The sequence below is a fragment of the Pinus tabuliformis genome, chromosome X (genome assembly GCF_031772625.1).
Source record: "Pinus tabuliformis cultivar Carrire ecotype Pingquan chromosome X, CPIR1, whole genome shotgun sequence".
Lineage (NCBI taxonomy): Eukaryota > Viridiplantae > Streptophyta > Pinopsida > Pinales > Pinaceae > Pinus > Pinus tabuliformis.
In genome coordinates this window covers 576,863,629-576,935,717 of record NC_142308.1, presented here as the reverse complement: position 1 = coordinate 576,935,717, position 72,089 = coordinate 576,863,629, and positions in this window count along the sequence as shown.

The window sequence follows — 72,089 nt, the reverse complement described above, 5'->3', positions numbered from 1 at the left end:
TTGAGGTCGAGACAGATGCCTCTGACTATGCTATTGGGGCAGTCCTTACTCAACATGGACATCCAGTGGCATATCACAGTGAAACACTTTCAGACACAGTCCGGAAGTACCCCACTTATGATAAAGAGATGTATTCCATTGTACAGGCCTGCCGACAATGGAAGCATTACATTTTGGGGAAGGAAACGGTCATCCACACAGACCACCGACCTCTGCAATTCATACAGACCCAAGGGAAATTGCAGAATGATCGCCATCAGAAGTGGTCTACATACCTGCAACAGTTTCACTTGAATATCAAGTATAAAAAGGGCAGCACCAATAATGTTGCAGATTGCCTCAGTCGACCACCGATCATGGCGCTAACCACCGTGCTCAACTCTTGCGGGCACGAGACTTCTGATTGGCCACTTCTCTACAAAAGCGACCCAGAATTCGGCCACACATACCAGACACTCTTGGAGGGTCGGCAGGTTGCAGATTTTCACCTCCAGGATGCCCTATTATGCCACCTCGGTCACCTTTGTGTTCCTTCAAGCGAGCGTGCCAAGATGATTTGGGAAGCACACTACAGTCGGGCTGCTGGGCATTTCGGGGTCGAGAAAACAGTGGCAGTACTGCAAAACTATTTCTATTGGCCGAATCTTCGACAGGATGTTGGGAAGTACATCCGATCATGTACTGCCTGTGCCATTGCCAAACCGACCATTAAGAAGCAAGGCCTCTATACCCCGTTGCCTACCCCTAGTCGACCTTGGGAATCCATCTCCATGGATTACATGTCAGGCCTTCCTTCCACTAAGCATGGAAATGACTGTGTTTTTGTGGTCGTCGACAGGTTCTCAAAGATGGCCATTATGATGGCCTGCAAGAAGAATATCACAGCAGAAGCCACTGCTAAACTCTTCTTTGAACGAGTGTGGGTGCACTTTGGGATCCCACAGTCTATCATCTCAGATCGGGACAGTCGGTTTCTCAGCACATTTTGGTCCAGTCTCTGGTCAATGCTGGACACCAAACTCACGAAGTCCACAGCCTTCCATCCTCAAACTGATGGCCAGACAGAGGTTGTCAACAGGATGATTGTGCACATTCTGCGCATGTATAACTCAAAGCATCCACGCACATGGGACGAGAGCCTCCCCTATGTTCAGCACAGCTACAACCGAGCTCTTCACAGCTCCACTGGCCATAGCCCTTTTCAGGTGGGTTTAGGATTCCAGCCACTATGCCCCATTGATGTGGCCATGCCACTTGCAGCTACTCACATGAATTCAGCTCATGTCCAGTCCGAAACAGATAAGGCCACCAGCTTCATTGAGCGCATCCAACATATTCGCCAGCAGGTCCATGACATTCTTGAGAAATCAAATGCCAAGTACAAGCAGCGACATGATCAACACCGGGTGCCACACAAGTTTCAGGTGGGCGACAAAGTCTGGTTGCATTTGCAAAAGGAACGCCTTACTGGAGCCTATCGGAAATTGAGACCACTTCGATATGGTCCTTACACCATTACTAAGGCTATGGGAGACAATGCATTTGAGCTCAGCATTCCCCCATTCCTTGGCCTGCACCCAGTGTTCAATGTGGACCGCCTTCGGCCATACTTTCCACCATTGCTAGACACATCCGACATTGCAGAACAGCTCAAACCCACAGAATTAAATCCAGATTGCATGGAACAAGCTGCAACTGATCGGATCATGGACACACAGATCAAGAACACTCGCCAACAGCATATCCAACTGTATCGAGTTGTCAAAGCAGGCCAACTCCTTCAGCAGGGCAAGTGGCTCACCAGGGAACAAGTTCAGCAGAGGTTTCCTCATCTCATGGAGGAGCTCAACGCAATGGGGACCATTGCTTCCTAAGGGGGGAGGAATGATCCAGGTGGATATTGGTGGCCACCTGCCAGGTCCACCTGGACCCCCACCATTGTCTTTCTCAGCATTTTCAGTTTCCTTAATTGTAGCACAGTTTACTATTTTTAGCAGTTTTTCGGGTCCTGAACTTCCGGAGCCGTTTTGAGGCCCTAAACGACGTTTTTTTGGAATTCTGGGGCAACCGAGCCCTATGTTGCCTCCCAAAGTGGTAGTACTCGGATAGATTTCTAACGAGCTATCGTACGCGTCAAACGGAGATCGTATGCCAAAGTTACGACCCCGGGAAATTGATGTACCAATTCACCCAAACGGGGCCCACAATTTGGCGTTTCATCTTCTAGGGTTAGGTTTCGGTATGTGAAGGGTTTTCCATTGTTTCTCAACAATAAATAGGCCTTCGAGCCTCATTGTAATACAGTTCAGAGGCATGTAGCCATCACATCTCTTCTCAGAGATAAGCTACCATCGCCCTAGCTAGTTTATTGCCATTTCTGTTTGTAAGCATATGTCAGTATTTTCCATTAATGAAATGAAGTATTATTTCCGCTGCATCTTTGTGTATATGGTTATCTCTGTAATTTGTTGCGTTCCTGCTTAAATCTGGATCAGTTGTGGAGAAGGAGTGCTTTACATCACATTGAGTACACGCGAGGAGTGACGAGTGCCTTGACACAGACAGGACACAAGACTGTATCCGGAGGTATATAATGGTGTACATGGATAGGTTGCAACATACAGTGACATGTCAAGGAGTACAGTGATACTTGGTGGTATGAAGTGACACATGATGCAGTGCAACGGGCTCTTAGATCGTTGCCTCCTAAGATACTGATGGACCAGGGCATTGGGTGTACCATTGGATGCAACTCACCTAGGATCCATAAGGAAATTTTTGAGCATATGGGGACACCAGGTTTAGTAGAGACAGGGTTTCGAGGGGGTTATTACTAGATCCGAGGTGGATAGAGTGTCGTCTGTAGGATTACTCTTGAGCATTTCTACATAATTTTGATCATACCCTTTGGGACATATCCACCCATCATCCTCCAATGTTGCTTACATTCATAGAGTGTTTGGTTGTTTCCCCTTGATACTCTCCATTCAGGCAATAGGGCATGGGAGGCTCACCCTAGACAGTTGGATGAGACACCAAGTGTCATGAGCTAGGAGGAGACTCTCCAGTTGAGACACTTGGTAGGTGCACGAGTTGTCAAATATAGGCTTAGGAATGGCGTGGTTGATTTCCAAGGTAGCATATGTTCCACCCTTGGGCCCACATTTGAAGGACGATGGATGGTAGACTTTCCCTACAAGAGGGTACCCCAACTCTGAGCAGTGTCCAGATGTATCATCAAGAGTTGGGATAATGAATTTCACTGTGTGGTCTGGTAGAAGTAGGGCAAGTTCACATGCATGGTACATACTCCTGATACTTGGGGTCCACCTAGGTGATACATACAGAGGTCAGATATGAGGGCCAAATGGGTTCTACTAGGTAAAAGCATTACGCAGTGACATCCTATGAGGAGTAGGAGTTACGAGCTCCTTGTATGTTTGGGGGATATGGGGATCTGGTTGGAGGGTGGATCACTCCACTTTGTGATGAGAAGGGTCATGGCAAAGGGTGATCCAGTTCACTTTGGGTTTGGCACATGGGGGATCAGTGAGACCTCCACTGCATGGTAAGGCAGACTTATCCTGTTATGGCTTAGGGTTGAGATTAGAAGTGGAGGGGTAGATATTGGCATCATGGATATACCCGGGCAGGATGAGCTTGGATGTCATAGATTTTTCACCACTAGGCCTCAGAAGGGGAGGATGTAGTCCACGCACGATGGGGAGTATGTCATAGTTAGAGTAGCACAACGTTAGCATGGTAGCACCACTATGGGACTAGCAAGGGACCAAAGCATCACAACTATTCACAACTCAATAACCTTTAGGGATGAGTTGGCTACTAGAGGGGGATCATACAGATATTCCATTGGGATTTAGTGATTCACTAATGGAGTGGGGGACTACATTAGCGTGGCAGGTGGGTCAACAGGTTGATATCAGGAGAATCTCACGTGAGTGAGCCGCTATCTCTGTAGAGATTGCATGGTATCTTCGAGAGTGTACTCTTGGAGTGCATGAGATGGCCTATGTGGTAGGACAACTTCACGAGGGGTTGGGCATAATGCCACATTATCATGATCCTTTACTCATTGATGGTATGCATAGGACTCATGGTACTTTCACCAGGAAGGATAATGAGTGGAGCGAGGGGAGTTTCACATTGGACAAGATGGCCTGGGATCCTGGTATTGAAGGATTATTTTACGTTAGGATAGTGCAAAGGTCAGGGACGATTCAGTGGCACATTTGGTACCCTGACACATTTTGCATTGACATTGGGGAGTAACAGCTAGAGAGGATGATTTTTCAGGCATTGCTTGAGGACAAGCAATTTTTGGTGGGAGGACTGTGATATTCCCACTTAGCAACATTAATAAGCGAAATATCAATTTTTGGCCAGATTTGAATTAATTCACATTAGCACTTAGGAACTGTGGGTTTAGAGGCCTCACACATATTTTTTTATCAAATTTGGGCCCAAACATTAGATGATCGAGGAGAAAATCGAGCGACTAGTGGTACATGGGGGCCACTAATAGACAATTGCAGCCCACATGGGAAACACGCTCTCATTGGAGCGAAATTGGTGGGGAAAGTCGAGCTAGGGCCACATGGGCATCTTGGAGGCTCTTTCATAAAAAGAGAAAGATGCCCTCATTTCGGTTATTCATTCATCTTTAAGAAAATTGTATTTGACATAGCACGCTTGAGCGGAAGCCAAGTCTGCAAGTGTTGTTTAGCACACAAGACTTTCCAAGCAGAAATATCAACCCTTGATTCGGTGGACTTTCAATGCCATCCCAAGGAGGGAGTTACATATATTTTAGTTCATACCAACAGCAGGGAGTGCAAGTTTATGGAGAGGCTCAGCAGCAGCAATGCATGGGTTGCGTAGTTCTTGGAGGAGGCACGTTGGGAGGTTGAGGAGTGAAGTAGTTTTTGGGTTTAGACTTGATGTGGAGTGTGGGGAAGTACTTTGTTGGAGATTGCAACTATTTTGGGGAATTTTCCAGCACTTTGGAGGAGCAGCAAACACAAAATTTGTTGTAGGTTACATCTTCTGCCTGTGGAGGATGGCCAAGCATTTGGGTTCAATTTTGGAGCATCAAAACTAGGACAAACCCTTTCTAGGTTTTTGGCAAAGATTAATTTGGTATTTGAGGGATCAAATACTGTTCCCAACTCAGCCAGCAACTAGAGGAGCTAAGGGAATTTGGGCCAAAATTCCAAGGTCAACATTTTGCCAATTCCTACGTGGCTTATTCTGGGTTTTTGGTGGAGATCCCAAGGTTAATTCCCTAGAATTTTCTGAGCACCGGAAGGGGCCCTAGCAACCATATAGCCAAGAACACACTTTCTGGGCATTTTGTTGGTTTATAGTAGCATCAAATGTGCTCTTAGCCTCAAAATTTGCAGGGAGGTTAGGACACATGCATTATCCAATACCCAGAAATCGTTTTGGGGAATTCCACCATGAGACAATTTTATTAAAATAATTAATTATTTTAATGGGCGCCTAAGTCTAAACTTAGGAAATTAAAATAATTAATGGATACTAATCTAACTGTGGGTAAAACTTCTAGAAGAAGACGGAGATCGAGTCCAAATGATCTAAGCCATTGATTATAATATAATCTGAGTCGTTGGTTCTCAACTAGAGGATTATAAGAAGGACATCGATGGGTACTTGGAGAATACATCGAGGAGAGATCAGAGGATCAAATTTCTAAAGCACAACAGTTGCCAAAAGAGAAATTCGAAGTGATGTTTTGCAATGATGGGCAAGGATAATATCTGGTGGGGAGTTTTCCTGGGCCGGAGAGTTTAAGGCAGAGAGGGCAGAACGACGTCTAGAGAGGTTGACATTGGGCCATGCAGAGCTGACATAGTGGCAACGCAAAGCCTGAAGGAAGATCAAATTCCTACTAAGGAAATCGAGTTTCAGAAGCCGGAAGTCAGGGTGTGAGACTAAGAGGCTCAGAGCTAAAGTTTCCAACCAACAGAGGGTCAAAAGGAAGAGCATCGCAGTCCTCAGTAGAGGTGACATAGAGACTATGCGGGGTTGACGTAGATGCTCACTTCCAGCAGATCAGAGCCAGATCTTCCAGCGACAAGGTGAGATCATCTCACTATTTCATTTTGTCCGGTTTCTCTCTATATTAGATAGCCAATTGGGAATCCAGTGAATTGTACTCATAATTACTACAGCGTAATAATAAAACCCATAGTTGTTGCACCATTTTTCTCGCATTGGGTTTTTCCCAGGACGTTTTTCCAAAAATAACTGTGTAATGTGTTGTGTATTTCATTCTTGCTTAGTTTCTTATTTCCGCTTATAATTTAATTGGTGAAGACTACAGTGTATTAATTTCGGTGCATATTGTAGGAAATAGTAAATAATTTGTTCAATAATTAACAAATAGAAGAAACTTAATCAGTTGTTACAATGGTGATTCGGGTAATCGAATTTTCACATGGTATCAGAGATGCAGGTGAAACAAGAGAGCAGAGTTGGAAGAGCCTAGTGCTGAAGAGAAGAAGGGAATTCGAAGTGCTACATAGGCAAAAATCGAATCCCTAGAGGGATTGCGTAGTCCAAGCCATGAGGGAAATATTTTCATGGAAATTCTCTCTCTGAGTGAGTAGACAGAGAGGTAGGATTTCCATATCGAAATTTGTCAATGGCAGAGGGAGCAGCGTAGCAGTAACTTCAATGCAGAGAAGTTTCTGGTGTGACGTAGTTTTCTGTAAAAGTTGCTGGGTCAGAAAATCGTCAGAAGGAAGAAGGGAGACACTGTTGAGGGAATTATTCCTCAGAGGACTTCCAGCCAAGAAGTATTATTTCTCAATTTTTGATCAGCAATAGAGAGGAACATATCTACTAACTCCAGTAAGGAGTGCATAGGCCAACCCAATATTGTGTAGAGGAGAGAGGAGGTAGTTCGACATTTTCGATTGGCAGAGATGGAAACCAATGGGTTGAGAGATCAGGATTGGTTGGATGGTGCATCCAACTATGTGATTTGGAAGGCGAGGATGTCATGCCTTTTGGATGAACATTTTCTCAAGATCTACATCGACAGTGTGGTAGCTGAGCATGTGAATCCAGATCTGCTCAAAAAGTACAAGTGAGAGATGGTGAAGGTTGAGTGGATGATCCTGGGCGAAGTGAAGGATCGTGTAGTATGTCACATCTTAGGTAAAGGGACATCGCTATATTAGAGATGTTCTAAGAAGTGGAAGATTTACTTAGAGAAGAAGATGAGATCCACGCAAATGTAGAAGGGGGAATGCTTTGATCCATTCCTTGCAAAGCTTTAGGAGACCCGTGACGAGTTGGCAGTTGTGGGGTCAACAGCTCAGCCTATCGAGATGGTGAGGCTGGTTCTAAATTTAGTGTCAGAAGAATGGCAGGTGTTTTTCCAAAGCATCCTGGGTAGAGAAATATTGTCGGATTGGGAAGGAATGTGGGCCGCTCTTCAGTAGGAAGAGATGAGGATAAACTTAGTCAAGTGCAAACTTGACAGTAGTAGTAGCAGTAGTGGCGTGAAGCCCAAAGAGGAGTATGAGAATGAAACCCTCACATATAAGGGGCAACAGGAGCAGCGGAAGAAGAAGAAATATATTTCAAAGATCGAGTGCTTTCTGTGTGGAAAACTTGGTCACTAAGATACTCAGTGTCATCTCAAGAAGAAGTAAAAGGATGAGAAGCATGATCTGAAGGTTGCATCTGCATAGATCGATGAGGAGGAGTTTGTCATGATCATCGAAAGGTGGGGTGATATAGAACTATAGTTTGAAAGAACTGTAGATGGGTAGGATCCTTGAGGAGTCCACCTCTTGGATCAATACCTTGCTATAGGAGCCCAAATTAGTAGTAGCAAGATGCACTGGGTCAGTTGATGCAGAGGAGTGTTGGAGTGACAGTTGCAGTGGCTAGGAGTGCCAGAGACAACAGCGTAGATCTAGAGTTGGCAGCAGTGTAGTTGGCACAAAGCAGAGTCAGAAGTAATGCAGAGGCTTCAGAGGTTCAGCGCAGAGACTAGCAGCAGTCAAAACTCCAACAACAAGATGCATCATACTGAACATGTGTTTAGTAATTTTGGATGCATTTTCATTGTTGATGCAGTAGCAGCAACAATTGGAGAAGGTGGCAATGTTGTCAGTGGCATTGCCAGCAATAGCACGGATGCAGAATTTGAGACAGAGTTGCAGTAAAAATGCAATGTTGGCAGTGGCAGGGTGAGTAGCAGTACATAGGTAGCATTTATGCAATAGTTGATGGGCAGTGATGTCATACATCAATAGTGCAGAGGGAGATGTTGTAGATTCAGTGTGATGCTCAACAGGTTGCATTACTCAAGCACATTCCTTGCTAAGAGGGTGTTTATTTTTGGTAGCATCAGATGTGCTCTTAGCCTCTAAATTTTCAAAGAGGCCAGGACACATGCATTCTCCAATACCCATAAATTGTTTTGGGAAATTCCACCCAAAGACAGTTTTATTAAAATAATTAATTATTTTAATGGGTGCCTAAGTCTAAACTTAGGAAATTAAAGTAATTAAAGGGTAGTAATCTAACTGTGGTTGAAACTTCTAAAAGTAGACGGATATCGATTCCAAATTATCTAAGCCATTGATTAGAATCTAATTTGGTATGTTGGTTCTCAACAGGAGGATTATAAGAAGGACATGATGGGAACTTGGAGAATACATTGAGGAGAGATCAAAAGATTGAATTTCTGAAGCACAACAGTTGTCGGGAGAGAAATTCGAAGTGATCCTTTGCAGTGAGGGGTAAGGATAGTATCTGGTGGGGAGTTTTCCTGGGACGGAGAGTACAAGGCAGAGAGGGCAGAACGAAGTCTAGAGAGGTTGACGATGGGCCATTCAGAGCTGACGCAGTGGTAGTGCAGATCCTAAAGGGAGATCAAATTCCTGCTAAGGAAATCAAGTTTCAGAAGCCAGAAGTCGGGGTGTGACACTGGGAGGCTGAGAACTTAAGCTTCTAGCTAGCATAGGGTCAAAAGGAAGAGCAGATGAGTCCTCAGCAAAGGTGACACAGAGACTACATGGGTTGACACAATTTTGCACAGAGGTTGATGCATAAGGGACACAAAGACTCACTTCCAGCATATCAGAGCTGGATCTTATAGTGACAAGGTGAGACAATCTCACTATTTCATTTTTTCCAGTTTCTCTTTCTATCGGATAACTAGTTGGGCATCCAACAAATTGTACTTAGAATTACTACTGCATAATAATAACACCCTCAGTTGTTGCACCAGTTTTCTCACGTTGGGTTTTTCCAGGGACATTTGTCCAAAAATAACTGTGTAATGTGTTGTGTATTTCTTTCTTGCTCAATTTCTTGTTTCCGCTTATAATTTAATTGGTGAAGACTACAGCGTATTAGTTTCAGTGTTTAATGTAGGAAACAATAAATAAGTTGTTCAGTAATTAACAAATAGAAGGAACTTAATCAGTTGTTGTAGTGGCGATTTGGGTAATCAATTTTTCACACATTTCAGCGCAGAGCCAAGCAGAACCAACTATCACTCTTGGAGGATATCTCATATTCATCACTTGGGCTTAGCTATCTTTCCTAGGGAAAGCCCAGGTGCATACTTTCCAGGCACATATTGTACTTCATGATTTATCAATAAAATGGCTCAACAACACAATTTTTTGCTTTAAAATGGTGTTCTGATGTTTGAGCAATTTTCTGTGTTTTTTCTATGCTTGCTTTGTTTATGATTGTAAATTTCCATTAGGAATATTACAAAAATGTTGGGTTTTTCCCCCATATAGGTTTTCCCATGGTAAATCTTGTGTTCTCTTTGTGCATTGTGATCTCTACTGTCCTTTTGTATTTATGGTTGAATTTCTAAAGTGTAATTGCTAAATGATAAATTGAAAGTGAAAAATAACATCTACATAATTAGAAGTAATTATCAGTATTTGAGAAATTAGTGCTTATATCTATTGCACTTGAAAAATCAATAGTTTCCACCCAGAACCTTGGCTCTCCTGAGTGTTGCTCAATCCTTTCCTGCTACCTACACCAAATGACATCACAAAGGAATAAAAGCTTGCATGTTGAAGCATGCATGGAGGTGGCCACACCACCCCTTCATTACTTCATGTCCTTTCTATTGGGCGGAAGGCGCAATCTCCCACGCCTCTATTGACATTGAAAATCACCCTCCTCGACAAATGCTAATCCCCATTAACAATCCTCTCTAATGAGGTGGTTTTATCCTCCTCTAGCATTTGAGATGAATTGTTTTGTCAATCTCCCTGAGTTTGGGGGCAATAATAATAATAATAATAATTTAAAATAAAGTTATAATTAGTTGATTTTTGTGAATTTTGTGATTTTATTTATTTATTTTTAATCTTGGCAATGCGAGATGTGTCATGATGTTGTAAATGTTTTGATGCCTATTTGTGTTTACCAACCATTTAATTTATATGGTTGCCCTCATTAAATCGAAAAGAAAAAATAGCATAACTACCTTTGAGAGAAATCTCAACTCTCTATCATGCCTACTACTAAAATAATATGTATATATTCCATGTTCCATATAGGTTAAACCTCTACCATCCACCTATTAATTATTGATAAATAAATTAAAAATTTGGAAGTCTATTCTATAATAGACACAAGTCTTATTCACTAGATATTTTTAGTACTAGTCATAGATAGAGTATTCAAATTTATCTCAAAGATAGTTATGCTCTTTTTTCTTTTCAATTTAATTTTAGAAAAAATTATAAAATTATATTAAAATAAAATATATTTAAATATTTTGAATATAAAATGGGTTATGGTTTTCTAGAAATGTGGTATTGATAATCCATGGTATTGACCCATGATATTATAATAAAGCCTATCTACATGTTAAAAATCTCCATTGTAAATTGGGGGTGAATTTTCATTGTTAAGCATCATGTTATATGTTTTTTTAAATGTATATATGTTTAACTCACATATAAATTCTTTAATAATAATAATAATAATACAAAATTATAATTTAATTTTTAATTTTTTTGACAATGTAGAATGTATAATGAACTCTCATTTAATTTATATTTATGATAAAAAAACTATTTTTAATAGAAAATAAGAGTCATTCGATATAATCAAAATTAATTTTAAGCTTAAGCAATTATGTTATTTAATTTATTTGATAAAATTTAGTTACTATATATTTTTAAATATCTATGAATATCAATAGTAAAAAAAATCAATTTATTTTATTAAATTTGTGTGATTAAATTTTATTATAATATATTTTTTAATATTTACCAACCTAGATCCATCTTAACCCCGGTTCTATCAAGCATCGAGAGGGATCAAATCTTTCAAGGTTCAAACCTTTCCTCAAGTTTTTCTCTCAAAAAAAAGGTTTGCACCTCAAGAGATTGTATCCCTCTTGTTCCTTGATAGATCCATGGTTAAGATGGATCTAGGATGATTTTTATATACATGCATACCATATCTAGGTTGGATCCATATCTCCCTCTCTCTCTCCTCTCCCGCTCTTTCTCTTCCTTCTCACACTGCTCTCTCCCTCACTCTCTCTCCATCTCTCCCTTGTCACCCTCTCTCTCTCTGCCTTTCTCTCTTTATGTATTTCTTCTTCCCTACCTCTCTCCCCCCTCCAACTCCATCTCCCTCTCCCTCCCCCCCACCTCTCTCTCAAGTCCTCTCTCTAATCCTTCCTTTCTCTCCTTTTCGCTCCCACCTCCCTCTGTCTCTCCCCCCTAAAAGCAAAATTTAGAGAAAATTTGCCTTGTAAAATATTGTAATTTCATAGTCAATTTGGGTCATTCATTAGGCAAAATATCTAACGGTAAAAGTTATGTTAATTTAGGGTTTTTTTCCCTAGAAGGAAACCCTCAATTTATATGAGGGAATTATATTGTGGTTGTGTATTATTATGTGTCAAAAAAAAGAGGAGATTGTGTGAGAGTGAAGAGGAAGTTACAACATATTTGTTGTAGGTTGTCTCCCTTTAGTTTGTTGGATAATATAAAAGTCAGGATTGGTTGTTTCTCCATGGATGCAACCCAAATTGGATGAACCACGTTTATATGTGTCTCTCTTGTTTTATGCTCTTTTGAGTTTCTATTTCCGCAATATTGTATGTGTTCCATTACTCTGTTATTTCATTTCTAACATTATGATCTTCAACTTTAATTGAGCATTGGGCATCTAGAGAGTTCATAAAAATGATACAAAATGGATCATTATATAATTTTTCATTTATTTGAGTACTTTTTGGGTGGAAATTTTGGATCTATTTGCTTGTAGGGTCCATTTTAGGGCAGGTCCTACTTTGATCGTTTGGGCTCCAAATTTTTCTAAAGCCTATATGATGCATCAGATAATATTTTTTAGGGCCATAAATTTAGGAACACATATCTTAGCCTCTCAACATTGTTCTACGCATTAAGAGCTTTTTAACAACACAAACATCACATTATTTAGAGTTTATATGAGGAAGTCATGCCTTCCAACAAGTTAACCTATCCTATTGACCACTATGATACTGAGTGGATGCCATGTTAGCTTCTATTACTCACACATGTAGAGTTAATCATGGGTGGACTTTCAAAAATATTCTAGAAGGTCCAAAACCCTAACCCTAACCATAACCCTAATTGTGAGTTGAGGATGAAAATACCCTAACCCTAACCCTAGATGTCTATTAAGGTATTGTTAAATATTGGGCTCTAGAATAAGATTGGGTGCCCATTATTATTGTATTGATCACTCTTCCATACTAGAGTATGGCATTGTGAGTGAAATATTGAAGTAGAACATACGGAGAGAAATATCATGTAGCAACCATACAAGCCACAATGTCGACAGAAACTCCATGATGAGAGCATTATCGTTTTATTTTTTTATCATAACTAAGAAGAAAATAGCAAGACATGGGCTTCACCTTCTAGACGATTTTTTCCCGTACTGAGTTTTCCCAAGGTAAATCTTGTGTTCATTGTGTGGATGGTGTGTTATGTGTTTAGCTTCTTTTAATCTAGTTTTAGTTTGTTTGAATAAGTTTTTGCACTAAGCTAGTAATGTTAAATTTTAAATCTAAAGTAAAATATTGGACCTTTGAAATTCATATATCTAAGCCCTAAACTTTTCCTCTTTCAATTTCTTTTTCCACATATACCTTTCATAAATCTTTGATTTACTACCACATTGTTTACCAATTGGACATCTACATGATTGAATGTTTGTGTCAAGCTCGGATTGGTTCAAATAGGCAATGATCAACCTCTAGAATTTATATATTGATGGCATCATTGTCCAAAAGAGTGCCACATGGTATATTCTCATTGTATACCCTTTATTCTCCTTGTTATGATGAGTTATCATTTACTTCAATGTTGGATTACAGTGTGTGTTTATGTTGATGATCATTGTGTGGCATGAACTCAACTATTTTTAAGGAAATATTCCCTCTACAAACTAAGCCACTAAACACACTTAACACATTACAACACCAAAACTATTATGTAATGTGGTTTTGATCTAATGTTTCCAGGATTGTAAGGAAGGAAATATATAACTTGTAAAAGGAAAATAAAATCCTCACAATGCCCCATGGATCTAAAAATGTTATTCAGTGGAATTAGCACAAGGATTTGAGGTTTGGAAAACTGAACAAAACATCTGAAGTCCTTTTAAATATGAATATTATGTGCACATTGTTTTTTCTCCCAAATGTACATGTCAAACTACCATATGTGATCCTTTTATAGGTCACCTTCTTATGGGTTCTCCTATCAATTTGTACACTTCTATTAACATGATGATACAATGTGTCCATTTATCAAACTATCGCATGGAGTCATGTGACTAGTCCTCGTCATATTGATTGTATTGTCCTAGTATTATCATTTTTCCAAAAGATCTTAGGATGAATTCCCCATGGCATGATCTCAAACATTCAACTAGTAAGATCAATGTTGGCTCTTTTATAGATTTGGGGTCCACAAAAGGTGTCCAAAAAACGTCCATGGTATTCTATTATGCCAACATATATACATAGCCTTTTTTATAGCTCAAAATGACACTCCCTTGGTTCTACTAAAGAAGCAACAGAGGAAGAAGGGTAGAATGCAACAAAAGTTTCATAGGAACCCTAGAAAAAATAATATTTGACTCCGCCAATTCGCCCATGACATTGAAAAAGAGAGTTACAATGCTCTGATTGGCTTGGGAGGAAGAGTTGAATGCTCCAAACATAAGCACAAATAATTGAGGTGGCTAGGGTTTCTCATGTGCATGAATAAGGTTTGATAGGTTCAAACAATGATAGAATCATAGGATAAGGATGAAAGGACCGAGTCAAACTCAAGCAAAAATGTGTCTAGATTCATTTAATCACTATATTAACTCATATATGAAAGCAAAACTCTCCAAGAGGCTTAGAGAGGAGAGATAAATGAACATAGGTAAATATTGTTGAATTGAAAACTCAGTTCCACCTTGTGATAAGCCAACACCAGTACTGAGCTTGACTATGAGTTTTGGTGAGAGGAGGAGTTGAGGGCAAGGACCTTAAGGGGCTAAACTTTTGTCATTGTTTTGGTATTAATGAAATACATTGTCCTTTACCCCCATCTATACATTTTCTAATTGATTTGAATGCATGTATATTTGGTGTATATTTTGTTTATGCTAACATTATTTGCAGGATGATAGAGTTTGTTGTCTTTTCGATCTTTTTCTTATAGGTTACTAGTATGGAGGATTGAAGATTACATATATGAAACCATCAACCACTAAATAAAATCAAGGATCAATCTTCGTAAATAAGGTACACTTCCTCTCCAAATTATTGTTCAACATTTTGTGTTTACATGCAAGTTATTAGGGATCAAAGTTAGTTTAGGAGCTATTGTTTGTCATATGACTTAGGAAGGCCTATGGGATTAATACTTTGGAAATAGAGGAAAATTCGAGTAAATAGAATTGGTGACCATACTAGGGAAATTCCCAATGATTTTTGTTAGTCCTTTAGCTTCTCATTTATTTTCTTTCTTTCATGTTTATTTCTTCTAAGTGTTCATTAGGAATTATGGGAGGATTGGGTCTTAAAAAAAATGCATGAAAATTGGTAAATTGAGCCCAGCTTCCTTCCAAATCTCCTATTATACATTGACAGAGCATGGAAGAATTTTTCAACATTGGGTTAACTTCTTTATAGATCATTACAACTTTTTTCCAGGTCCTTGATAGAGTGTTAAAGCACTCAAGGAGGGTTTTTTATGGCTATTTCTCTGATTTTTTTTATTTTTCCTATAGAATCGTGAGGCAAAAACTTAGGTCAATCTCAAATCTAGTTCCTTAGAGTCTCTACTTAGTAATTAACCCTTAGATTCATTTAAAATGAGTGTATTTGAATTCATATTTAGGGTCTTGAATCTAGTCTTGGTTTTTTTTCCCTGTAGAGACATTGGAGTTGATTGCAACTTTGCTACCATTGTCTTGTAACCCTTTTTTTTTCTACTTTCTACAATGAGTGTGTTGAGTCATTATTCATATTTAAAATGCATGCTTGATTTTAGGTAGTGTTTCTTGATTTTAGGTGCATTTTTCTCCTTTAGTTTTCTTTTTATTTTCTTGGTTTGTTTGCATGTTTCATTTCATATCTGTTTGTGGATATTCATAGTGATAAAGGGGAGTGTGGCAAGGACTTGATCTCATGTATACATTAAAAACATCTAACCCTAGTCTAATTAAGATTCATTGAAAGTGAAATTTTGTCGAAGCATATCTTGCACATCTTTATTCGAAGAGTCAAATAAACACCATTTTAGTTTCACAACATTACCTTTGAATTTATCAATAGCCACTAAAAATAATGATTGTAAAATTAAATAGACATTTTTCTTCTCTCTGGTAGAAAACTGATATTATCTTAGGATTTTAGTGCCTTGGAATAGGTTCGAGAGGACACTTTCCAAGACCACAAAAAAACACTAAAACCTTGAGTTAAGGAGTAAAAATAATTTGTTATCTAAAATTGCTTAGGGATCTCTCGTAACATGATGGTCAAGCATAAGGTCATGTTGGAATCCATGGAGTGATAACTCCACTTCTTTGGTTTTTGGTGGTGTGGACTACACACATTCAAGGGTATCCTTTTCGAGGTTATGGGCTTGACATCTTGCCTTTATGTGTGGACCTCATACCACGATTGTTCCCCCATGTCGATTGGTTGAAAATGGTAACCTTAGGGAACCTACATAGGTGACTATGAGGGTAGGGAGAGAGTGCCTACGATACCTAGGATAGATTTTGGTCAGAACTCACCCGAATCCCCCAAGGGGTGCCTGTGAATAATTATGGGTACTTATGTAGGGAATTGAGTTATTAAGCAGGATACCAAGGTAATTTCCCCATCCATATATTCATGGTTGAATCAATGTAGCCTCATCAACCAAGCTCCAAATAAGGGAAGATCTCTTAACCAATTGGTTTGCTTTGCTTCTATCATAGATTTTCCAGGTGTGTGCTATTTTTTCAAGGCTTGTTGGCCTTACTTGTTGTTCTTTTCTTATTGTGTAAAACTTTCATTGTCACCATGGTTGATTTTAGCCCACATCAGTCTTGTCGTATTGAGGTCCTTCCCCTTGAAGAGGAGGGTCCACCCCTTTGTATACATAGGATTAACCCCAAAATTGAGTTAGGATTAGACATACCCATCTTGGGGCCCACTGAAATTGGTTCTTAGGGAGCATAAAAAATAGCACAGGAAGTGGGTGATGAAATTTAACCACCTTGTTCTCATATTTTTGCGACTCATATCCCTTCAATACCCATCATTTTAGGTGGGAGTGTAGCTTGACCTAATCTTTTTAGTCAAATAGATTTTACCAAGAGTCTATTGTGGTTGGTGTATATTATATGGCATAACCTAGTGTGTCAATGGAGGTGCCACTAAGACAACTTCCATACCTTCTTCTGCTGCCATAGGTCCTATCTCCACCATACTTGCTTAAACCATATTCTCCAATTGGAAAACTAATCCAAGATCAATATTTCCATCATTTGGTACATCTAGTATACATTCCTTGACAACATCGATTATAATTCACCCGTTTACGTCGAGTGGAGGCTCTAGTACATTTACGAGTAGTATACCCATGCCTAATGTTAAAGGTTCAAACCTTGCATCTAAATCTATGTTTTAAAGTCCATTATTTGGTCTTGGTATCTATATAGATAGTTAGTTTACACCCAGTGATGTGTTCCCTTTTGGTTGGAATAATAACGCAAGGTCTATGTTATTCCCTAGCACAGATGGGGAAAACATGTTTCTGGTGGGTTCACTCATCCATGAGGATGTCAAACTTTATGGGGGTCACCTTTTCAAGGGAATGTTCAATTTCTTTGGAATATCCAATGCGGTTAGGCCCACCATTCATGGTAACATGTTTTATCCTTGGGGCGCTAAATTTTGTAGTTTCCTTTTCAATCTAGGGGGTTTTTTGTTTAACACACCCTTTGGTTTTGGAAGACAACAAAATTTCAAGAGCCCTTTTGCCACTAGGGGTCCAACCCTTATGGTAAATAACCCTTACAATGTCACCATGGTTCTAGAGTTAACCAAGTCTAGTAACCCAACTTCTTCAGGAGAAACTTCAACCGCTAGGAACCAAGCTATTGGATTCTGACCACTAAATTCATCCGGGACATAAGGGGCACCACTCCCTCACCATAATTCATTCAACTCACCATTCTTGTCAACGCTTTTGTTTCCTTATCTATCAAAGCTCATGAATGATCCCACCAAGCACAACATTACATGGCCTATGGTCTTGCCTAAGTTGGATGTGACATTCCCAAATTTTATGGCAATCCTGATGAATATCACGTAGCTCACATAATGACTTATCATATATAGTGTTAATCCAACTCATTCATGGACTATAATATACATTTGTGACTTTTCCAAAGGACTCTTATCAATGGTGTTGTTAAATGGTACATATATTTTGACAACGTTACTTATGATAACTTCTTGTCTTTAGCACAAGAATTTTTCAATCATTACTAATTTATTGTTAGGTATAATTTGGGAATGGATACACTTACCAACTTTTGTTAAAACACCTCCATTAACATCTCCATTCATAACCATAAATGGAGGTGAAGATGATTTTTTTTAGAACTAAGCTCCTTGATGTGTTTGTTCATGAATGATTCACCAAATCTCTCTTGCTATGGATCACTAAATACATCTCAAAGGTAGGATCCCAAATCAAGGAACAATTGATTATGTGTTCCCATCAACTTTATAAAGCGAGCACCCTCTATGTGATCATCCCTACTTCCCCTTCGTCATCTAATGAGATTTTGAAACCCAAAATATGATCCGATGCAGATGGTGGTAGGTTCTATATCCTCAGGAAATGTAGATTAGTCAGCTACTCATATGGGCCAACTGAAAAGTACATGAAAATGGTACGGTAGTTTCAATATCCTCAAGAAGAGTAGATTAGTTAGCTACTCATATGAGCCAACTAAAAATTACTTATAGCGTCGTAGCTGCTAATCCTGTCACCCAAACTCCCAACGCTCTCCTTCATACCTATGAGGTGAATTTAGTGAATTATATGCCCTCAAAGAATTCTTAGCAACTTGGAGGTAAAAAGAAGAAGAAGAAGCAAAAATAAAACTTATAATAATGAACACAGTGAACCTCAGACCCAAGACACCACTGGGGGTGGCACTAAAGAGAAAATGAAAAATAACAGGTTTCCTTGTAAGATTTATGTGGAATATCATATCACTCATGACTGCTCTTGGATGGATGAGATTCATCAACACTTCTCTTAGTAGGACCCTGCTCGTTTTTTATGTTTGATTTATCCGTTTTCGCCCTAGAACCAACACATGTTTGCAAACCCTCCACCACCTCAACAAGGGGGAAGTGGGGGAAATCCTTCACTAAATGCTTCATCAGCCACACATGACAAATTCATGGTTGATAAATTGATCCACGTGGCCACAAGAGTACATAACTATGAGAATATTGAGAGTGGCCCTTCAACTCTAGACTCTCCACATAAAAAATTCATCATTTGGTGCTATGTTGCGTCCTCCCAAAGACACACTTCTAAAGTCGATACATAACCCCAATGCAAGGGCCACTCACAATTATAAGGTTGTTGATAATTTGTCCCAGCACTTGCTGCCATGTTCACTCTTGAATTTTTACAAAGTTTACATGTGCAATGAAAATAAATTATAACTACCATTGGCAGGGTTGATCACTTATACACAAATCTCATCACTTGCAACTCAATGTCATGGAAAACTCATATCCCAAATCACCTTTCCTTTCAAATAATGGTATAAGTATTTGGAGAACAAGTCCATTAGACATTCTTGGAAAAAGAGGCCTCTACATGTATCATGTCATCTAAGTGTTGGAGAGCTCTTGGATCACCTACGTTTTCACCACCAACATTTGTGTTGGAATTGTTTGATGGAAATACGTTGCAACCCCAAGGGACCTTTTCTTCTTTTCCTATTGAGATAGGGGTTAAAATAAATATCAGTTGAATTAAAATTCATTAATTCCCCATTGGATACAATCTATTACCTGGGCGAGGCATGTTCTATGCCATGATGATTATTGGTTCCTCAGTCTTCAAGTTTGATATGTTCCTTCATCAAGGAAGAATTGTCATTATTTACCAACTGACATATTGTAAGATCAACTTGCACTTCCACGATAGCCAATTAGTTCCTTTCATAGGATATTCCACTCATCTTTTTGAATAATTGGAGCACGGATGTTCAAAGACCCCTTGTTAATCAGGACGTTCCTCTTTTTTCCACCTGATATGTCATAGTCGTCCACCACTATCAACATGATCTCATTAATCACTAGCGGATACCAAGAACCTAATGATTCTTGGGTGGTGCCTTCTTTATCTAACATAAACATGTATGATAATCACATGCCATTTAACCCCACTAAATTTTCTTAGCAAGCTATCCAAGTGGCAATTGTTGACCTTGAACTTGAATCGTGTCTCTAATGGGGTGTGGACTTTGATCCCTACTCCTTGCTCGCATGATTTTTTATTACTCAAGTTCCTATGACCTCCTTAATACTACATTGCCATTTGATGAAGCCATGTTGGATGTCATGACAATCTCTAATCAAAGTTGGGATGCATCACATCATCGTTAATCTTTTTTCCCTAGTTTGAAATAATTGAATGGAAATTTTAAACACCTTGTTTAATCTTGAAATGTTGAATGCTTACAATTTACCATATTGACACATGATGTTTTCTCTAAATCAAACTTAGCTAATATATCCAAGACTATCCATATTAATATTTCAGTGAAACTTGGGGTCATGGAAAACATCTTGATAGGTGTAGATTGCGTTCCTAATGATATTGTTATTTTCACTGCCCTATTCAAACAATTTCGTGATTTCTTTTCTTGGGCATATGAAGAAATGCCTAGAATAGATCCCCAAACTGTTGAAAATGAAATAATCACATATGAATGAGCCAAGATAGTTAGGTAATGGGTTTGGCTAGTTAACCCACGTAAAGTTGTTTCCATCGAGGAAGAATTCGAGAAATTTCTCAAGGCTAAGTTTATCTATCTAGTTCCCTTGACAAAATGGATTTCCAACGTCATTTCAGTATGTGTTTACTATAAGACTTGAATAAGGCATGCCCAAATGATAACTACCACACCCCGTCCATTGATAATTTTTTTATGAATGTGCCAAAAGTGAAAACTTTTCTTTCATGAATGGATTTTCTATCTTAAACCATATTCAAATCAAACCAAAAGGATAGCATAGGACAATTTTCATTTGTCCTTGGGGTACTTTTATGTATAGGAAACTTCCATTTGGTTAAAAAAATGTTTGTGCCACTTTCCAATGTGCCAATGTATTATGATTTTCATGACATAAAATGAATTTTGTAGGCCTACTTGAATGGCCTCACTTCCTATTCCCAATGAAGCATTGATCATTTGGTGCATCTGAAAGAAATATTTATGCAGTGTCACTACTATAATATTCATTTGAATCCTCACAAGTGAATTTTATGTGTTATTTTTGGGTGATTACTAGGCTTCATTGTATCCAAGTATCGTATCATGGTTTATCCTTTGAAGGTTGAAGTGATCATCAATTTGCCTCCTCCACACACTATTAGCCAACTTCAAAGTTTGAAAGAGAAGGAAAACTTCTTATTTCAATTTATTGCTAACTATCTTGAGTTCACAAAGGGTTTCATGTGTCTTTTAAAGAAATATACACCATTTTTATAGTATGATCAAGCAGAACGATCTTTTGATGCCTTAAAATAGACCTTGATTTCAACCCTGTTATTAAGCAATCCTAATTACATATGAGATTTCATCCTATATATTGTTTCTTCTCATTTGATGATTAGTATTGTACTTGTCCAAGAAAATGAATTGAAACATGAAGCTTTCATATAATCTCTTAGTAAAGGATTGGTGGGGGTAGAACTTTGATATCCTTACATTTAAAAGTTGGCTTTAGTTGTTGTATTTTCTTCAAAATGGCTATGAAATTACACTCTCCTACGTGAGACCATCGTGGTCATCGAATCCAACCTCATGAAACATTTTCTAATTTGACATATCATTATTGGAAAGTATTCAAAGTGGATTGTTATCCTATAATAAATTGATCTGGAGTTCACAGTCACAAAATTGAAGAAATATTTGTTATTTGTGAAGATGATGTCTAACATTCCCATGTTAGTGATGAAATAGTGCTACCTATTCATTTCCTAATGAGTCATTGTTCCTCATTAGCTTGTATGATATGTGGTATGGAGATATTTCACTTTATCTTCAAACATAACAATTTTGGCTTGAGTTGTCCCATGATGATAGTCAGTGAATACGCCATCAATCCAAACAATACATCATTCTTAATTATAAATTTTATCGCCATAGGGTTGATCTAGTGTTATACCAATGTTTAACGCATGACAAAGTCGAACATGTCTTGAATGATTTCCATGCCAAAGCATGTGACAGTATTCTTTCTAGGTTAGACATTGCCTAGAAAATATTGCATGTCTTGTACTTTTGGCCTTCGATCTTCAAATATTGTATGAATGTGGTCCAAAACTATCATCCTTGTTAGATCATTCACCCACAAAATATGTGCTCATCCTACTCCTCTTCACCCTATGGTTGTTGTTTTACCCTTTTCCAAATGGGGAATCAATTTTTTTGTAGTGTAATCATACCTCAAAAAATGACCATACTTACATCATCATGGCCACTGATTATTTTCCCAAATGAGATGAGGTTATGCCTATCATTTCCAATGACAACACCACCACAATGTTCTTCATTTTTAACCAAATCATCACTAGGTTCAGTGTTCCTAAGGAGATAGTGAGAGGCCATGGGTCTCACTTTTGGAACAAAATAATGACTGAATTGGAAACTGAGTTGGTCTTTCACCATGAAAAATCCACTCCCTACTATGCACATTCTAGTGTCAAGTAAAAGTCATTAATCATGATTTGAAAACCATGGTGTAGCAAATGGTGGGGAACCACGAGCATAATTTTCATCTGATGCTCTTTTTCGCATTATGGGATTGTCAAACCTTGACCAAAACCTCCACAACTTTACTCCTTTCCAACTTTTATATGGCATGGAAATTATTGGTTAAATGTGAAATTACATCATTAAAACTAGTTGTGGGACTCCTCCCTAATACTTATGTTGAGGAAGAATACCTCTTTACTTGGCCTAGCTGGATGAACACCATTATGGCACTACCTTGGATAATGAGGCCCATAAGAGACAAGTGAAATTTCAATATGACAAATCTATTGAACCTTGAGTGTTTTCTAAAGGTGACTTAGTCTTTTCAATGATTAGGTGCAAGAAAGTTGGAACCTGTTTGAAATGATCACTACATTATTAAACATGTGCTAGAAACTGGGGCATATGCGTTAGTCAATTATGATGGAAATCCTATTTCCGAGCCCAATAATGGGCTCTATCTAAAGAAGTATTATTCCTAAACCATTGGGGATCATGCTCTATACATATGTATTTATTTTTTTATATCACTTTATTCTTTGCATGTGTGATACATTTCGGTTCGCTACTTATAATGCTCGTTTCTTGGGTTGTGGATGTTTGTATCATAATTAACCTACATAGGATATGTTGATGGCACAAACTATAGTTCCCAGAATATTACTTTCACTACCTAGGTGATCTTATTTCTCATAGAAAAACCCATACGTTTATGGGGCATATTTATATACCCTTCTACCAAAAACATTGTAGAATATATTGTAGTCATTGAACTCTTACATGAGGCCATGGCTCTAGGAGTCCATAAGTTGGTGCTAAATCTAGACTCACAACTCATGGTATTTTATCTCAATCACATTTACCATATTAGAAATATTGTGTTACTTCATTGTTATCTAAGGGTACATCTCTTGAGCAATATTTTGACTACATTATTTATCAACATGTTTACCCTGATGATGGACTCACCTAGCTAGTCCGAAACGTCGGTTTCAAAATTGCTCACAGGTATTTCCATTAATTAAATAATGTCCCTAGAAGTTCTAATGCATTAGCTGATTCATTAGCTAACTACATGTTCGAATGACATTTTTTAGATTTACAAACATAAGTAACTAAGCATGCATGCACATTAAAACATGGGAACATTTTCATAATCTTTGTAAACAACCATTAGAAACGATCGAAACACGTGTATATATAGAAGGGTGAACCCACGAAGGTGGGATACACTTTTTGGCAAGCATGCAGGGTGTAATGTGGAGAAAAGAAGAAAGAAATATTTTAGCCCTTGATTGAGCTATTTGAGGGCTTTAATATTTCTCTATTGAGCTATAAAAAAAACCCTTAATCGAACTCCTATGTACCCCATGGTTACTTAGGTGCTCGATTGGGCGCCCTTTTCGTTTTAGCGGGATTTTCGAAAACGGAACTCTATCGATAATATAACTCAATCAATCATTTTTGCATGAGAATACATGCAAAAGGGAGCTCGATTGAGTTAGACGCTTGATCAATCTCCTTTAAATTGTTACATACCCTTTCCAAAATTTGTGCATGCATAATTTGCAGAGACCATGGCAAAAAGAGCTCAATCAAGGAGGACAACTGTGTTAAAGAAGCTTGACCAAGGATGTTGGACACTGTTAGCCTTCCACTAACGCACCGACCACAACTATCAGCACTAAATGTCTGATGGTCGAGGTCGGTTTTCTTCTCTTGAATGATTTTTCTTTCTTCTTCTAAACTAAAAAATGCATTGAGATTTTTCTACCCTTGAATGCTTATGCTTTCTTCTCCTAAAATGAAAAATGCATTAAAATTTCTTTTCCTTGAATTCTTTTGCTTTCTCCTAAAATAAAAAATGCATATACAAATATTTTTTATTTCTTAATAAATGAATTGATTTTAAATGAAAACCACCATTAAAAAACACCACAAGAAAACCACCATTGAAATATGTTTGTTAGTGATACTCTACCTTCGCTTCCCCTACTCAAAAATATAACCTTGAACCAATATTGTAGGAGCTACCATCAAATGACCCTAAGATTGTTAACCATAGTGAAGAAGCTAAATATATGGACCTGGATTCCCTTGGCCTCCCAAGCATTACAAAATCCTTGAAAGGAAAAGATTCCATTTACATACCTAAGCACTAGGTCAAAATTTTAAGTAAATTCATTCTCAAATTTAGACCAAAAGCTTAAAAAACATCCATAGGGAAAATGGGTGCAAATACTCTAGGAGTTCATGTCCAAACCCTAAAACAATTGACCAAGCCCCCTAAATATGGGAATAAAAAGGGAGTTTTTATCCAAGATGATTTAACCTAGACCTCCATCCCAAACCATAGGCATATTCACAACATTTGAACTAAGAACAAAACCCCAAGCCCTATGGAAATCAACTATGGCTTATCTTGTATGCTTAAGGTAAACATACATTTTATAAAAAAAATTATAAATGCTTCACACCTGCAATTATAAATTAGAACATTTATTTAAACAAGAAACATTGAAATATGTAACAAAATTATCTTCTTCTCTTATTCAAAATCTATCATAACATTAGGTACCTACCAGGTTACCTTCTACTACAAATCAAATCGCTAATAGTACTAGAGGATTGATATCATAGAAAAATAATATGAGGTCCCTAATCTATCACCATATGATCTTATTTATGTTTAAATGGAAAACCTAATTAAATCCCAGTCACTTCCTTAATTGTTGAAAGATGTCCCTAAAATTTTGCATTTTAGTTTTTAGGATCTCAACTTCATTGTGCAATTCAAAGCCTCCATAGTTAGTTAATTCAAATTGCTTATAGGTCATCAATGCTTATTTTTTGTTGGCAGCTCTTGAAGTGGGAAAATGTTCTTGGCATAAAATGTTCCTAACATTTTTTAACAACTCTATGTTTTCTAACAATTTTTTGAACATGAGTGATATGGGGATGTGCATTTTTTTATTTATATAGAGGAGAAACATGTGTACACTTCTATAGACTAAAATCATGCATGCACTATGGATAACATGAGAAAAGTAGTTCATCCATAATGTGCATGTGTGTTTTGAACAAATAAAAACATGCACAATTTAGTTATAGCTAGAAATGACAATGCTTGATATGTGTTTTTGAGATGAGATTGGCAATGTGGTGTAAATCCATACTAGGTCCAAAATTTTAACTATCCTAATGCATGTAAAACCTAAGATGGTAATGAGGTAATTAGTGCTAATAGTGGTGAGGAAGTTAATGACAATAAATATGGTTTCATGGGACCATTGGAGGCATGCCTTACTAAGAAAATACCTATTGTTTATTTTCCCTTGGATAACAACTCAATATGTAGTGTGTTGTAGAAACATTGTCTTCATGTGCTTGCACCTAGTATGTCATATGTGAGAAATTATTGAACACTAGCATCAATGTTAATTATTGAACACTAGCATTAATAACATTGAATATGTTAGATATGTCTCGTATGACCATTTTAGCAAGTAGGGGATCTCACACTTCCTTTCTCTCTCTTTGGCTTTGAATGGTGTGGTGGAAGAAATATTTAGATGTACCTACCATATTTATTTTAGCCATTTCAACTTTCTATGGATGGGTCCCATTGCCTAAAGCATGATTCAAGGCCAAAATAAAATGAATATTAGTTCTTAGTATTTACTTTTAAGGCTCATGGGCCATGTGAATAGCCTTAAATCATTACAAAGGTCCTACAAAAGGAATATTTCATTTGCAAGTGAGACATGAGAATTATTTTGGTTATTGGTGGACCATGTATGGGTTGTCTCTACATTTATGATTTGGTGATGCAAACTAGGCATGTAGGTAATATTTCGATGTCTAACATAAAATTTATGGGTAACATTAGTTAGAACATGCTTTAAGTATGAAAATTAAGGATTTGGATCTTAAGAGGTAATAGTTATTTCTTCCCAAGACATTATCACTTATATGCATAAGTTAGGGACATGGACCCTAATAGTTTCTCCTACAAAAGGTACCCAATGCCACAAAAGGTACCCAATATATTGCGGGTTGATAGAAAATAACCACAAAAGGTACCAAATATATTCCCCTTGGTGATAGAATTTGATTTCTCTAATGCTAATTTTATATACATAAATATTTACTTTATTTTAAGCTCTATATAAAATATTATATTTGGGCCTACATATGATGATGCCAATGCCATAGATGGGATGTGAAACATAGACATTAGAAACTATTTAATATTGCATCATGAAATGCACCTCAATTTTCTTGATGGAATCACAAGTATCCAAGTAAAGAACCTCACCTGCTCAATTTAATTTGAAGTCTCTATACATACTTATCTAGCTTCCTTAACTCAAGTCAACATTCTACTTTTTCATTCCATCTATAATGTCCATATATTAGACTACATTCTAAATTTTGATGGCCCAACCACCTAACCTCACCTTCCCAATTTAGTTTGAAGTGTCACTACTTATAAATTGCTTCATCAATTCAACATTCTAATTTTTCATTCCATATTTATAATGTTCCTACAATATACTTAGTGGTAGACCATTATGGATAAACAAATTAACCTTGCCTAGTCAATGCCATGTTATGTATTGACATTTTTGGATATGGTTTCGCTCAACTTAACATTCTACTTTCTCATTTCCATTTATAATGATTATATACTATACTCACTGTTAGCATTTTCATTTCCATTTCTACCTTAAACATCACTACCTTTCTCATTTCTATCTTTAATGTCCCTATATTATACTTACTACAAGATTAATATACTGACTAAATTTTAACGAACATGAAAACCCAACTAACCAACCACACCCACTCATTTAATATGAAACACTAACACTTTCTTATATGACTTCCACAACTCAATATTCTACTTTTCCATTTCTACCTACATTATCTCTATATTTTCCATTTCCACCTTTAATGTCCATATACAATATTTTTGTGCAAAATTACAATGCTTAAATCAAAATTTTAATATTTTTAATTATTTTTTTTACTGTCAAATTATTTTCTATTCTTAATTTCGATATACATTTAAGAGTTATTTTTAATATTATGCATCATAAACATTTCGGCCCCTTATTTTTAAAATTGAGATTTCAATTTAGTTGATATTTTATTTTGTTTTAAAACATTTAAATTTTCGAAACAACCAGTGTGGTTCATCGTCAGGACAAGTTGAAGAATCAGATCAAGCTTTGCATGTTAAATAGTCAGAGCAGAACCTCCAACGGCTATAAATTTATAGCCGTTGGAGGTTCTGCTCTGACTATTTAACATGCAAAGCTTAATCTGATTCTTCAACTTGCGTCGACAAATGAAATATCATGTGATTTACGCCGAAAAATCTCTCATAAACTTGATATCGATCACAGAAGCCTCAATTCAACAACATTTAAATTATTAAGTTTAAAATTTTACATAATTTAATATTAAAAATAAAATATCTTAATAAAAATAAAAATAAATTATTAATAATAATACAAATTTAAAAAGTTAATGATAATTGTGTTATGAAGTCTTTATAAAAGATATGAAGTTTTTTTAAAATAAACGGTTTAAGGTTTAAATGATTTCTCAATCCCATCGATTTACTAATATATTACAAATAATTCTAATTAAAAACTATAGCACACTTTTTCATAATGTCATCTCAATTAAAAAAATTAAAAATATTTCAAAATATTACTTTTATTAAATATTCGATAATAATGTATTTATAAAAAGTCTCAAAAAAACTTTTTATGATCATATTTATAAAAATATTATTTTATAATATTCATATATTATTACATGCATAAATTTATAAAAAAAAATATATTAAAATTTTATAAATTTTATTTTATATCAATTATATATTTTAGAAATATTTTTTAAAAACATATATATATATATTTATTAGGAAAAATATATAGTTATCAATTTGAAAAAGAAAATTTACATTAAAATGCCATAAGATAATTATCTATTTTTACAGTTGATAAGATTGTTACATGCCAAAACTATTGGATCCCTTTTATACTCAATAAAATGAGCAAGCATCATTCAATTCGTTAAAACCACATAAACCTTTTATTTTTTTTAATGAAAAATGTAGCTCCCACAACTTTTTATTTGTTTTTTTTGGAAAATGTTAGTATGACTTATTGTTCAACTTGTTATTATATTTATATATTAGACTTCACTTAAAGTGAAGATTTATAAAAATGTCCACATTTATATTCACTAATTTTGTATTTTTTTTACATTTTTATGAATCAAATGTGTTAGCGTTTCGTAATTCTAAGGCTGAAGAAAAAACCACGGAGGAAACATTAAAACTGCTTTTGAGTTTAGGGTCTAGCCATCCTAAACTCAAAGAGGGATCTCTCTGTGATATTTAGCTTTGTTTACTGGGAATTTCAGAGTAGTTATTGGGCTCAAAGTTTGGTTTTTGAATTGGTTTGGTTGGAACAACAATGGAAGGCCATTGGGAAATGGAGTCATAAGAGCTTGGGGTGATCAATTTGCAGAAGTATCAAGTTTAAGTGAAACAGGGCAAGGTAGGCATACTATTGGATCTCTTAGATTTAAATGAAATCAAGTGGAAGAAGATAAATAGATTCAATTGAAGCTAAAGAGCAGTTAAGAATTCTTTAACTTGATATTAGAGGAAAACATTTAGAATTAACAACAGCCAAAATAGGGCGCTCTAGGTAACGAATCCTATTTATCACAACTTCTATTGATTAATTTAGAATAGAGAATACATAAGCATGATAGACAGAGAAAATAAACAAAGAACAATAGATGCACTTCACCAATAGATATGACACATGAATCCTGAAACAACTTGTCTTGTATTACTGCAAAAGGTCACTTGAACTCAGTGAACAGCTTTACAATGAATGGTAATCTTTCTCATTACAAATCCCAACCCTTTCTTACTTCAAATGATGAAGTATTTATACAAATTCTAAACTAAAATATCTTGATAAAAATCTCAAGATCTTTTTACAAATATCCTAAACTGTTTTACACAAATAGAAATGAAATGTAGGACATTCAAAACTAATGTATCTACTTGGCACTATCATTACAGATTTTCGTTGACAAAGAAGACAAATTCGAATTTGACTGCAACTCTTAGTTGATGAGGCGGCTAATTGTCTTTGAACATTTTCCTCCCGAAATCCTGCAAAATAGGGTCCAGTCATCCCTTTGTATATCTCAATACGAGATAGATATGTAAAACGTGAGAGAGGTTATTGTAGATAAATATGTTCTTGAGATAAACCTCTCTCAGTTTCCAAAAATTCAGCTCCATCTATTCCCAATATTCTCTACAAAAAGGTGACTGAAACAGGACTTTGCACAGTCTGAAAAATAGGTTGTAAAGATGTAAATGTATCTCTCATTCTGTAATAGTTGTGTAAAATATGAAGTAGGTTATTGTACTTTGGCATCTTAGGAACATAAACCACCTCCATTTTCTTAAGAGTTATCTCTTATTGGCCACAATATGTTCTGCAAAAGTATGACTAAACAGGAAAATTTGGGAAAATATGTCTGCAAAGCTTCATCTGTATATCCAAAACCATAATAGCTATTAGAAAATGGAGAGAGGTTTTATTACATGAGGATGTTGGAAGAAAAAACCTCTTTCAGTTTCTGAAAATCTGTCCTCATTGGTTTGAAAACAATGTTTGAAGTCAATTTGGTGTATAGGAAAAAGCATAGTTTCAACTGATCATGAAACAAATGAATGACGTGGTTGCGGGAAATTTGCAATTGTTTAATCCCACGTGAAAAAATCCCTTTTTGTCATTTTCAACCTTATAATAAAATCAAACTATAGTACCAAGGCCTTTATTATAGTTTTATTTAATCACATTTAAATGATGTGATTAATTTAATCTAAACACACTTAATTGTCCTCTAATGCTGCATTTCGTCTTACAAGCATATTTTTTATTTTTCTTAAGGTTTTGACCTTTCCTGGAAATAATTTACAATGTGGAACATTATTTACATATCCAAAATATAATAATCATCACCTATACTCAAGAAATCCTATAAAAATTATAGGACCCTAACAGTGGCTCCAGCTAGGGATGGCACTTCCTAGTGAAGTGTCAAGAACATCGTAGACTAGTAGCCTAATCCATTGGGTTGATCCCAAAACCTACAACCTATTTTGTCATAAAATATCTGCTACTAAAAAACTCTCAAACTGAAATCAAAACCATTCTTCACACTAAAATCTAAAATATACATTGAATTGAAAGTCGTACTACAATCTGAAACTGAAACTGGAAAGAATGCTTTGAAAAACGCAAATGCTCAAGGTATTGAGCTTAGTTGCACTTTGCTACCTACTTTAATCTGATAAAATGATTTCCATATCAAGTGATAACAAACATCCATTGCAACCATTCAAGAAAATGGATACTTAACTGAAGTTTGTATTCTACTTCTTTAGGTGGAAAAATATATTCAGAAAATGGTAACTCAACTTTTCCACTGGATCCAATAGCTACATTAATGAATCTGGAAAACTCTCCCTCCACCAATGAATGCAATAAACTGACCAAAGGATCATGGAAAACATGCAACATAAGATATTCATCATGTAAATATGATTGGTCTTTAATCACTAAAGAAAACACTACTTGTTGAAAATGTTCTTGTGGATCAAGAGGATTAAGTTCTATTGGTTCTTCTTTCAGATCACAAGACTAATGTAAATCAACAACTGAATTTTCAACAATATGCTCAATTACCTTTACTTGCTGACTAGTACAAGGAATTTTCTCTTTAATTTGATCTTCTGCATTTGAGACAACCAAAATGTTAATGTGCTCATCCATGGTATCTAAAATCTCTTGCTGATTTTCGCTGTTGTCCTCTTCTTGACCAGGTTCAGGTTGTTGAATTTCTTCCTTTGCCTCCCGCTGATCAGTTTGTCATGGTGCTGCAAGAATTATTTCCTGTGGGGAATCTTCATGATCATATAGACAACATATATCCACAGTTTCTTCTTGAGGGGAAGACAATTCAAGCAAGACTTCTACTTTTTGTTCATAATGTTGAAAAGGATTTCCATCTAAAGCCTCTAGTATTTCATCATTTGTGAACTGATCATCATCATAGTAATCTTCTAGATATTGAATAAAACTTTCAAAATGATCACAACAGTTTTGAATCAGCAACAAATATGGATAATCCCCTCTGTATTTCTCACAAAAAACAATATGAAAATGCTTTAACGAACATATACTAGCAGCAGGCAGATTTTCATACCAAGATCTAGCCTTTTCCTCCAAAGTTGCCATAAAAATTTTCATAAGACAATCTTCATGAAATTTGATTTTAATCTTACGGATGTGCATATGAAACCTCAATAAATGTACAGCAACATCATCTCCTTTTTTATCTTTAAACAATGGAAGATACGTTAACCAATCATTGTTGGGCATGGGATTTGGAAAACCTGGAATTCTTGATCTGTCCATAAGAGCATACATGCGTTGTATTCTTGAACTCATTTTTAAAACAATCAAAAATGGAATGGGGTCACCATAAGTGCTTTACAATTCTGGATTCTTTGATAAGGGAGTCGCCATGCAAACTTTGAGCTTTGGATTCTTGAAACATGGAGTCACTAGGTGAATAATTTAGCCTTCTTGTGTCTGATCATTGTTCACCATCAGCAATCAGATCTGGAACTTGATACACTTTTCTGAGGAAGATAAAATGTCGTCCCCAGTATGGTCGCCACTATGTTAGCATTCCGTAATTTCAAGGCTGAAGAAAAACCACGGAGGCAACATCAAAACCACTTTCGAGTTTAGGATCTAGCCCTCCTAAACTCAGAGAGGGATCTCTCTGTGAGATTTAGCTTTGTTTACTAGGAATTTCAGGCTAGTTATCGGGCTCAGAGTTTTGTTTTTGAATTGTTTTGGTTGGAACAACAATGGAGTCAGAAGAGCTTGGGGTGATCAATTTGCAAAAGTAGCAAGCTTAAGTGAAACAGGGAAAGGTAGGCATACTATTGGATCTCTTAGATTTAAATGAAATGAAGTGGAAGAAGAGAAATAGATTTAATTGAAGCTAAAGAGAAGTAAAGAATTCTTTAACTTGTTATTAGAGGAAAACATTTAGAATTAGCAACAGCCAAAATAGCGCGCTCTAGGTAACAAATCCTATTTATCACAACTTTTGTTGATTAATTCATAATAGATAATACATAAGCATGATAGACAAAGAAAATAAACAAAGAACAATAGATGCACTTCACCAATAGATATGACACATGAATCCTGAAACAACTTGTCTTGTATTACTGCAAACGGTCACTTGAACTCAGTGAACAACTTTAGAATGAATGGTAGTCTTTCTCATTACAAATCCCAACCATTTCTTACTTCAAATGATGAAGTATTTATACAAATTCTAAACTAAAATATCTTGATAAAAATCTCAAGATATTTTTACAAATATCCTAAATTGTTTTACACAAATAGAAATTAAATGTAAGACATTCAAAGCTAATGTATCTACTTGGCACTATCATTATGGATTTATGTTTTTTTTTTTAACACAGTCGAGTATTTTTTTTATATTGCAAAAAATAAAAGGAGCAAGCTCCTTATACATTCGGAAGAAGACTGATTCAAATGTAGTGCACAAAATGGGAGCACAATCCCCACATCTACACTTTCAACCTTGATTCTATAAAATTCAAAAACTAGAGTGGCATATTGCCTTACATATTGTCCTAGAAACAAACTATATTTGCACTGCATTAATAGAAGAGACAAGATCACCAGAACTGATTTATTGATTCCTCCTGCTGGGGCTGGCGCTTCTTGCTGTACCTGGAGGATGTTTCCCCTTGCTGGCTTTGATTGAGGGTCTTGATGTACTCGACTATTTCTTCCAAGTGTTTGCATTTGTCTTTTAGATCTTCTATTTCAGCTCTCTGTAAATCTATGTCTCTTTGCTTGTACACATTGGTTGTCTTCATCTCTGCCCTGAGGTCCTTTAAAGCTTGGTTAAACCTTCCAATCATAAATCTATTGGCCCTGCAAGTTGGGCAACTGTCGTTCTTTTCTGCTCTCTCTAGTGGATTGCAGGCCATTCTATTGCTTTGATTTGCTGTAGAGGTTGTGTCTTTTTTGGTCCCAGTGATGGCCCTCTTACTTTGATATGTTCTGCTTGTTCCTCTGTTGTTGATGGCGGAGTTCTGATTATTGGCCTCTTGAAGACAAATCTCCAAAGCTCTGAGAGAAACTATGTAGCTCTGACCCTGCTTTGTGTTCCAAAACCAATCCGTGGAGTGGTCTTGATCTGTGATGCTGGCCGAGAGATGATGGATTGGCGAAATGTAAAACGTAGATGGAGAGTTTGGCTCCTGAAAATCTGAGGCTTGAGGACGTTGAGGAGGAGAGACTTCTTTCAGTATGAGAGTACTTCTTAGACAAAGAAAATGAGGCATGAGGACGCTGGGGATATGAGACAGCCTGTGTATTAAATAGGGGAAGGCAACGCTGATATGGGGAGAGACTGTTACGGAATTATGGGAGTTTGAATGACAGACAGCTGAGGGAGAGCACTGTGGAGCAAATGTCAGCGAAGATGTCCCCCGCTGGTGAAGTTTGGGCCTAGATATACGACTTGATGAGTCGAGAGGGAGAATTTGACGGACTGCTGAATGCTTCAGGCTGACTGTGGGCGAGGGGATCACTTATGAGAAGGCCTGAGTGTGGATAGGCTGATTTTTCTGGGTAGTGGAGATTACTGAGCTCTGCTACCAATTTATTGAACTCAGGGCGGAGGGATAACCTCTGTTGTAGGTAAAAGTCATGATGCGAATTGACCTTGTGCTTGCACAACTGCCCGTTGTAACAAACCTTGATCTTGTGTGACAATTTCGATCCTGCTGCTTGTAATTGATATGACCATTACCGTCTTTGCTCAGTAGTAAAGGATGCATGTGTTCCTGATCATACGTGCTTTGTAGCTTTTTTGGGATTGAGTAGATTTTGTGCTCTGAGCCATGTAGATTGCATTTGAGATCAACTGTTATCAAATCTTCATTGTGTTCTGCAGACAATCTGACTCTTGGAGTGAAGTTTTGATCATCCTTTTTTTCCTTTTGTTATGCTTCTTTCCATTTTTTCCTTTCTCAGTCCTCATCATAATTATGGAATTCATGGTATGTTTTCAACATAGACTTCATTGTTTTCTTTTACAGTCCCAACTAGTCTTTCAAGTGCTTTGTTGGCATAGTTATCTGCTTCCTTGTTTTGATTTCTCAACACATGCTTGAGTGTTATGTTTCCCAAACTTTTTATGTTTGATCTGATCCTCTGACAAATTTTATTAATGGCGATACTGTTGAAATCCTTTTCATTTTCCATTGCTGCTATGATGATTGCCGAGTCTCCTATAATTATAGGATCCTTGATCGCAAGTTTTTTTAACAGCCTTGTGCCTAATAGAAGGTTGTATGCTTTCACCCTGTTGTTTGTCATTTCTCCAAGACTCCATTCATATGTTATAATTTTTTTCCCATTTGGATCTATTATTACTCCGCCTGCCCCTGCTTTTCTTGGGTTATTTTTTGAAGCCCCATCGAAAAAAAGAGTGAATCTTTTTTGATTTTTCATCCATTCTTCAAATTCTTTGTTATCCAATCTTGATTTCCAACTCTTGGCTGTGGAAGCTTTTTTCTTTTTTGCTGTAGCTTCTATTTTTTTCCTATTATTACTTTGTTATACCAATCTTTTTCTTCTTGTTGTAGGCTGCTCTGATCCATATTTGATATTCCATTGGTGCTTATTATCTCTGATACTAGGCTCCATGTTTTTGAAAGAATCTTGCCTATACTTGGTTTTTGTTCTTTGAATATACATTTGTTTTTGTCTAACCAAATCTGCCAGCACAGAATTGAAGGGAGGCAATTCCAGATCCTACTTATTGTGGCCTTGTTTCTCTTTGTATACGGGTAGCTTTTCTCCCAATTTTTATGAAGTGCTGATAGCTGATTTGAGAAATTTATATTTATTTCCAGCGGACTTGTTATCTGGGTCCAGCATTCTTTAGCCACCCTACAATTCATGAAAAGGTGTTGGATTGTTTCTTCCTCCATTTGACACATAACACACCTAGAAGGCCCTTGTATTCCTTTTTTTTTTTTAATTTTTAGAGGTTAGAATTTTACCTTTAAGTAGAGTCCAAATGAAAATTTTGATTTTGGGAAGACATTTTGTTTTCCAGGTTGCCTTCCATAGACTCCAATCTTGTTGATTTTGTTGTTCTTGGAGGAGATTATACCCTAATTTCACCATGTACTCCCCTCCAATTGGGTCCCATACAAAGTCGTCCTCATCATCTCTATTTATGGGAGTTGCACCTGATAGATGCGATTTTAGTTTCTCCCACTGACTTTTTAATCTTTTTGGAATTGTTGGTATTTTCCAGCCAAGCCAATTATCCTGATCCCACTCAGAGATTGAGTATAAAGTATTTATCCTTTTCTCTTCCATCCAACAATGAAGTCCTCTTAGATTCCGCTGAAGTTTTAGAGGATCTCTTCCCATTATCCGGTCCTCCTAGATTGCTACTGTTTTGCCATTCCCTGGATTTTTAGAAATTTGATCTCTAATAAGCGGAATTATCTTTTTTACAAGTTTCCAGACTTGTGTGCATGGCCTGTCTGGAATAGATTCAGTTATCAATTTTGTTCTATGATGATTTAAATATTTCATTGCTAGAACTTTTTCCCACTAGTGTTCTTTTCCACTTATCATTCTCCAAATTATTTTTGTCCCTAAAGCAATGTTCATTTGGCCTGGTAAGCGAATTGCTATACCTCCTTTTTCATAGGGAAGGGTGACTTGCTCCCATCGGACTAAGTTAAATTTTTTGTTTTCTTGTTTTCCTCCTTGCCATAGGAAGCTTCTTATTATTATTTCCATTTGCTTGTGGGCGCTTGCCGGGGCCAGAATAATCGCATATTGATAAATGGGAAGGGCTGAGAGGAGTGCCTTAATCATGATCACTCTTCCTGCCAAATTAAGCCACATCACTCCCCAATTCTGAATTTTATCCTTCATTTTTTCCACTTGCTTGCTCCATAATTCCGCTTTTACATTTTCCTTTGCTAGGGGCAGCCCAAGATAAGTAAAGTGGGTCCATCTTATTTGTATTGGAATTTCCAGAATTTGTGATATATGCTGCATAACTCTTGGAGAAGTGTTCCAACTATATATTCTGCATTTGGTGTTATTTAACATTCCTCCAGAGGCTTGGAGAAAATCATCCAACACTCTTTTAAATCTTCTAGCTATTATGCTTGATGCCCCTCCCATAAGAAGGGTGTCATCTGCAAAAAGTGAGTGATTTATATCTTTGACCCCTCTTGCTATCTGAATACCTGTTATTTTTTTTCCTTTCTCTGACTTTCCAACGCTGCACTTAGTGTTTCTGCCATGATGATATAGAGGAATGGAGATAGGGGACAACCTTGTCGTAGCCCTCTTGTGCTCTGAAAAAAATTATTGGGCCTTCCATTTATTAGAGGGGCTATCCATGGAGTTGATATGCACGCCTGGATGGTTTCTATAATATCTATTGAAAAGCCAATTTTTTTGAGAACTGCTGCAAGATAATTATGATTAACTCTATCAAAAGCATTTGCCATATCAAGCTTTACTATCATTCCTTTCTCTTTCCTTTGAATACTGTTGTGAATAGCTTCCTGTACGATGATCACGTTATCTGTGATTTGCCGCTTGGGTACAAATCCACCTTGGTTTTCAGATATGATTTCTGGAAGAAATTTCTTGATTCTATTTGCTAGAATTTTGGTGATTATCTTATAAGAAGAATTGCAAAGGGAAATTGGTCTATATCTGTTGAAGGTTACTGGATTGGACTCTTTGGGTATGAGTGCCAAATAGGAAGATTTTGTGTTTCCTCCAATTTATTTTTTTTGAAAGGCATTTTTTATCATTCTCATAAGATCTTTTTTGATAATATCCCAATGTTGTCTGTAAAAAGCCATTGTAAACCCATCTGGCCCCGGTGCTTTATCAGGGTGAAGGCTTCAGACCGCTTCTCTAACTTCATTCTCAGTGATCTCTTTATTTATTTCTGTGTTTTTCTGATCACTTTTTTTAATATGTGTTGCAAAAATTCTTCATTAACTGCCTTCTGGTCGCTTGTTGTAAGTAGATCTTTTTTTCTTTTTTTTTTAACTGGAACGGTTATGTTTTATTGATAGAAAATAGGTTGGGCAGAGCCTAAACAACCATTAAAATTTTCAGAATTTACATTAGCTCTCTTTCTACTTAGGGAATGATTTCCATGGTCGATGTTTCTGCATTTATGCTGATCATTCCGTCCTGTAAAGTGCATCCAATATTCGCCAATCTCTCTGCTTCCTTGTTTAATCCTCTGAGAATGTGGAAGAATTGAATCGATGGAAAGTCTTTCAGAATTTTGGTCACTCTTGAAAGCTGTTTGTTTAGCACCGGGTCCTTGAGCCTTTTCTTGTTTACCATCGTTTTTATCAACAGTTCTGAATCACCAAAGGTTAGAATTTCTTCTGGATTTCCTTTTCTCGCCATTTGGTAGGCTTTCAAGAGGCTAAGAATTTTAGCTTGATTGTTGGTTTTCATTCCAAGACCCCAACTGAAGTCGTTTTTTTCCCATTCTGAAAAAAGATCACCCCTCCTACTCCAGACCTCCCTAGATTACCTTTTGAGGCTCCATCGAAAAAATGGTGCACTTGCCTTGAGATTTCCACCACTGCTGGAAGCTATCGTCTGATTCTCGGATCTGCCATTTTCCCTTATGCATTGGGCGGTTGAGTGCTGGAAGACTAGCCTTTCCTGTATAAGCATCCAGCCACACCCTTTCTTCGGTTCGCAAGGAGTTGTCTTCTTTGACTGAGAGTGGTTCAAAGTTTCTAAGAGGAGATTCTTTGCTTGTTTCGCCACTTTTGCTGCGGGCAATTCTGAGTTGTTAAATATTATTTCATTCCGTGCTAACCAAAGTTTCCAGCAGACATACTTTGGTGCAGCTATCCACACCTTTTTCCAAATTGAGTTGCTGACTATGCTGAAGGGATATCTGTCATTCCAAGAGGAGAACATGGTGTCAATCGTGCTTTGAGTTGGAGGACACACGTTCAGCCCGGTGAGGAAGAAAGACCAGACCGCCTTTGCAAATTCGCAGGCTAAAAACAGATGATTTGCAGTTTCCGAGGCTCTTTTGCAGAGGACGCATCTATGTGGTCCAGCTATGTTCCTCTTACACAAATTATCTCCAGTCAGAATTTTGTTGTGGAACAGAGTCCAGAAGAAGAAGTTGATTTTGGGAATGCCGAAGTTGTCCCAAATCTTCTTCCACACAAATTCTGGGTGTGGCAAATCCTTTTTTCTCTGCATCTAATAATATCCTTGTCTAGTTGTGTATACTCCAGTCTTACCCCAGCCCCAAACGTCTTCGTCTTCTGTGTGCACCAAGGCAAAGTCAGAGATTACAGCTTGAAGGACATCTAGCTGAGCGTTTAAATGATTAGGGATTCTAGGGAAAGTCCAACGTTGCCAGTTCCCTTTTCTGTCCCAGCTAGAGATGTCCTCGATTTTCCTTATGCCTTTTGACTGTAGCCAAACTCTTACCTCAGTAATCTCGTGGTTTTCTGCTAGAGGGTTGTTGAGAAGGTAAATCCCCTCTACGGATAGAGGCGATCCCTACTAGCCCAACAGGGGTCTAGCAACAATCACACAATGCTGCCACGCATGTTCCTAGTTACAATTAGACAAGAAGTAAAGAGCACCTACTTGGATTCCTGCGCTGTCGTTTGTCGAGGGGATGTTTCCCTTGCTCCTTCGCTTCAACTGGTCATAGTCTTCCGCGATCCCCGCGAACGGACACCTGCACACACGAAGGGAAAGCAAACGCAAGCGTGAAATCTAGTAAAAGTAACTATATGCCAGTCAGAAAAGACATAATTCACATTTATCCATCGCATAAACAAACGAGAATGGAACAATAATAGCAGTCATCTATTATTAATCAGAATAGAGAAGAGTACAACCAAATGTTCTGACGTCGATAAACTTCTCAGGAGGGATCAGTCAGCATGTATCTCAAGCATTCACCTTTGAGGATGGTTCTCCCAAGACAAACTAGTCTCTCTCTCTCACACAAATGTCACAAACAAACTTCCCAAAGCAATCAATCACTTCCACTCCTAACACACCACACCTATAGCAGCAATCTGAGCACTACAAGCTCTTGTATAATCCAAGCTAAGTCTAGCTATTTTCTAACTATCAAAAACTAGCTGCCCATGGTAATGGTGGGAGTTTATATAAGAGCAGGAGTCTCCTATAAGGGTGGAAGGATGAGCTTATCTTCAAGGGAAGTTGTTGGAAAGGGTCGAACAGACATGCCATAGAAGGGAGTCGACATTCACAAAGCTAACAACCAAGCCTGGAGTGATCTGGAAGGCTGGTTGTTTGAACAAATTCGCCCAAACTGGATCAGCGCGGATTATAGGGAAACTGCCGCGCTGTCAGCACATAACAATAACTGAACAAGCCATGTCAGCGCGGAAGGACACGTGAAAGCCGCGCTGTGCGTCATCGCGGAAAAGTGATGTTCTTCCGCGATGGCAGCGCACGAAATAGACTGTGGGGCGCTGGTCATCGCGGTTATTTTAGGAACAGACGCGCTGATGCACAAAACTTTGGAAAAATGGGTTTTTAGCCAGTTCAGGGATCAAACACTTAGTGATTGTGACTTCTTGGACACAGCAGGGTGACTGACAGGAAGGCAGTGATAAATTACTGTGTAACAGATGCCCCCTAAAGCATGAAGACCGAGAGAGTGGGAGGGGTGAAATGCTTTACAACACACGCCGAACTGGAACACCACCAGGAAGTACCGAAAAATCTCGGACAATCATGTACACGCAGTCTAGGCATGGGCGCAGCCATCCAAAAGACATGCAAGACTGGTCTATGGTATGGACGCAGCCACCCAGCTAAAGAGACCATAATAATGACAAGGTATGGTCGCAGCCATCCATGAAGACTCAGGTATGGGCGCAGCCATCCATCAATGAGTCATGTAATGATTATCCACAAAATCGCAACCTGGACCACAGTGAGCAAGGATCCAGGGTCTTGCGCTCTATCTCGACCCGAACAGAGTACAAGTCCACACATGTGAATACAGGGGTTGGAGTCGAACATGCATGAACATCGTCTGATTACCGGCCAATGATGAGAACCGTTAACAGACGCGAGAGGTACCACCAATAATGACAATGGCCCTCAAGGTACTATAGGTACAATCCGTGGCGTGTGAATCAATGAGCTGGTGTCGAACACCCACGGAATCATTCGATCGTAGGTCAATGATGTAAACCTTGCGTCGAACACGAGGAACCTGCCATTGAGGCATGCAGGCTCCAAGGCACCTGGAAGGAGTCTCTAAGTCACTTTCTCGGATAATGAGTTGAAGTCGACGAGAAGTGGCCTTGATCGAAGGTGGGCCATGATGATTCCCACATCATCGACACGAGACAGAGGAAAAATGATTTGTGTGAGATATAAGGGAAGGTTGTACTAATGCAGAGGTCAACTTCTCTTGAACATATTGGCGGCACGACGGTGGATTTGGCAGTATTTGACATCAAATGAGCAGAGGTCATGGTGACAGGGCAATGAGCAGATGAGAGGTCAAAATAGGGTAACCCAAACCCACGGAGGCTAATGTGAAACGAGATGAGATATCCCCACCCAGACACGAATGCAGACTAGTGCCATGTTCAAGAGCGACATACTGCCGACACGACGATTATTACAGTTCCATTTTCCCCACCATTTCTGGCAGGTACCCCGATTATTTTTGGGTGACAAGCTTGACGGGGATAGCATATGCTTGAAGAGTGTCATTTCGACGGTGTCCGATGTCATCAAGTGTTTAACGAGCCTGACAAAGGAAAAACTCGGCGTCTTTTCTTATTTAGAGAGTCTGAAAAGACAGCGGAAAAGGAGACTCCAGGGGGGGTCCTTTTTCGTAAAGTTGTGTCTCTCGAGCCCGAAAAAGTATAAAACAATGCCCGAAAGAACCGCCCGACCATTTCGATCGAGGAGTACTTTTCGTAAATAGTAACTTCGACCCGAAAAAGTAAAAAAGCAGTCGGAAGTACGTCGTTTTGGAGCCAATAACGAGTGCGAAACGACAAACACCCGGCAATCTTTTTAGTTTAAACGGTCGAAAAAAGAGCTTTAAAAGTGACCGCCTCTCGTTCCGTTAACGAGTCGAGAGGGGGACTCGGCAATCTTTTCATCTTTAAACGGTCAGAAAAGAGCTGAAAGCAGACCTCCATTTTTATTCTCTTTAACGAGTCAAAAAGGGAAAAAAACTCGGCAATATTTTCACATTTTACGAGTCAGAAAAGAGCTTAAAGGTGACTCGTCCTAGAGGAACGAGCGGTATAAAAGGTAGCAACTGGTTCCGGCAATGGTGGAACTACTCAAAACATGTAATGGTCAAGAGGCAAGCTAATAAAACCACTCATCGCTGCGGTTCCTCAGGAAAGGATAAACAACCAAGTGAGAGCATATGATCGGCCAAAGAGATGGTAGCAATGGAATGAAACAACCAAGGCTCATCTAGCAGAATTTAGCAGATAAAGATAGCAATCACAAGATGTAAAACGGGTATGGGTTCATTTTTACACAAGCTTGAACCATGGAGAACTCTGCTTGGATTCGGTTTCATGTTTACACAAGCTTGAAACGAAAAACTATGCTTGTTATAAGGTCGCATGCCCCCAGCATAATAATGCAAATCGAGGTACATGCCCCCCAAGCTTCATTGCATTCGACAAAGTGGATGGAATGAAGGTTCACGCTCGAGATATTGGAAAGACTCGACTGGGATTTTACGAGATCTTAATCAAAGACTCGATCGGAAAAGGGAGGTGTTTCATTTTTTAATGAGGTTGACACAGTAAAAGAACTATCCTCATAACCCGTGTTTCATTTTTTAATGAGCTTGACACAAGATCAGGAACTATGCTCCGACCACCTTGTTTCGTTTTTTAACGAGGTCGCCACAAGATCAAAACTATCCTCGGAACGCCGTGTTTCATTTTTTAGCGAGCTTGACACAAGACAAGGAACTGTGCTCGGACCACCTTGTTTCGTTTTTTAACGAGGTCGCCACAAGATCAAAACTATCCTCGGAACGCCGTGTTTCATTTTTTAGCGAGCTGGACACAAGACAAGGAACTGTGCTCGGACCACCTTGTTTCGTTTTTTTAACGAGGTCGCCACAAGATCAAAACTATCCTCGGAACGCCGTGTTTCATTTTTTAGCGAGCTGGACACAAGACAAGGAACTGTGCTCGGACCAAACCCAGTTTCATTTTTTAAGGAGCTTGACATAGGAAAAGAACTATGCTCCATCCAGACTTCATCATAATGAACGGGAAGTCGGGGCTTCCAAGAGTGGCGCTCCCGGTGGGAGGTCAATATCTTGGAAGTCAGGACCCAATGCCCCCAGGACACTATGCACGACGGCGACATTGCTGGATATAGGCACGGGGGAGGTGGCCACGTAGTTGATTTGCGGCGAGGCAGATGCAACTTGTGGATGAAAGCCAGGAGGGAAGGACGAGTGCGCCGGAGGGGCTTGTGGACGAACGAACGATAATTGATCGAATGTCATGATTCTTCCATCGTGTGGAAAACAAACCACACGGAAAAGTGAAGAAACAAGGGCTCCCATGGCATACACATAATCACGACCAAGGAGAAGACTGAAGTCTAAAGAACCTTGGGTAACTGAGATGTCTATATAGACAGTCTTGCCCCCCAAAGTAATAGGAAACTTTGGAAGGATCCCTAGTGGCTGACTCGTTCCTCCGTCAAACGCGGTGAGATGCGGTGCGACAGGTACAAGCGATGGGGAACCCAAAGCTCGCCAAGTAGTAACGGGCATAAGACTAACCGATGCTCCTTCGTCTAACACAGTGCCAGGCAGCGCCTTATTGCAAGCATAGGCGGTGACCCAGAAAGGCACATGGGATGGAAGGGGAGGGGCAGTCAAACGACTCCAATCAAAGGAGATGACCGAACTACTTGGTGGGGGAACCATATGGTTGCCCCCCTGCTCGGAAAGAACTGAATCTAAATTCTCCGGAGAGGTTTCAGGAGAACCTTTATCAAACTCAGGAGAATCTGAGGAGACGAGAAGAACATGAGAATTTTGCTCTTCCGAAACAGAGTGCTTGAGAGGAGGTGAACTCGAATCAACACTCTTTCCGACCAACGGCGGGTCTGGAACAGACTGGAAACAGCCAGGTTCGGGAAGAGGGGCTTGGACAAAAGAGGAATCTGAAACAATCTCTTTGTCAACAAGGGCGCGATCTACAGCTGTAGAAAGACGCTGATAACCAGCGGGAAGTGGATTCGGAGGAGCAGCAAGACTTTCCAACATAGCAGAGGCTTTATCCATGAGTGGACAAAGGTGAAGGGGATGTTTGCCTTCACAAAGTCGACAGGGGATTCGAAACTTCCCTTTCTCCTTACCATTCCTAGCTGATGAGGTAGCATCGCCATGATCATCAGTGGACGATGGAGGGCGGGCCAAATCGTGAGACCAAACTTCTAATACCCTGGGAATGCCAGGGCAATCACGAAGCAGATGGTCCTCCTTGCATAATCGACAAGGAAACTTAACCTTCCGCGGAGGAGCAGAAGGTGACCCGACTTCAGGTGCACTGGAGTGGATAGCTAGACTTGAGAGGGGGACTGTGTGTGTAGGCTCTCCCTTAGGGGACTTCTTCTTCTTGGTCTTCCTCTTCTTCTTCTTAGCCACCTGGTTACTCCCATCGAGAATTTCACCAGGCGAAGTACAAGAGGATGACGTAGAAGTAGGCGTCGAAGGGGAGAGATCCACCTTAGGATCAACATGATGTTGTTCAGGTGGAGGGACTGATGGACTGACAGCCGATACGGTAGGGACCAAAGAGGTTGAAAACAACCACACAGGCAACCCGACAGTTAACCCTGGTAGGGACAACGTCGCCATATACGGAGCACCAACATTCCCAAGAGGAGGGAATTGTCCTGGATTCCCATCAGAGGGGGAACCTGGGTTAGTGAATCCCGGAAAAGTTGCCATAGCAGACGAACACGAAACCTACTCAGGCTAGCGCACATAAGATCTAACCAGGAAATGTTATCGAGGCCGAATAAATTGTTAAGACACTGGAACCAAACTTGACCTTTTCATGTTTCAAGAGTCGAGAAAAGGACGAAAAGATGACTCTAGTCTCCTTCGAATGTTTAATGAGCACGAAGTGACAAGACGCTCACAGGCACCTTTTCGTTTAGGGAGTCCGAAAAGGATCAAAAGCGACTGCTCTGGAACTCTAGGTAAAGGGTGTGCCAAACTTTTCGCAAAACCACAGAATACTTTTTAGGGTACGGGTGGTCAATCTTCGTGAATGCTGTGTTCACTGCATTGCGAATTGTAGGGCGGCCGACTCGGCTTCCTATGGATAAAGGATAAAAGCCTAGTGGGGTCTCCCTATATACTCGACGGTACGTGGGAGCGCAGTCCGTGTTAGACCACTATCGAGTCACAGAAGGAGGAATCACCCAACCTAATGTGAAACAACAGTGACTATGTTTAAAGACGCCGGAACACGTCTCAAACCTAGACCTCTAGATATTTGCGTTTAGTTCCAATGCGTTTTTAGATTCATTTGGTTCATTTTATAGTTGATCTTGAGATTAAGTTTCGATTTCAAGCTCTATCGTATGTTCGCTCACAATTACTTAGATGCAATCTATATGCAAAAGAATTTCGTTTCGTTCGATGAATTCTAGCTATGAGAGGGCAAAGAATTTTTTAAACAAAACGAAAACAAACACACAGGTAGCTAAATGCAACTAAAGCGAGGAAAGGAAACTTTTCTTTTGAAAATGGAAATCAATGAAATGTTCTTTTCCTTCTCGAATTTTAAAATAAGCTACTAATTCATTTTCTTTTAGTGACATAACACACCTAAAGGAATTTGGAGGAACTTGAACACCAAGTAAACTACTTAATGAGAGCACACGAAGTTCCCAAAACACTCAACCAAAGTCTCGAAATCAAAGGGAAACAAGGCAATGCACGAGCTATGTGATCTAAGCTCGGCAAGACAAGCAAGGATTGTAACAAGGAGGAAGCGAATGTGAACTGATCGATCCAAACAATCGTAATCTATGCTTGGTAGTGAAGAAATCGAATCAACATAAAAAGGTGGTTCAATAATCGACACTAAAAATCAACCAGCAATAAGCAGTGGAAAAGCCTCAAGCAAATCAATAAGAGGGTTGTGGATGAACCTTGAATAGACAAGTAACCCAAGCAAATGGTTTCTCGATGAAACTTCTAAAGGGCTAGGTCACATGGTCACAAGACTCACTTGAATGAAATCAAAGAGAGAGCGTCCCTTAACCAAAAGCAATCAAAACAAGCTAATGAGGGACAAGAAACAACAGGGGATAAGAAAGATTGATGAATTCAGGAGATAAAGTTATAAAAACAACTTTTAGGAATCAGCGCAAGTTTTACACTGAGCACCCGAGATGATCAAGGGTCAGCGCAACTTTTACACAGGCCACCCGAGCTGTCAGCGCGACTTTTGCCCCAAAAACCGAGATGATCTCAGAAAATCAGAGTCAGCGCGGAATTAAGCTAGAAAAACACAGTCAGCGCGGAATTAAGCTAGAAAGTTGCGCTGACATCGCGGATATACACGTCTTTTCCGCGATGATCCGATTTTCAGCGCGACTGTTAAAATTAAATCCGCGATGGAGCTCAAAAATAGTGACAGGCAAATCAAAACTCCCAAATCAAAACAGCCAATCTTTCAATCAAACAGGGGCACTTCCAGATCAACCCAGAAAACGCAAAAGATTGATAATTAATCCCCAATTTCAAAAAGAGAGCAATCAAATTCAAACACAAAGATGGACTCAAGAGACAAAAAGGCTGATCCCCAGCGGAGTCGCCAAATTGTTGAGAAGGTAAATCCCCTCTACGGATAGAGGCGATCCCTACTAGCCCAACAGGGGTCTAGCAACAATCACACAATGCTGCCACGCATGTTCCTAGTTACAATTAGACAAGAAGTAAAGAGCACCTACTTGGATTCCTGCGCTGTCGTTTGTCGAGGGGATGTTTCCCTTGCTCCTTCGCTTCAACTGGTCATAGTCTTCCGCGATCCCCGCGAACGGACACCTGCACACACGAAGGGAAAGCAAACGCAAGCGTGAAATCTAGTAAAAGTAACTATATGCCAGTCAGAAAAGACATAATTCACATTTATCCATCGCATAAACAAACGAGAATGGAACAATAATAGCAGTCATCTATTATTAATCAGAATAGAGAAGAGTACAACCAAATGTTCTGACGTCGATAAACTTCTCAGGAGGGATCAGTCAGCATGTATCTCAAGCATTCACCTTTGAGGATGGTTCTCCCAAGACAAACTAGTCTCTCTCTCTCACACAAATGTCACAAACAAACTTCCCAAAGCAATCAATCACTTCCACTCCTAACACACCACACCTATAGCAGCAATCTGAGCACTACAAGCTCTTGTATAATCCAAGCTAAGTCTAGCTATTTTCTAACTATCAAAAACTAGCTGCCCATGGTAATGGTGGGAGTTTATATAAGAGCAGGAGTCTCCTATAAGGGTGGAAGGATGAGCTTATCTTCAAGGGAAGTTGTTGGAAAGGGTCGAACAGACATGCCATAGAAGGGAGTCGACATTCACAAAGCTAACAACCAAGCCTGGAGTGATCTGGAAGGCTGGTTGTTTGAACAAATTCGCCCAAACTGGATCAGCGCGGATTATAGGGAAACTGCCGCGCTGTCAGCACATAACAATAACTGAACAAGCCATGTCAGCGCGGAAGGACACGTGAAAGCCGCGCTGTGCGTCATCGCGGAAAAGTGATGTTCTTCCGCGATGGCAGCGCACGAAATAGACTGTGGGGCGCTGGTCATCGCGGTTATTTTAGGAACAGACGCGCTGATGCACAAAACTTTGGAAAAATGGGTTTTTAGCCAGTTCAGGGATCAAACACTTAGTGATTGTGACTTCTTGGACACAGCAGGGTGACTGACAGGAAGGCAGTGATAAATTACTGTGTAACAAGGGTGATGTCCCATAACACTGTCTCTCCATAGCTTTGTATTTTTGCCATTACCGGGGATTTGATACAAGTGGGATCTGAAAAATTCAATACCTCTGTTACACAGTTTCCAGGCCTGCGTTCCTTTTGCGGATTTCTCCGTGTTGTAGGGTTTTATTGACTGATTTTTAAGATATATCAATTTAAAGATCTAACTAACTGGATCAGAAGGCTCTGTGTGGATCTGCCATAGTAACTTACAGCCCAGAGCTAAATTTGCATGGACAGGGTCACGGATTTGAAGTCCACCTTCTGCCAGCGGACATTTCACCATATCCCAGTTTATTAAATGAAAATTGTTGGTGTTTCCTCTCCCACTGTTCCACAAGAAATTGTGCATGAGTCTGGAGATTTGATCTGAGATTAGTTTTGGAGCCAACATGAGAGACGCTTGGAATGTGGGCAAAGCCGAGAGGACTGATTTGATGAGCGTTAATTTGCCCCCTGAGGTTAGCCAGAAGCCTCCCCACGCGGTGATCTTCCTTTTAAATTTCGAGATAACTTCCTCCCACAGGTAATTTCTGTTGGAGCCTAGCGTTATAGGAGGGCCCAAATATTTTATTTTTTCCCAATCTGCATGTCCTGTGTACCCCAGATCGTTTGCAATTGTCTCAATCTTGTGCTGCTCTGTGTTCCACCCATACACAGCACTTTTCCTCTCACTTACCAGTGCTCCCGAGATGCTACAATATTTCGGGAGTATGGTTCTGAAGGATTTAGCTATTCTTGGAGAGGCCCCTCCAAGCAATAGTGAATTGTCGGCGAAAAGTGCATGGTTCACAGGGTCTATGCCTTTCACAATTCTGATCCCTGGTAGACAACCCTTTTGTTTTTCCAAAGTCAGTTTTCTGCTCAAGGAGTCTGCCATCAGAATGTAAAGAAAGGGTGAAAGGGGACATCCCTGTCTCAAGCCCCTGGTGGCTAAAAATAAATTATCAATTCTGTCGTTTATCATGGGCGCAATCCAAATATTCTCCAGGCATGCTTTGATAAGATTAATGAAGTCCTGGCTAAAACCAAAGGATAAAAGGACCCTGTACAAGAAGGAACGATTAACTCTGTCAAATGCATTGCACATATCAAGTTTTATGAGCATACCTTGTTCTTTGCGTGAGTGACTGGAATGTAGAGCTTCCTGGACTTGAATGACATTGTCCAGAATGTGTCTTCCTTTCACAAATCCCCCTTTGGCAGGAGATATTAATTTTTGCAAAAGGGGTTTGATTCTATTCGCCAGCAGTTTGGCCACAATCTTGTAGGACGAGTTACACAAAGAGATTGGCATGTATCTGTTAAAAGAGCTTGGGCTTGCTTCCTTTGGAATTAGGGCGAGGAAGGTGGAATTTATACCGCCTCCAATCTTTGCCTTCCTCATGAAACCGTGAACCATTCTAATGAGATCAGTTTTAATTAGCTCCCAGCATTTTCTGTAAAAGTGGATTGAAAAACCGTCAAGCCCAGGTGCTTTGTCTGGCTCCATGGATCAAACAATGTTTGCAATCTCTTCTTCTATGACAGGGCTCAAGAGAGTATTGTTGTCATCTGCGCTAACTAGATGTGGAATGTTTGTGAGGAATTCTACAATATCCTCCTCACTCCCGTCCTTTTCTGCACTAAGAAGATTTTGGAAGTGATTCACAGCGGCTTCCTTAATTTGTTCAAATCCTCTGCATACCTATCCCCTAGTTCTAATAATTTTTGCAATGTAGTTTCGTGAAAGACGAGCCCTGTATTGTCTGTGAAAATATTTAGTGTTTCTATCCCCGGCTTTGAGCCACAAGCTACGGGACTTAATGCGCCAATATTCTTCCTCGCTTCTAAATGAGTTATATGTTTTCCTTTGAGCAATTTTTTCATTATCTAGATCCATGGATGAGATGTCTTTCTCTTCCATTTCCACTTGGAGATCTTCCAGCTGGTTGACTGCATCTTTTCTCTGACTAGTGGGAGTGTTTGTGACTTTCTTTATCCATTCTTTTAATGCCTTCTTAGTATTTTTCATTTTTTGTTCCCAAACGTAACTTGGGGAGCCTGGAACTTCTATTCTCCATGCAGTTTGAACTGTTTCGTGGAACCCTTCCCTTTCTGCCCAAAGAGGGCTGAAACGAAAAGGAAGGGGGCCGAGGTCTTCTTCTTCCTTTAAGCATAATAAGATTGGCTTGTGATCTGAGGTTAGTTTAGGAAGAATCTTGGAGAAAACAATTCTTTTATCCATCATAATAGAACTACTGGTGAGGAATCTGTCCAGCCTTGCAGAAATGTGGTGTTCCCCTGCTCTATTGTTAGTCCAAGTGTATTCTCCTTTCACTGGTTTGAAGTCTACTAAGTCCCATTGTTGGATGAGGTTTTCCACTGTGGCGAGGAAGGGGTCTCCCAAAGAGGTCCCTCCTCTCTTTTCTTTGGGATCTAAGATTATGTTCAGGTCTCCTCCTATGACTATATTCATAGGATGGAGTAGCTCCAGATAGTCCGAGAGTGTTTTCCAGCATTCTTTCTTCTCATCATAGTGCACAGGTACATACAAATTAAACAGGGCTAGCTTAAAATTACTTGCTATATGGCGCAGTTCTATATAAATCCAATGTTGGGTCGCAAAGGAACTTTCTAAAGAGAAGGAGTTTTTGGACCAGAATGTGCCTATTCCTCCAGCCGAACCTCTTGCGCTGACTACCTTTCCTGAATCAAATTTCCATCTTGTATTGCTAGTGTTTAGAAGGATTTCCCCTTCTATTTTTGTCTCTTGGAGCATGAGTATGTCTGTGGATTCCATCTTCATTATATCTCTGATAGCCTCTGCCTTAGTGGGATTCCCCAAACCCCTGCAGTTCAAGGAGACCAACTGCATCATTTATAACTTGTTGGGGTAGGTCCACCTCCCTTAGGGACCCTTGATCTGGTGTTCCTTCCGAGAGTCATTTCAATGGTAGCTTGACTTCCCAGGGTTTTTTGTCTTTCTGATTCTTCTTCCCTAGTTTCTCTGTTTGATTTCCTTCCAACTCGCTTTGATGTCCTTTCTAAGGTCTCTTCATCCGATGAGCCCTCATTTTCTACATTCTTCTTCTTTTGTTTGATTATATCAGCATATGAAGGGGATGAAATATTACATGGGTTCGAGTTTGGAGTGTTACCTGGATCTGAAGATTCGATATTGTTCTGCTAGGGAGGATCTTCCTGTTCTACCTCTAGAGGATCTGAGGGTGGAGTGAGAGGTTCAAAAGGATTTTTATCCTCCTCTATGCTGATGGTTTCCTTGCTTCCAGCGTTTTGAGTGCTTTCGCTTTCTTGCCCTGGTTTGTTCCCTGTCTCTTTGCCTTTGTTTTTGTTGTTCTGCATGTTGTTTGCTGGTTTCTTTACCTATTTCCATTGCTCTCCTTTTTCTTTCTTTGTAGTTTCCTCGTTTTTTTTCTTGCAATATCTTGCGAAGTGCCCATATTCATGGCAGTGTCGGCATTTAAAAGGCAGCTGCTCATAGTCGAGCTCTTGGAAATGAGTCCAGTCTGCCGCTGAGAGTTTGATGGCTTCGGGTAAACCGACTTCAACGCAGATACGAACACAGGAGTATTGATCCTTCCTTGGTGCCTGGTCTATGTATCTGCCAAGAGCGTTACCTATGGATTGCAACGAATTCTGACTCCAGCAGTGCAGGGGGAGATGTGGGAGGCGCACCCAAATAGGTACCGCCATGGGCACGTCTTGAGCTGGATCGAAGTCAGGAGACCATTTGTTTAGGTAGCCCTTGAGGGCCCATGAAGTATGGCTTGTTTCTGAAGATCAGACTTCTATCCTCAGCGTTTTCGAACACAAACACAAAGAAACCTTTGCCAACGAAATGACTTTTTATTCATTCTTTGACCAAAGGTGTCCAGTTTCGCTTTACCCATTCCTCGACAGCTTTCAGGGATGGCCATAACCCTGTGAACTGGCCAATAAGCCCTCTTTCGGTGAGATTCAGCGTTGTTCTACATGTTTCTTCCACCGACAGTGTCACCGTGGGAATGCTTCCTAGTTTTTTGACAAACTTAGACTGAGAGCCAGTCGTCCATTTCCCAGATGCTGCGACTAAGGATCTGAATGCTTCTAGTTCTGGAGGTATTGGGGGGGAAGCAGCAAAGCCCCCACCAAGATCCATGTCGAAGTCACACGGAGTGGAAGGGACTGGCTTGGTGCTGTTAGGTCAACAGTAGCGCCTCCATGCGATAACGCGATGCCAAAGAGCTCTTGACTAGAAAAACCGAGCAAAGAAGGACCTGGGCCAAAGCGCCGCGCCGACGACCCAGTGCGCCGCAGCAATCCTAAGCACCGCGTAGGAGCAGGAGAAAACACGGAGGGGCGAGCCAATGCGCCGCGCGCACTTGGTGCGCCGCGACAGCAGCCCTGAGCACCGCGCACAGATGAAGTCGAACCTTGACAGGAACCCTAAAAGAGTTGCAGAGCGATCCTCCTCCAATCAGCTAACCAATAATTTTGTAAGTAGATCTTTGAAGTAGTTGTGAGCTACTATTTTTATTTCTTCAGCTCCTTTTATCTCATGCCCATCTACTTGAATTTGTTCAATCTGATTTCTTGCCCTCGTTATTTTCATTGAATTATGAAAAAAGGTTGTGTTTTTATCTCCTGATTTCAGCCAAAGACATCTGGATTTCATTTGGCTTTCTTCTTCTCTTTTCCTATTTTGCTTATAAATTTCCAAAAAGGTTTCCTTTCTTGTAGATAATCTTGTTTGCTTTCTTTTTTGTTTTCTTTTTCCTTATAACTGTTGTCCATTTTTTTTATAATTTTATTTCCTAGCTTTGTCTCGAGTATCATTTTCTCTTGCCCAAATTTTTAAATGCGGCCTTAGGTTCTTTAGCTTTGTTTCCCAAACATACTGAGGAGACCCAATGACAATTTTTTTCCAGCTCTCTTTTATTTGTTTTCCAAATTCTTCCTTGTTGTCCCAACTTGAATTATATCTGAAGGGGAGTGGACCTTGATTTTCCAAATTACCCATGCTTAAAACCACCGGCTTGTGATCTGAAGTTGTTGTGTGGACGATCTTGCTTTTCACAAGAGTGAATGCAGCTGCTATGTTTTCTTGTACTAGGATTCTATCCAACCTTTCCTTGATATTATTCTTGCCTATTCTCTTATTACTCCAAGTGTACTTCCCATTGCTTGGTGGAATGTCGATTAATTTATGTTGTTCCATTATTTCTTCAAGAGCTTCTCTTGACGAATCTGAATGATAATTCCCACCAAATTTTTCTTCAGTGTTCCTTATTAGATTTAAGTCTCCTCCAAGGATTAATTTCCCTTTTTGTCTTTCTGCTAGTTCTTCTTTAATCGAGTTCCAACAGTGTTCTTTTTCTCTATAGTGATTTGGGGAATATACATTCATAATGCTATACAACTCCTTTGTGTTGAGATCTCTCAAATCTGTTCTAATCCAGTGATTGCTGATTTTTTTATTTATTAGTTCCCATTTCCTTTTGTCCCATATGGTGCATATTCCTCCTGATGCTCTTGTAGCCTCTAGCATTGTTCCTTCATGATTTCTTAATTTTTGAATCAGTTTTTGATTTTCTTGCTTGCTTGTTTTGGTCTCTTGGATCATATAAATGTTTGGCTTTTCATTGACTAAAATATCTCTAGCTGCATTGACTTTGAAAGTGGTGCCAAGGCCGCGACAATTCCAAGAGACCACTATCATTATTTATTATTGTGTTGATGTGATCCTCCCTTTTCTTCCCTTTTCTCTTTGTTGATTTTTTTCATTGTTTCCTGTATTTTTCCCGAGGAAGGATTCCATTGGTTGTTGAGTTCCTAGTGCCATTTCTTTAGCGGCTACCTCATCTCTGATTTCCTTATTGGATTTTCTTCCCACTTTTTTTTGTTGATCCCAAGTTTGGGGGTTTTCTTTAGCTTGATTTCTGGTTAGTATGCGGTCCACTGAGGGAGGGGGTGGGGAGGAAATAGGGATGGAGGAGGAGGGTATGAGAGCAAGGGAGATGGGGTTCGATGTTGGGGATCTAGGAGAGGGTGGATCAATAGGGTCTTCCAAGGGCCCAAAGGGGTTCGGAGATGTGTGAATAGGGGGGATAACATTCAATGAGGGCTGAGGAGTAGTTTCATTTGATTCTTGGAGCTGTGAGGCATTTGGTATTGTCTGCTTATTGATGGGTTTTTTCCTTTTTACTTGTTCCCATGTGTTCTCTTGTTCTTCTACATTTTCATGCTCTCTTTTTTTAAGACACCTATTAGCAAAATGACCATACTCATGACATACCTTGCATTTAAATGGTATCTGCTCGTAGTCCAGCTGTTGTATATGCGTCCATTGATCAACCTTGATCTTTATTGCTTCTGGAAGACCTTTTCCAAGATCTACTTCCACACATATTCTGGCGCATGCGTGCATGTTATCCTTTGGTTCACATCTGTCTATATACTTGCCCACTGCATTTCCTATAACCTTGACCGAATCATCTCCCCAGCAATGTAGTGGAAGGTGTGGAAGTCTGACCCAAACTGGGACTGCACTTGGGACATCCATTTCTAGATCGAAATCTGGCATCCACCTATTTAGATATAAACCTCTGGAATCCATGAAGTATGGACCATTTCTGAATATCATATTTCTGTCTTCCTTTGATTTGAAAAGGAAAGTGTAATACCCCTTCCACAAAATCGTATTTCTATCTTCCCCTGAGTGGTTGCATTCTACTTTATTTCAACCCATTTTTGAACTGATTTGGGTGACGACCATAACCCCATGAACTATTCAACAAGTCCGCGTTCTGCCAGAGAAATAGCCACTCTTCGGGGGAGAGCAGGTGGGAGAGAGATCTCTGGTATTTCCTCGAGCTTCTTAACAAATTTGTTGATTGATGGTCTGTCCCTTGGAGCTCCATTCGCTGCAATCAGGGATGCGAATGCTTCTTCATTTTATTCTATTCCTTGATGGTTGAATGAGGGAGGGTCATCCTCCTCATAGAGGTGCATGGTCACGGAAAACTCAGCAACAGGAAGCTGTCGAAAGAGGCCTGTGAGGTCAAGGAGGCGGCTAGGTCTGCACAGCTCAAGCTTTTGCGCGCGCACGATATTCTACTTCGGTAACCCCCTTTCCTTGCACTCACTCACACAAATGAATCATTATGGATTTATGTTGACAAAGAAGAGAAATTTGAATTTGATTGCAACTCTTAGTTGATGAGGTGGCTAACTGTCTTTGAACATTTTCCTCCCGAAATCCTGCAAAATAGGGTCTAGTCATCACTTTGTATATCTCAATACGAGATATATTTGTAAAAAGTGATGGATAGTATTGTCGATAAATATTTTCTTGAGATAAACCTCTCTCAGTTTCCCAAAATTCAGCTCCATTTGTTCCCAATATTCTCTGCAAAAAGGTGACTGAAACAGGACTTTGCACAGTCTCAAAAATAGGCTGTAAATATGTAAATGTATCTCTCATTCTGTAATAGTTGTGTAAAATATGAAGTAGGTTATTGTACTTTTGCATCTTAGGAACACAAACCTCCTCCATTTTCTCAAGAGTCATCTCTTATTGTCCACAATATGTTCTGCAAAAGTATGGCTAAACAGGAAAATTTGGGAAAATATGTCTACAAAGCTTCATCTATATATCCCAAACCATAATATCTGTTAGAAAACTGAGAGATGTTTTTGTACATGAGGATGTTGGAAGAAAAAAACTCTTCCATTTTATGAAAATTTGTCTTCATTAGTTTGGAAACAATATTTTAAGTCAATGTGGCATATAGGAAAAGCATAGTTTCAACTGATCATGAGACAGATGAATGACATGGATGTGAGAAAGCTGCAACTGTTTAACCCCATGTGACAAAATCCCTTTTTGTCATTTTTAACCTTATAAGAAAATCAAACTATAGTACCAAGGCCTTTATTACAGTTTTATTTAATCACATTTATTGATGTGATTAATTTAATATAAACATACTCAATTATCCTCTAATGCTACATTTCATCTTGCAAGAATATTTTTTATTTTTCTTAAGGTTTTGACCTTTTTTGGAAATAATTTACAATATGGAATATTATTTACAATATCCAAAATATAATAATCATCAGCTATAATCAAGCAATCCTATAAAAATTATAGGACCCTAACAGTGGCTCCAGCTAGGGATGGCACTTCCTAGTGAAGTGTCAAGAACACCGTAGACTAGTAGCCTGATCCATTGGGCTGATCCCAAAACTTGCAACCTGTTTTTCCATAAAATCTATGCTACTGAAAAACTCTCAAACTGAAATCAAAACCATTCTTCACACTGAAATCTGAAATATACACTGAACTGAAATTCGTACTGCAATCTGAAACTGAAACTGGAAAGAATGCTTTGAAAAACACAAATGCTCAAGGTACTGAGCTTATTTGCACTCTGCTACCTACTTTAATCTGATAAAATGACTACCATATCAAGTGATAACAAACATCCAGTGCAACCATTCAAGCAAATGGATACTTAACTGAAGTTTGCATTCTACTTCTTTAGGTGGAAAAATAAATTCAGAAAATGGCAACTCAACTTTTCCACTGGATCCAATAGCTGCATTGATGAATCTGGAAAACACTCCCTTCACCAATGAATGCAATAAATTGACCAAAGTATCATGGAAAACATGCAACATAATACCTTCATCATGTAAATCTGATTGGTCTTTAATCACTGAAGAAAACACTACTTGTTGAAAATGTTCTTGTGGATCAAGAGGATTAAGTTCTGCTGGTTCTTCTTTCAGATCACAAGACTGTTGTAAATCAACAAATGAATGTTCAACAATATGCTCAATTACCTTTACTTTCTAATTAGTACAAGGAATTTTTTCTTTAATTTGATCTTCTGCATTTGAGACAACCACAATGTTAATGTGTTCATCCATGGTATCTGAAATATACTGTTGATTTTCATTATTCTCCTCTTCTTGATCAAGTTCAGGCTGCTGAATTTCTTCCTTTACCTCTGGCTGATCAGTTTGTCGTGGTGCTGCAAGAATTATTTCCTGTGGGGAATCTTCATGAACATATAGACAACATACATCCTCGGTTTCTTCCTAAGGGGAAGACAATTCAAGCAAGACTTCTACTTTTTGTTCATAATGTTGAAAAGGATTTCCATCTAAAGCCTCTAGTATTTCATCGTTTGTGATCTAATCATCATCATAGTAATCTTCTAGATATTGAATAAAACTTTCAAAATGATCACATCAGTTTTGAATCAGCAACAAAGATGGATAATCCCCTCTGTATTTCTCACAAAAAATAGTATGAAAATGCTTTAATGAACATATACTAGCAGCAGGCAGATTTTCATACCAAGATCTAGCCTTTTCCTCCAAAGTTGCCATAAAAAATTTCATAAGACAGTCTTCATTAAATTTGATTTTAAGCTTACGGATGTGCATATGAAACCTCAATAAATGTACAACAACATCATCTCCTTTTTTATCTTTAAACAATGGAAGATACGTTAACCAATCACTGCTGGGCATGGGATTTGGAAAACCTGGAATTCTTGATCTGTCCATACGATCATACCTGCGTAGTATTCTTGAACTCATTTTTAAAAAAATCAACAATGGAATGGGGTCTCCATAAGTGCTTTACAATTCTGGATTCTTTGATAAGGGAGTCGCCATGCAAACTTTGAGCTCCGGATTCTTGAAACATGGAGTCGCCAAGTGAATAATTCAGCCTTCTTGTGTCTGATCATTGTTCACCATCAGCAATCAGATCTGGAACTTGATTCACTTTTCTAAGGAAGATAAAATGTAATCCCCAGTATGGTCGCCACTATGTTAGCATTGCGTAATTTCAAGGCTATACAAAAAACCATGGAGGCAACATCAAAACCACTTTCAAGTTTAGGATCTAGTCCTCCTAAACTCAAAGAGGGATCTCTTTGTGAGATTTAGGTTTGTTTGCTAGGAATTTCAGGCTAGTTATTGGGCATAGAGTTTGGTTTTTGAATTGGTTTGGTTGGAACAGGAATGCAGTCAGAAGAGCTTGGGGTGATCAATTTGCAGAAGTATCAAACTTAAGTGAAACAGGGCAAGGTAGGCAGACTATTGGATCTCTTAGATTTAAATGAAATGAAGTGGAAGAAGAGAAATAGATTTAATTGAAGCTAAAGAGTAGTTAAGAATTCTTTAACTTGATATCAAAGGAAAACATTTAGAATTAACAACAGCCAAAATAGGGCGCTCTAGGTAACGAACCCTATTTATCACAGCTTCTGTTGATTAATTCAGAATAGATAATACATAAGCATGATAGACAGAGAAAATAAACAAAGAACAGTAGATGCACTTCATCAATAGATATGACACATGAATCCTGAAACAACTTGTCTTTTATTATTGCAAAAGGTCACTTGAACTCAATGAACAGCTTTACAATGAATGGTAGTCTTTCTCATTACAAATCCCAACCATTTCTTACTTCAAACGATGAAGTATTTATACAAATTCTAAACTAAAATATCTTGATAAAAATATCAAGATCTTTTTACAAATATCCTAAACAATTTTACACAAATAGAAATCAAATGTAGGACATTCAAAACTAATGTATCTACTTGGCACTGTCATTATGGATTTATGTTGACAAAGAAGAGAAATTCGAATTTGATTGCAACTCTTAGTTGATGAGGTGGCTAACTATCTTTGAACTTTTTCCTCCTGAAATCCTGCAAAATAGGATCTAGATATCCCTTTGTATATCTCAATACGAGATAGCTCTGTAAAATCGAGAGCGGTTATTGTAGATAAATATGTTCTTGAGATAAATCTCTCTCAGTTTCCCAAAATTCAGCTCCATCATTTTCCAATATTCTCTGAAAAAATGTGGCTAAAATAGGACTTTGCACAGTCTGAAAAATAGGTTGTAAAGATGTAAATGTATCTCTCATTCTGTAATATATGTGTAAAATATGAAGTAGGTTATTGTACTTTGGCATCTTAGGAACACAAACCTCCTCCATTTTCTCAAGAGTCATCTCTTATTGGCCACAATATGTTCTGCAAAAGTATGACTAAACAAGAAAATTTGGGAAAATATGTCTACAAAGCTTCATCTGTATATCCCAAACCATAATAGTTGTTATAAAAATGAGAGAGGTTTTTGTACATGAGGATGTTGGCAGAAAAGACCTCTTTCAAATTCTGAAAATTCGTCCTCATTGGTTTGGAAACAATGTTTGAAGTCAATGTGGCATATAGGAAAAATCATAGTTTCAACTGATCATGAGACATAAGAATGACGTGGATGCAGGAAAGCTGCAACTGTTTAACCCCATGTGAAAAAATCCCTTTTTGTCATTTTCAACCTAATAATAAAATAAAACTATAGTACCAAGGCCTTTATTACAGTTTTATTTAATCACATTTAAATGATGTGATTAATTTAATCTAAACATACTTAATTATCCTCTTATGCTTCATTTCGTCTTGCAAGAATATTTTATTTTCTTAAGGTTTTGACCTTTTGTGGAAATAATTTACAATATGGAATATTATTTACATATCCAAAATATAATAATCATCAACTATAATGAAGCAATAATATAAAAATTATAGGACCCTAACAGTGGCGCCAGCTAGGGATGGCACTTCCTAGTGAAGTGTCAAGAACACCGTAGACTAGTAGCCTGATCCATTGGGCTTGTCTCAAAACTTGCAACCTATTTTGCCATAAAATCTCTGCTACTAAAGAACTCTCAAACTGAAATCAAAACCATTCTTCACACTGAACACTGAAATATACTTGAACTGAAAGTCTTACTGCAATCTAAAATTGAAACTAGAACGAATGCTTTGAAAAACACAAATGCTCAAGGTATTGAGCTTATTTTCACTCTACTACCTACTTTAATCTGATAATATGATTGTCATGTCAAGTGATAACAAACATCCAATGCAATCATTCAAGCAAATGCATACTTAACTAAAGTTTGCATTCTACTTAGGTGGAAAAATAAATTCAGAAAATGGCAACTCAAATTTTCCACTGGATCCAATAGTTGCATTGATGAATCTTGAAAACTCTCCCTACACCAATGAATGAAATAAACTGACCAAAGGATCATGGAAAACATGCAACATAAGACCTTCATCAAGTAAATCTGATTGGTCTTTAATCGCTGAAGAAAACACTATTTGTTGAAAATGTTCTTGTGGATCAATAGGATTAAGTTCTGCTGGTTCTTCTTTCAGATCACAAGACTATTGTAAATCAACAAATGAATGTTCAACAATATGCTCAATTACCTTTAATTGTTGATTAGTGCAATGAATTTTTTCTTTAATTTGATCTTTTGCATTTGAGACAACCACAGTGTTAATGTGTTCATCCATGGTATCTGAAATATCTTGTTGATTTTCACTGTTGTCCTCTTCTTGATCAGGTTCAGGCTACTGAATTTCTTCCTTTACCTATGGCTGATCAGTTTTTCATGGTGCTGCAGGAATTATTTTCTGTGGGGAATCTTCATGAACATATAGACAACATACATCCTCGGTTTCTTCCTGAGGGGAAGACAATTCAAGAAAGACTTCTACTTTTTGTTCATAATGTTGAAAAGGATTTCCATCTAAAGCCTCTAGTATTTCATCGTTTGTGAACTGATCATCATCATAGTAATCTTCTAGATATTGAATAAAACTTTCAAAATGATCACAATAGTTTTGAATCAGCAACAAAGATGGATAATCCCCTATGTATTTCTCACAAAAAAACAGTATGAAAATGTTTTAACGAACATATACTAGCAGCAGGCAGATTTTCATACCAAGATCTAAACTTTTCCTCCAAAGTTTCCATAACAATTTTCATAAGACAATCTTCATGAAATTTGATTTTAAGCTTACGAATGTGCATATGAAACCTCAATAAATGTACAACAGCATCATCTCCTTTTTTATCTTTAAACAATGGAAGATACGTTAACCAATCACTGTTGGGCATGGGATTTGGAAAACCTAGAATTCTTTATCTGTCCATAGGAGCATACCTGTGTTGTATTCTTGAACTCATTTTCAAAACAATCAACAATGGAATGGGGTCACCATAAGTGCTTTACAATTTTGGATTCTTTGATAAGGGATTCGCCATGCAAACTTTGAGCTCCGGATTCTTGAAACATGGAGTTGCCAGGTGAATAATTCAGCCTTCTTGTGTCTGATCATTGTTCACCATCAGCAATCAGATCTGGAATGTGATACACTTTTCTGAGGAAGATAAAATGTTGTCCCTAGTATGGTTGCCACTATGTTAGTGTTCTGTAATTTCAAAGCTGAAGAAAAAACCATGGAGTTAACATCAAAACTGCTTTCGAGATTAAGATCTAGCCCTCCTAAACTCAAAGAGGGATCTCTCTGTGAGATTTAGCTTTGTTTACTAGGAATTTCAGGCTAGTTATTGGGCTCAGAGTTTGGTTTTTGAATTGGTTTGGTTGGAACAACAATGGAGTCAAAAGAGCTTGGGGTGATCAATTTACAGAAGTATCAAGCTTAAGTGAAATAGGGCAAGGTAGGCATGCTATTGGATCTCTTAGATTTAAATGAAATGAAGTGGAAGAAGAGAAATAGATTCAATTGAAGCTAAAGAGCAATTAAGAATTATTTAACTTTCTATCAGAGGAATACATTTAGAATTAACAGCAGCCAAAATAGGGAGCTCTAGGTAACGAATCCTATTTATCACATCTTTTATTGATTAATTCAGAATAGAGACTACATAAGCATGATAGACAGAGAAAATAAACAAAGAACTGTAGATGCACTTCACCAATAGATATGAGACATGAATCCTGAAACAACTTGTATTGTATTACTGCAAAAGGTCACTTGAACTCAGTGAACAACTTTACAATGAATGGTATTCTTTCTTATTACAAATCTCAACCCTTTCTTACTTCAAATGATGAAGTATTTATACAAATTCTAAACTAAAATATCTTGATAAAAATCACAAAATCTTTTTACAAATATCCTAAACTGCTTTACACAAATAGAAATGAAATGTAGGACATTCAAAACTAATGTATCTACTTGGCACTTTCATTATGGATTTATGTTGACAAAGAAGATAAATTCGAATTTGATTGTAACTCTTAGTTGATGAGGTGGATAACTGCCTTTGAACATTTTCCTCAAGAAATCTTTCAAAATAGGGTCCAGTCATCCCTTTTTATATCTCAATACGAGATAGCTTTGTAAAATGTGAGAGAGGTTATTGTAGATAAATATGTTCTTGAGATAGATCTCTCTCAGTTTCCCAAAATTCAGCTGCAGTTGTTCCCAATATTCTCTGCACAAAGGTGGCTAAAACAGGACTTTGCACAGTCTAAAAAATAGGTTGTAAAGATGTAAATGTATCTCTCATTCTGTAATAGTTGTGTAAAATATGAAGTACATTATTGTACTTTGGCATCTTAGGAACAAAAACCTTCTCCATTTTCTCAAGATTCATCTCTTATTGGCCACAATATGTTTTGCAAAAGTATGACTAAACAAGGAAATTTGGGAAAATATATCTGCAAAGCTTCATTTGTATATCCCAAACCATAATAGTTGTTAGTAAACTGAAAGATTTTTTTGTACAAGAGGATGTTCGCAAAAAATCCTTCTTTCAGTTTCTGAAAATTCATCCTTATTGGTTTGGAAACAATGTTTGAAGCCAATGTGCGTATAGGAAAAAGCATACTTTCAACTAATCATGAGACAGATGAATGACGTGGATGCAGGAAAGTTGCAACTGTTTAACCCCATGTGACAAAATCCCTTTTTGTCATTTTTCAACCTTATAATAAAATCAAACTATAGTACCAAGGCCTTTATTACAGTTTTATTTAATCACATTTAAATGATGTGATTAATTTAATCTAAACATACTTAATTATCCTCTTATGCTTCATTTCGTCTTGCAAGCATATTTTATTTTATTTTTTAAGGTTTTGACCTTTTGTGGAAATAATTTACAATATGGAATATTATTTACAATATCCAAAATATAATAATCATCAGCTATAATCAAGCAATCCTATAAAAATTATTGAACCCTAACAGTGACTCCAGCTAGGGATGGCACTTCTTAGTGAAGTGTCAAGAACACCGTAGACTAGTAGCCTGATCCATTAGGCTGATCCCAAAACCTGCAACCTGTTTTGACATAAAATCTCTGCTACTGAAAAACTCTCAAACTGAAATGAAAACCATTCTTCACAATGAAATCTGAAATATACAGTGAACTGAAAGTCATATTGCAATTTGAAACTGAAACTAGAAAGAATGCTTTGAAAAACACAAATGCTCAAGGTACTGAGATTATTTGCACTCTGCTACCTACTTTAATCTGATAAAATGACTACCATATCAAGTGATAACAAACATCCAGTGCAACCATTCAAGCAAATGGATACTTAACTGAAGTTTTCATTCTACTTCTTTAGGTGGAAAAATAAATTCAGAAAATGGAAACTCAACTTTTCCACTGGATCCAATAGCTGCATTGATGAATCTGGAAAATTCTCCCTTCACCAATGAATGCAATAAACTGACCAAAGGATCATGGAAAACATGCAACATAAGATCTTCATCATGTAAATCTGATTGGTCTTTAATCACTGAAGAAAACACTACTTGTTGAAAATGTTCTTGTGGATCAAGAGGATTAAGTTCTGTTGGTTCTTCTTTCAGATCACAAGACTGTTGTAAATCAACAAATGAATGTTCAACAATATGCTCAATTACCTTGTTGATTAGTACAAGGAATTTTTTCTTTAATTTGATCTTTTGCATTTGAGACAACCACAGTGTTAATGTGTTCATCCATGGTATCTGAAATATCCTATTGATTTTCACTGTTGTCCTCTTCTTGATCAGGTTCAGGCTGTTGAATTTCTTCCTTTACCTCTGGCTGATCAGTTTGTCGTGGTGCTGCAAGAATTATTTCCTATGGGGAATATTCATGAACATATAGACAACATACATCCTCGATTTCTTCTTGAGGGGAAGACAATTCAAGCAAGACTTCTACTTTTTGTTCATAATGTTGAAAAGGATTTCCATCTAAAGCCTCTAGTATTTCATCGTTTGTGAACTGATCATCATCATAGTAATCTTCTAGATATTGAATAAAACTTTCAAAATGATCACAATAGTTTTGAATCAGCAACAAACATGGATAATCCCCTCTGTATTTCTCACAAAAAACAATATGAAAATGCTTTAACGAACCTATACTAGTAGCAGACAGATTTTCATACCAAGATCTAGCGTTTTCCTCCAAAGTTGCCATAAAAAATTTCATAAGACAATCTTCATGAAATTTGATTTTAATCTTACGGATGTGCATATGAAACCTCAATAAATGTACATTAGCATCATCTCCTTTTTTATCTTTAAACAATGGAAGATACATTAACCAATCACTGTTGAGCATGGGATTTGGAAAACCTGGAATTCTTGATCTGTCCATAGGAGCATACCTGTATTGTATTCTTGAACTCATTTTTAAAACAATCAACAATGCAATGGGCTCACCATAAGTGATTTACAATTCTAGATTCTTTGATAATGGAGTCGCCATGCAAACTTTGAGCTCCGGATTCTTGAAACATGGAGTCACCGAGTGAATAATTTAGCCTTCTTGTGTTTGATCATTGTTCAGCATCAGCTATCTGATCTGGAACTTGATACACTTTTCTGAGGAAGATAAAATGTCATCCCCTAGTATGGTCGCCACTATGTTAGCATTTCGTAATTTCAAGGCTGAAGAAAAAACCACGGAGGCAACATCAAAACCGCTTTTGAGTTTAGGATCTAGCCCTCCTAAACTCAGAGAGGGATCTCTCTGTGAGATTTAGCTTTGTTTACTGGGAATTTCAAGCTAGTTATTGGGCTCAAAGTTTGGTTTTTGAATTGGTTTGGTTGGAACAACAATGGAGTCAGAAGAGCTTGGGGTGATTAATTTGTAGAAGTATAAAGCTTAAGTGAAACAGGGCAAGGTAGGCATACTAGTGGATCTCTTAGATTTAAATGAAATGAAGTGGAAGAAGAGAAATAGATTCAATTGAAGCTAAAGAGCAATTAAGAATTCTTTAACTTGATATTAGAGGAAAACATTTAGAATTAACAACAGCCAAAATAGGGCACTCTAGGTAATGAATCTTATTTATCACAGCTTTTGTTGATTAATTCAAAATAGAGAATACATAAGCATGATAGACAGAGAAAATAAACAAAGAACAGTAAATTCACTTCACCAATAGATATGACACTTGAATACAACTTGTCTTGTATTACTGCAAAATGTCACTTGAACTTAGTGAACAACTTTACAAGGAATGCTAGTCTTTCTCATTACAAATCCCAACCCTTTCTTACTTCAAATGATGAAGTATTTATACAAATTCTAAACTAAAATATCTTGATAAAAATCTCAAGATCTTTTTACAAATATCCTAAACTGTTTTACACAAATAGAAATGAAATGTAGGACATTCAAAACTAATGTATCTACTTGGCACTATCATTATGGATTTCTGTTGAAAAAGAAGAGAAATTCGAATTTGATTGCAACTCTTAGTTGATGAGGTGGCTAACTGTCTTTGAACATTTTCCTCCCAAAATCCTGCAAAATAGGGTCCATTCATCCCTTTATACATCTCAATATGAGATAGCTCTGTAAAATGTGAGAGAGGATATTGTATATAAATATGTTCTTGAGATAAACCTCTCTCATCTTCCCAAAATTCAGCTCCATATGTTCCCAATATTCTCTGTAAAAATGTGAATGAAACAGGACTTTGCACAGTCTGAAAAATAGGCTATAAAGATGTAAATGTATCTCTCATTCTGTAATAGTTGTGTAAAATATGAAGTAGGTCATTGTAACTTTGGCATCTTAGTAACACAAACCTCCTCCATTTTCTCAAGAGTCAACTCTTATTGGCCACAATATGTTCTGCAAAAGTATTACTAAACAGGAAAATTTGAGAAAATATGTCTACAAATCTTCATCTATATATCCCAAACCATAATAGTCGTGAGAAAAATGAGAGAGGTTTTTGTACATGAGGATGTTGGCAGAAAAATCCTTTTTCAGTTTATGAAAACTCGTCCTCATTGGTTTGGAAACAATGTTTGAAGTCAATGTGGCGTATAGGAAAAAACATAGTTTCAATTGATCATGAGACAGATGAATGATGTGGATGCAAGAAAGCTACAACTATTTAACCCCATGTGACAAAATCCCTTTTTGTCATTTTCAACCTTATAATAAAATCAAACTATAGTACCAAGGCCTTTATTACAGTTTTATTTAATCACATTTAAATGATGTGATTAATTTAATCTAAACATACTTAATTATCCTCTAATGTTGCATTTCGTCTTGCAAGCATATTTTTTATTTTTCTTAAGGTTTTGACCTTTTTTGGAAATAATTTACAATATGGAATATTATTTACAATATCCAAAATATAATAATCATCAGCTATAATCAAGCAATCCTATAAAAATTATAGGACCCTAACAAATGTATATATTTTTTACATTTTTATGAATCAAATGTATATATATTTAAAAGTATGTTTTTGAAATATATAAAAGTTAATGACAAATAAAATTGTAGGATTTTTTCCCACTCTGTAAAAATTGTGCACTAAGCTAATGCATTACTATTATTTGTATTTCAAGTATATTTAGTTTAGTTTGCTTTTGTTTTTGTTTTTTATTTTTTAATAAATTGAATCAGTACCAAAAAAAAAAAAAAAATTCTTCCTTTCTATATTTAAGTTAAATTTTGAACCCATTTTAATTTGAGCATAGACACTTTTCATATGATTTACTTACAAGCATAGGTTCATCAATATTATAATCTCATCAATATTTCAATCTTATCAATACCAAGTTATTGAATGCACCTTGTTACTTTTGGTGCATTCACAATAATTTACAACAACAAAAATATTTTCTACTCAATTTAAGTTGAAGTGTCTATATTCTTATTTGGCTTCATGGACTCAAGTAAACATCTATTGTTTCATTCCATCCATAATTTCTCTATACTAGTATTAATTTTAAATCTTGATGGCCTAGAAAACCTACCTCACCAACTCAATTTAGTTTGAAGTGTCAATTATTTATTATATCCCTTCATCAACTTAGCATTTTATTTATGATTTCCTTTTCTCATTTTTCTATATTATAGATAAAGTTATATCTTTGTGTACAAAGTAATTAGGCTTGCCCATTGAATGTAATTTTAGGTGTTGGCACTTTCATATATGGTTCACTCAACCTAACATTCTATGTTTCCATTTCTATTTATAAATTTTCTATATTATACTTAGTATTAGATTGCAAAAACCTAACATCCTTATGTATAAACTAATTAACCTTGCTCACTAAATGAAATTTTAAGTATTGACATTCTTTGATACAATTTCCTCAACCTAACATTACGTTTTTTTTCATTTTCACTTACAATTTTTCTATATTATACATAGTATTATATGATTATATGTTTTTTATATGATTTGAGTCAACTCTTAATTTTTATACTTTATCCATCTTAGAATGAAACCCCTTCCAACTCAATTTATTTAGATTCTTCTCCAATCGCCCCCATTGGTAGGTTGTTGGAGTTTGAGAGCATTAGTGACACATGGTCAGACTTGACAAAGATCACATAGCTTGGCTAAATGCCATGTTTCACTGGTAGATCCTAGTGTCGAAGCCAGTGGGAGTGTGAGAGGCAACGTATCTGTCCTCCGTCGATGATATTGCACACAATGCAACTTCACTTGTCCAAGGTACATCTCCTACATTTTTAAATTATCTTTAATTTATGTGTTTATATCTTTAGATTGTCTTTAATTTTTAAATTGTCTTCAATTTATGTGTTTGAATTTAATGTATATGTTATTATGTTTAGTGTGTTATATATGTTAAATTATGTTTATGACTTGAAGAATTTGATTAGGGCGAAGCTGAGTATGACAGTGCAGCTTCGATCCCTCCGTGGGATGACGTCGTGACCACTATCACACTCTAGGATATTAGGGCCCATCGTGACTAGATTACACAAGAGTTGGGTACACTCCCCATTGGCTCGTTGACTAGATGTTGCTTGAATTTGATGTTGGAGAGCATCGTTCAATTGATGGAGGTCTACTAGAGGGTGGACCCTCAAAGCGGCCTCCTATATGCCATATAGAGGACTATGAGGTGGGATGTTAGAGGCACAAATCCTTGGGATGCAATGAAAGCCTCCACTAAGGACATTGATGTGTGTGGGGAGTTGTTTGAGATCCCTATGGCTAGTGCTAGACATCATGGTCTGCTTAAACTCACATTTTGGTAATGTTGATGTGACTCCTTATGTTTATGATCGATTCATTGGAGCTTGGGGCATGTCCCCCCACCACGATGAGGTCCCCCTATACTTTGCCCGATAGTTATATGTGGAGTTCGTGCTCCATATGAGGCTAGATTACACCATCACCCCATCACGGTTTTATGGATCCAACAGGGGACATAGCTATGATCGTCTTGAGGCTCTTAGGGACCCTTCCCATGTACCACCACCTCCGAGATTGGTTCCACTACCATCTCGAAGTGTGGTATTACCTGCCGAGCTAGAGAACCCATCACAACTTGGCGTTCAGAATAGGAATACCATTGTGGAGACCATGTGGATCACATTGGTCAATGTGCACATCACATTACATGGAGATAGGAGAAGACCACCATTGTTGCCTTATTCCCCGCCAGTTGAATGTGTCGTTGATATCGTGCTTGAAATTCTACCTCGTGAGCATATTTTAGCATATGCACTTAGATGTTGTGATGACATCCATGAAACTTGGACGATGTACAACCAACATGACTCAGGCGAGGTACATATATATCGAACTTTTGACTCTTATCGTCAAATTATGCATTATCTACATTAATAAGTTTGTATCGGATTGCATCTATATTAATAATTTCATGATAACATGTAGACACGGGGCTATATGGATCAACTTATGAGGTCATATGAGGTATCATTTGATCATCCAATGTAAGCACCATCTGTGCATGTGGCCACGGAGTCTCTGACACTTCCACCTCCACATCATCACACTCACATTGAGGACAGTCACTCTATAGAGAAACATGGACCAGCACTCGAGTTAAACTTTTTTATTCCTAATATTTCAAAATTTATTTTTTTAAGTTACATGCATGCTAATTAATTCGTAGATTACTTATAATGTATTTTCCATTATGTACACAGGGCCAGATGCAGGGTGGTGTATAGGACAAAATGATGTGGTTGCAAGATTGGGATGCATGTTTTGGAGGCGATCGTGATGTGGGCCCATCAACGTAGGCCCCAATCATTTTATCCATAGGCCTAGGAGCACATGACTCATATTTATGTGCCCCCCATCCCACACACCTTTCATTTGGACTCGAGTCAAGTTAGTAAATTCATATGTAATGAAACTTAAATCATCTATACCTATACTGCTTATTTTGTAAATAATGATAATTAATTTGAATTGGAATTTTGTTATATTGTCATACTAGCATCTCGACCTCGTTTTTTACTGGAAATCACATAGGGGTAGTGGTACTTAGACTACATACTTTGTATATTTGTAGGTCTATTTCATAGGGCACGTTCACATGTACTATACTTTTTATATTTTCATGTGGACGGTTTATAGATACATGAACATAATTTCAGTTTATGAATGTTTATTATTTCAGTTTATGGATGTTCATGTAATGTACTTTGTGTATATTTTCATATGGACAATTTATGGATACATTCATTATTTTAGTTTATGGATGTTTATTAATTATTTTTTATAGATGTTCATTAAATTTTAGTTTATGGAAGTTTATGGATGTTAATTATTTCACTAGTTTAAATCAATTTCTAGAGTATAACTTTTATTTTAAAAAATAACAATGATAATGAAATTAATTAAAAGACATATCTAGTAAATGTAATTAGTACACATAGAATTTTCACAAATCATAGTACATTTAGCATATGATTTTGTACTTAAAAATTCACTTGCAATAAATTTCTCAATTCCAACAAATCTAATATAATAATAAAATCATGATTTTGATAATTTAGGTTATACTGATTAATAAGTTATTTTTTTTCATCTTTTTTATTCAATATCAAACTAATGTAACTGACAAATAGAAAAGTAATAAACCAATTGTTAACTAACTAGTGATGGTAGTGATTAATATTTATCTTATTTACATAATATGAAATAATTTTGTACATCTAGTAAAATGGTAAAAGTTAAGATTCTCTGAATCTCGTATTTACTATTTTGACATATCTGTGTTTGAATCTAGTTGTTTGTGAAGTTTGTCTTTCCCTCCCATGTTGGACCAGCCACAACTGTGAATATCACATTATTCTAATATGTTGAATGTCACATTATTCTCATTCAGACATAGGCACATGTAACATCGCATGCATATCATCCTTAATTTTTAATTTCTTACATAATATAGATAAATGTTCTTCTCATTTAATATTTTTCCATCTCCCTATTTTAACTACTATTTTAAATGTGATTACTATATTGCTATCCTAAGTATCTATTACCATTATGATTGTTTTTTTTACACTAACTTTCATTGTAGAGTAACTACAAAATTCATTTATGGCATCAAAAGGTATTTGGAGACTATTCTTTGTGGTTTGAAAACAACATATTTATATCATTTGCAACAACTTCTTGATCCAATATTCTAAATGATCTGTAACTAACCAAATAATGTCAAAGTGCGGGGACATCCTTGCTTCACCTTAACATTATTGTTCGTTTTTACCTTTCTATTTCCAATTTTATTGTTTATGGGAATGAAAAAATCTGCAATAAAATTTTTCATATAAGTAATCAACAAGAATTTCTAATTTTTCAAATATTTCAAAAAGTTAATAACTATTAATACTTTTTTCAAGATTACACTTCTTTAGTAATAGCTTTTAGAGTAACAAAGTAGCTATGATTAATCTCTTATTTTGGAGATGGGCTCAAGGAGACCTAAAATTATTTTCTTATAATGTTAATTTACTTATTTTTCTCCCTAAAACGTTTCCAGTAACTTGGGAAAAGATGATACTAAGATACCACTTCCATTGTGAATAAAATATATAATGTTATTTATTTCACTTCCATTGTGAATAGAATATATCACTTTGAAATAAATATATCCACGTTGCATTTATCGAATACATGTTTGACAAACACATGCAGGGGTGGCCATTTCAATTGTTAAAACCCTAAGGATCATGTTCTTTATCTATGGAATTTTACACATTGAAGGTTGAAGAGGAGAAAAGTAGCAAGCAACATCTAAAATATTCTCTTAACTTATATTCACATCAAAGATAACAAATTTCTAGATGACACTTAAAAGGGATAAAAGTATTCTATTACTATTAATTTATATTGTCACATCAAAATTACAAAATTACAAAAGTATTCAATTGTCACAATTCTAAATTACAAAATTCATATGTAGATCTCTTGTTCTAGATTAGATCACACTTGACTGCTATAGACTCGGCTTCAGGTCTTGCCATTTGCATCATCTACTCATTTATCCAATGGGTGATAGGAATGCAAATCTCCATAATACGTTCTTGGTCACATTTTACCATGTTCCATCTCCTTGGTTCACCTACCTTCGCTTTGATTTTTGTGAGACTGATACGAGCTACCATGACTAGATTATTGTATTGGCAAGATATATATTCAGACATAAAATATATATATAAATAATGTGACCACCCTGATTTTTACCTTTTATAAAAAATGACCCATCACAACCATGTCACCAATTTGGTATATGAACTGTTCATATTCATATGGTCGCACCAACCTCATTTTAACCTGTGTGTATCACATCAAATAGTAAGCCATGTTCTCTTTGTTTCTTGAGGGGCAGTGACAACAAATACATCACCTGTAACCAAAATACAAAATATTAATTAGTTATGTGTTCAAGATTTCAATTTATAGATGGAACCATTAATGATGGACAACACATACCTTCCCTTACAACATCAAAGACTCAATCATGATCAAGTGAAACAACAAC